At 43.4% G+C, this 72,089-nt stretch overlaps 2 protein-coding genes and 1 pseudogene across 2 annotated transcripts; all 3 read right to left on the bottom strand.

Annotated features, from left to right (window-relative positions):
* Positions 1 to 40,567: 40,567 nt before the first annotated feature.
* LOC136500658 (receptor like protein 22-like) lies at positions 40,568 to 46,265 on the bottom strand (annotated as a pseudogene).
* A 14,617-nt stretch (positions 46,266 to 60,882) lies between these two features.
* On the bottom strand, positions 60,883 to 61,292 carry LOC136501966 (histone H3.2-like). The gene has a single exon (XM_066497468.1). It carries the CDS (start codon positions 61,276 to 61,278, stop codon positions 60,883 to 60,885), a length of 396 nt encoding a protein of 131 aa, XP_066353565.1. The 5' UTR covers positions 61,279 to 61,292.
* Positions 61,293 to 62,963: 1,671 nt separating this feature from the next.
* On the bottom strand, positions 62,964 to 68,264 carry LOC136501251 (receptor-like protein 7). The gene has a single exon (XM_066496751.1). The coding sequence runs from the start codon at positions 68,211 to 68,213 to the stop codon at positions 65,145 to 65,147; it is 3,069 nt and encodes a 1,022-aa protein (XP_066352848.1). The 5' UTR covers positions 68,214 to 68,264; the 3' UTR covers positions 62,964 to 65,144.
* Between the last annotated feature and the right edge of the window lie 3,825 nt (positions 68,265 to 72,089).

Here is a 72,089-nt window from a genome sequence, read left to right as displayed (position 1 = left end):
ATGTTTATACTATTGTTAAATATATTTTCAACTTTTGAAATTTGAGGTGAGATTTAATCTATTATTTTATTAAAGAAAATCTTTTTTAATTCATAACTTCTTCATTATAGCTCCGATTAGAGTGCTTTTCACGTCTATGTGTTCGTAGCAATGTGTAGAACGTTTTTGAAACCTTTTTACCTGCTATTTCATATGTTTGATGTACTATTCTAATTTAGTTCTATTGTTTGCTTCGTGTATGATTGCATGGATGCTTGTGTGGTGCTTTATGATCTTTTCCAGTTGGTGAGCTTTACATGTTGATCAAGGAGTTCCTTTGAAATTTTGGACTTGAAGAAGGATCAAAGTTTAAGGCAAGTATAGCATGGGATCCTCCTTGTTGTCCTATACACCTTTAATCATTTAATTCATAGTGCATGTGTCTACCTTGACTACCACTAAGGATTTCTTAGTACTTTGTTACCTTGTACCTTGATTCCTATGGGTTTATGCATTGGGCAGTATGATGCTAGTGCTCAACTAAAGCCATGATCTTGTAACTTGACTAATGGTATATGCAATAAACACTAAAAGATGCTTTTTACCAACATGGAACAAGGGGGCTAGAGCATTGGGTTGTTTTTATGGTGCTCGATCTAGATTCCTCTCCCTAAGGACTTATCTATAAGTGATCATCCAGGACTTATAGTACAGCTATGAGGCTATATGGCTATGGCTTTAGCTCAGTATGAGGACTTTTTCTAGCTTCTTAGTGGTTACCTTTATGGTGCAAGAGGGGCTCTGCTGGTATGATCTCGGCCTACCAAGAGGGTGCACTTTGGTTTCTTGGTATTTTGTCAATCACTCCTTGGAGGGGGTTCATGCTTATTGATTGGGAAACCTTAGTGGCCCTAACTTGTTAGATGAACCTTTAGAAGGCTTCATAGTGAACCCTGCCAACCTTCCTAGGTTGTGGGTTAAGAGGCTAGCTACCTTAGGTGAAAGGATAAATCATGACTCATAGTGAAAATGTACAACCTCTGTAGAGTGTAAAACTGGTATATCAGCTGTCGGGGACCTAACACCAGGGTACCCTAGGAGGTGGAACCAATAACCATCGAACGTTAAAAACTTCTGGATAGAAAAGGGCGCCGCTGTGTTTCTTGCCTGAATGACAGGAGTTTGGTTCCGCCTCGCCCGACGCCTTTAGGCCAGCTCTGCCTCGCCCAAGGGCTTAGGGATAGACTCTACCTCACCTGACGCTCGTGGGCCAGGCTCAGTCTCGCCCGAGGGATAAGGGCCAGCTCCACCTCGCCCGAGAGCTTAGGGATTGACTCCGCCTCGCCCGACCCCCGAGGGATAGGCTCGGTCTCGCCCAAGGGATAAGGACTGGACTCCGCCTCGCCCGACATCCGAGGATGAACCTCGCCTCACTCGATGTCCAAGGACTGGTTTCGTCTTGCCTGACAACCTCTCCCTGTTCCCTCATGATGATAGGTATAGGGTAGGACAAGACGTTCGGGTCAACCGCGGCTTCAAGGACCATACCCTGCGCCCTGGTAGGAAAAGTACTGCCAGGGAACGACGGGATGGGTGCTTTAGACCCTTCCAGGCATAGCAGAGCCTGAATAGTGTTGTGGGCACATGCTCTTTGCCCTACAGAGTTGTAGGCGCCGCCTTCAGCCCTCGGGCATGGAACCTAATGTAGACATACGACAACCACTACGGTCCAGAAAAAGACTCGCGTCCTCCACAAATGACGGATATGCTATCACCACGATATCGGGTCCACCAGATCGGAGTATTTGCTTTAGCCTTCAGACGCCCCCTTCGATCAAAAGGCTTTGCCCACAGCACTGCTTCCTGCTCCGACCCCGTGACTCTGACCCACGACCGGGGCTCGTGGGAAGCCTGCTCACCACTCTTCTCTGACCGGCGCACTGAGGGCCGACTAGAGCCATCCGACCGGGGGCTCCCCATTCGGAGGGAACTAGAAGACGTGCGGAGAAAGGCAAGGCATGGCTCATAAGTCAAAACCACTGTACCAGGGACCATACCCTGCACGAAACAGTGCTCTGTAGCCATCCTGACATTCTATAGTAGCATCGATAGTATTGTAGGCACTTATCATCCTTTCGCACCCACCGGAATGGACAACAAGGCTTGGTAGACATAAACAACAAGGCTAGGTAGCATATGCACCCTAGCCCTCTCACTTGTAAAGTCATCCCCTTAATCTATAAAAGGGGATGTGCTTCCTTCAACGAAGGGACCGACTCTTGACAAACAACACACATCACACATAGTCAAGCTGCTATCAGGCTCTTAACATCCTTTCAACCCTTCCATTAGAGACTTGGGACCAGTCCCTCTCTCGACCGTTTGTACCCCCTACTACAAACCATTTTTGGTGCTAATAACATGAGTAGCAACAGACTGGACGTCGGGACATTCAGCCCGAACCAGTATAAATCTTGTGTCCATTAGCGCACCATCCGGGCCTAACACGCATAACTATAAATTTACTTGCCGGTGCTTATTCGAAACACCGACATCAGCCGTGCTCACGGTCACGAGCGGCCTTGGAACCCTTATGGAATAGATGATGAACACTGATGATACTGATGATAAAGATGCTCATTAATGGTTAATTGTTTATGCTATTCATTATTCATGTTTACCTGATCATGTGTTTATATGGGCTTATGATAAACTTGTTGCTACTCCTATGCTAAAATTGTGACAATTAAAAGTTAATCGTAGTTAAACTAGTGTCAGCCTTTTGAGCCTCATGAACCCCATGTTATATTTGTTGAGTACGACATGTACTTACACTTGCTTTATTTTTCACATATTTGAAAAAAATCCTGGATGGGTACCAGATTGCTAGAGATTGGAGGAATTAGGCTTGTGATCAACCAGTCAGTTGTCCCTGTGGAAGTGGAGTCTTCACCTAAAGATCGGAGTTGTCTTTCCACTGTCTATACTCTGAGGCTGTATTCTTTATACTAATACGCTATGTAATAAGCATTGTCTTATGATATTACCCTTATTTGTAGCTATATATGAGATTTGACTTCCTGGGCTAACATATGGTGTGTATCTAGTTTTGTTCTTAAAACTAGGTGCTACAAACCAGCCCGACATCTCCAAGCACCTCCATCTGCTCCTCTATGATAGACAGCAAAGAAGACAACGCAAAGAGAGGTTGTGAAGGGTTAGTGAAGGAACTTGAGCTACCGTTACCAAAGACCAATGCCATGGTAGGCACAGAGGGCTTCTCAATCTTGGCTCTAGTGTTGATCACAATGAGGCCCTTTTGTATTTTCTCCAATACTATTAATATAGTGTACTTATGTGCAAAAATAATACAATAATGTCCATCAATATATACCATGTTCTAGAAAAACATTTATGCAATAGAAAATTCTAGAGAGGTTGTTGAGATATTAGTCCTAAGACTACCAACTGCTTGATCAATATATACCATGTTCTACATCACTATAAGAAATCTAACTTTTTGTGACAAAATGGCTCATGACGGGGATAGTTTTTGTCATATAATGTCACTTTTTGTGATGATTTTTTTTGTGTTGTCACAAACTTATGAGCCCCAGAATTATTTGTGACGACCCCCTTATTGTGTCACATAAAGGTACGTAGTTTCATCACAAAATGTCCCACGCTGGTGCCCATCGTTGGTTTTGTTTATATGACACTGTGACCTATTTTTGTGTGACGATCTGGTGGTGTCACATTAAAAAATGACCGTTTGAAGCATCAATATAACCCTGCAGGTGGACCTTACCCCTTTGGTTGACCACTGTCATTATCCCCTTCTCCCCGACCCAAACTGAAGCAGAGGGCGGTGAGCATGGAGCTGGTGGCGGTGCTGGCGCCTAGTGGAGCGAAGGGCGGTGAGTGGTAGGGCTGCATTGTAGCGAGCATGGCGAGGATCTGGGCGGAGGCAGGCCTCCCTCTCCCCCAACTGACGGCGTGGTGGCCTCTTCCCCAAGTGGTCCTTCTCCCCCAAGGTGCTGATGGTGGCTACTACCACCGTCATTCCCCCTCCCCGTCCCCCACCATTTGGTGGTCTGCGTTGATGCCCTCATCCCCTCCCTATTTGTCTTTGAGTGCTGCCTGCCTTCGTCTCTCGGCGCGGCTAACCCTAGAGGCTAGTAGCGAGCCACGGAGGCAGAGAAGGTGCAGAGTGTGTGGTGCTTGATGTTTGTTTGTTTTTTAGTTTGAATTCCTGATTGAATGGCTAGAACTCTGTGGATCTGTATCCATTATCTAGGTTGGAGCAACTTTGTGCTTCTGTTGGAGTATCCATTCTCCAAAAGGCTAGAAGGCTAGAACTCCATGCTTCTGTTGGAGTAACTTTTTCAAATTACAAAAACTGAATGGTTTAGTCCCCTGAAATGAATTGATGATATGAAACTAAAAGACATATATGTAGATTTATATTTTTATGTTTTGGTGGACTTGGAAGAAATGTTGAATGGATAGAATTGGCTTGGCTGCTACACTTTGCTAATTAGAAATTTGCTCCTTCAATGACCTAATGAATCCCCTGTCTCTCATTCAGGCATCATGTCGTAGGTGTCGTCATCTACTGCTCTCACTCGGTGATCAGCTAGGGTTGCCCCCCTTGCTGTTGTTCGTGCTGCAGCCCCTCTGCCCACTGCTACCGATGTGGAGCCAATGGAGGATGATGTCACTAGGTTGCTGTTGATAATGTGCCCAGATTGTAGGGACATCAGGGTGTTTGCTGCCACAACAACGCAATCTAAGTGTAACAATGGAAAGAGATATTTCAAGTGTCCCAGGAAGAACTTTTCAAATGTTAGTGCAGTGGTTCAATTTGCATTTTGCCCCAATTTCATTTATGTTTGCTCCAATTTCATTGCCTGTTGTTGTCATTTGGATGCAGGGGAAATGTAAGAGTTATTGGTTTGAGGAAGAATATGTGGTGTACCTTCATGATAATGGTTATCTACTTGCAGCTGGGTCGACCATCGTAGAAGCTTTGACAACTGAAGTCCCTGAGGTGGTGGGAAAAATTGATAGCTTAGAGAAAAATCTAAAAAAGGTGAAGGAAATGGTTGGCAAGAACAGGGAAGGCATTGGAAGCTGCATTTGTCTTGTGTGTGGATGTGTGAATGTAACACTATTCTTAGTGTTGGCCATCTTCATGGTTGTAGCTTTTCTGTTGAAGTAGGCAAGTTGTAGCTTTTCTATTGAAGTAGGCAATGCTGTTGAAGAACATGTAGTACTGAACCTGTTGTGGTGGAATATGGGCCTTTGTGCTCTTGGACATGTTATGTTTGAAATAAAGATCCCTTGCTTGGATGTGAAAATGTTGTGGGTTGAAATTTTTGCAGCATGTTTGTGAAATTCTTGGACATCTGTTCTGTGCATTGTGATGTATGTTGGGAGCAAATTATGGCAGCTTGTATGTAACTTTCAGCATATATCTATTGTGACACATTCTATACTTTCCATGACAAATTCTAGGCATTCCATGACATTGTCATGTGTCATGAAAACACAAAAACTTTGGACTACATATATAAACATCATGTGAATGAATTCTGGGCACTATAACATCCTCATACATCAAGTATGCACTAAAAACAGAATCACTGCATAGTTCTAGAAATGCAAAAGTTACTCATCATCACTCATACAAGTTCATAGTTCACAAATAGTTCTAGAAATGCAATAGTTAGTCATCATCACTATCTTCTAACATGTTGCCTTCATCTGGACTGTGGTACTCAAGGAAGGTTTCATCTTCGTCATCATTGTCTATTTCTTCACCTTGAGCTCTATGTTGTCATCGACGGATGGTCTCGACAATGTCTCTACTAATAGGGCTCCCTGGATCATTGTCCATGTTCAACAAATCCATACCAGGATCTATGTCTCCTAATGTACCATTTTCCAATGAAGTACTCTCCTCTTGGTATGCCTCCTGACATCTCATTTGTATTTGTTCATGAATTGGTTGCTTTCCGTTGGACTCTTCAACATCAAATATATGTCGGTGGCCAAATTCTTGTACCACTCGCCTACTTGGACCTAACTTTGTATCTTCCAAGAAAAATACTTATGAAGCTTTCGTGGCTACAATAAAAGGATCAGTCTTATACCATCAACCCTGGATGTTAATGCTCTTGAAGTAACCATCATATTTCATCCTGTATGTCCTTCCATCAAGATGGTACCATTCACACCGTAATAATATAACAGTTCTATCTCCTATGTTGTTCCTTGCATAAATCAACTCGATAATGTCTGTGATTGTCCCATAGAAGTCAATAGTGTCATCATTGTGAGTACCTGCACATTTGATGGTGGAGTTTTGTGTCTTCCTGTGTTCCTCACGAGCCAAAGTGTGGTATCGTACCCCATTGATTATATAGGCTGTGTATGAACGCATACGCCTAATTAGGCGACATGCGAGTGAGTATAGGTCTTCATCAACATCTGTTGAGCCTTCACATTTCAATTTGGTAATCTGTAGGTTCAAAAGAAAGACAATTAGTGAGTTCGAAAAAGTGTTGAATCATAAATTATACAGTCATGTTGTTGAAGTTGCACACACATGATCCTTGAACCATGCAGCGAAGTGTGTTGACATCATTGTATCAATATCGTTCACCCCTTGTTGTTCTAATTCCTCCCTAAACTTGCTGCAATAATAAAGGTAGAAGTTAATCAGTTTATTATGACACTAATATTGAATATAGTTGACTAAAATGACAATTACTCACTCTTTGTATTCATCAACCTCTTCGCAGTTATTCAGAACAAACCAAACCATAGAGTCATAGTCCTTATCTTGATACTAAAGATTCGAAGCACCGAGCAGGTTAATACCATGGCCAAAAATACAGAAACCATTGGGTGAGATGTGCTGGTCAGCATCTAAGTTTCTTTCAGGCCTAGTGAACCTATTAATAATGTCACTGAAATATGTTGAGCACTAGGTCATACACTCATAGGTAGTGTATGCCTCAGCAAAAGAGCCTTCAGGTCTTGCTTGATTGTGGACGAAACGCTTAAAGGTGCCCAATCTTCTCTCAATGGGATACATCCATCCATAGTGAACCGGTCCCCTAAGGAGTGCCTCATCAGGTAAGTGTACTGCTAGGTGAACCATAACATCAAAGAATGCTGGAGGATAAATTTTCTCCAGCTTGCAAAGGATGAGTACAATGTCTTTCTTCATCTGGTGTAGTGCATCTACCTTTAGTGTTCTCGAGCAAAGTTGTCTAAAAATCTACCCAATTCAGCAAGTACTTCATATACATCTTTGCGCACCAAACCACGAAGGCCAGTAGGTAAAATATGTTGCAACAATATACGACAGTCATGTGTTTTCAGCCCATGCATTGATCCTCCTCCCTCCATATTGACACATCTTGATATATTGGAAGCATAACCATCTGGAAATTTAACATTGCTGACAAACTGCAAGAACTTCTTCTTGTCTTTAGGTTTTAGAACATAACAAGCTCTGGGCTTATTTGAGTCTCCTACCAAATGAAGCTCTTTTCTTATACCTCTGTCTTCCAAATCTAGTCTAGCAGCAACTATGTCCTTGGTCTTATTTGGAGTATTAAGTAGAGTGTGCAAAATGTTTTCACATATGTTTTTCTCTATGTGCATAACATCAAGGTTGTATTGTAGCTTCAGATGTGACCAGTATGGCAAATCATACATGCTAGCCTTCACATGCCAAACTGGTTCTCCTTCACGGTGTCGTTTCCTTGATTGCTGCTTATCTGGATTCTTGCCTGGAACATAGCAAACTTCATCCAACCTGGCCAAGATCTCGTCTGCACTAAATTTCCTTGGCTGCTCTCTTTTTTCATACCTGCCAAAAGATCTGTTTGTCCTCCATTCATGGTTGCTAGGGAGGAAACGTCTATGGTCTATGAAACCAATTTTGTTTCTAAGACCGCAGGAGCATGGATTCTCATCACAGTTAACACATGTGAAGTAACCCTTGTAGTTCTGCCTGACATGGTACCTAAAGTAGGGTAGTTGTGGATTCCCCATAGAATCGCTGCATGCAGATCGAAATCTTTGCCTTCATATGCATCATAAGTACGGACATGGTCCCAAAGACTAAGCATGTCTTTTATCAAAGGCTGCATGTACACATGGAAATCTTTGCCTGGTGATTTTTTGCCTAGAATTAGTAAAGCAAGCATATAATTCGATTGGTCCATACACATCCATGGTGGCCAATTGTAGGGAACCACTATCACTGGCCAGATGCTATATGAATTGGTCATCTGACCAAATGGGTTAAGTCCATCAGTAGCAATGGCTAACCTCAAACTGCGGGGATCATCTGCAAAAGACTTGAAAGTATCATCAAATTCTTTCCAAGCTTCTCCATCAGCAGGATGTCTCATTTCATTCAAAACTGGTACCCTGTTTTCTTGTGCCATCTTGCATACTGTGCACACTACTTTGACAAAAAGAACCTTTGAAAGTGAGGAATTATTGGAAAGTAACGCAGGACCTTGTGAGGAACTTTGTTTCTGCCCTCCTTGTTTACTTTCCATCTTGTGAAGCCACAAACTGGGCAATGTTGATCCTTTGCATGGCCATCCCAAAACAAGGCACAGTCATACTTGCACACATCAATTTTCTCATAACCAAAACCAAGCTTCCGGAGTAGAGCTTTCACTTCGCTATAGGACTTAGGGAGACCAGGCACATTTTCAATGCATTTGACAACAACTCAAGGAATGCATCGAACCCAGAATTTGTGATCCGATTGTACACTTTTATATGTAGCAGTTTAATAATGAAACTTAGCCTAGACTCCTCGTTGCAACCTGGATAAAGCTCACGCTTTGCCTCCTCCAGGATTTGTTTATATAAATTACCACCGAAGCCATGGCTTGCTGCGGTGTGCAAATCTTGAACCAACCCCGCAACTCCTCGTTCACTATCTTCTATGACATCTTGCGCTAGTCCTTCATCATGAAGGGGGCTGCTCATTTTCATCATGTAGCTGGTCATTTTCATCCCATAACAAATCTTCATCAAGGGGGCTGGTCATTTTCATCTTGTATTTCACCATCTACCTCTCCATGGTGAATCCAACTTGTATACCACCTACAAAAACCATTGATGTGGATATCCTCCTCTACATCAGCTTGACTTTTTTCTTTTTGGTTCAGGCATTGACTGCATGGGCACTTGATTTTGTCATCTGCACGAAATCTACTTCTCACATGTTGCATAAATTGGTCAACACCAGCAATATAGACCGGATCAAATGGTAAGCTCTTATAAATCCAGCTTATGTCCATCTACTACCTGGATAAATTTTAGTGCTACAATGTTACAAATCTATCACCTTGTTACAACCTAAAGCTTGTGCAAATCGAGGTTCTATCCATCAGCTTGTGCAAAGTTTAAAAAGGGAAAAAAACTCACCTTCTAGCGCCCCGAGAGGCAGGTTGCCCGGTGAACCTGCTGACTGGTGTAACACCTCGGGTGTTTAAATATTAAAATCTGACATGTCATCATATGCATTGCAAAGCATTTGGCATTTGGTGAAAACTTTGAGATGCATACACTAATACAAGTTTATATTTATGTGGTATGTGTTGCAATGTATTGTTTGACTCAAGTTCAATGTTTGTTTGGATTTTAAATTTTTCGAGAAAACCCCGCTTTTCAACATTTAAATCTACCCTGAAAATCCATTTCAAAATCTAAGCATATTTTGGGGTTGGACCCAAAAGCAAAAGTGTAGAGCTTGGCAAGTTATACAAAGTTTATTTTTGGAGTTTTTCAAGTTGTTTAGAAAAATTTTGAGTAATTCAAAAAGGCGTAATTCGTTAAATTTCCCTATTTGAATTCAAAAGTTCATTTCAAAATCTAGACTGAATTAGGAAATGGTTATAAAAGCAAAGTTGTAAAACTTTTGATTTTGAACAACTTTTATTTTTGGAGATTTTTGAGTTGTTATGAAAATTTGGGAGTAATTTGTGAATTTTGGCGAATGGCAAACTTGTAATTTTGATGAACAGTGTTCACCACTTGCGCTACACCGCCAGCGAGCTTCGGCTTGCTTCCAGTCGCGCGCGTGGCCGTCTGGGCATCGCGTTGGCGCGCTGAAGGCTTCGTCGTGGCTTCCTTGAGCTTCCTGGCCATCCTTTTAAGCCTGAGCCGCCACCGTCGTTGCCCTTCTCCCTTGCTCTGTTTTCCCGTCGCCGCTGCTCCACTCCGGCGAGCCCGTGCCGTCGTTGTCGTGCTCCACCGTCGCTGATAAGCTAGTCCCAGCTCCGCTTTAGCCTTATGCGCTCAGCCAACCCATCAATTCAGCTTAATTTTGCTGGGAACCACCGCTCGTCATGTTTCTTCTCCACGGTCGGCAGCCCCGTCGTCGAGCCCGCGTCGCCGTGGCCAGCGCGCTACGGTGAGTCCCTGCCCTTGCCGAGTCTTGCTTCGGCTTCGCTGCAATGATGTAGTGCTTTGTGACCCATTGGTTTCTCATTTTGACCACCACAGCTATCGGAGCATCACCGTCGTTGAAGATCGCTCCGCCGTGAATCCTGTCAACGTCGACCTGTGTCATCGTAGCTCATCCGGTCCCATTCTTTGCTCCAACGTGTTCGTGGTGAGCTACTGGACCTTCCCATGCCCTCTGTTTCCCCGTTTTCGGCTTTGTTTCGCCGGCGTAGCACAGCCGTGTCATCGCGTCCGCCACGGTCGACGATGAGCTAGTGTAGGGCCGTAATCCGTGCTGATAGGGACGTCAATCGATGCGCCTAGACTTGGTGATCATTTTGGTACGTTGGCCGTCGCCGTTGATCTCACCGTCGGCGAGAAATCGCCGATCAGCGCCATTATCGCCGTAGTCAAAGCGTGAGGTAGAAGATGACAGGTGGGGTCACCATGTCAGTGACTCAACGTTCAAAATGGATTTTCTGTTTTTCAGATTTAAATGAATAGTGCTGTAATTTGTTATTTTTGTGTAGAATTATTTAGAGCTCCAAAAATTATAAAAATTTTTGTGTGACTTCTCTGTGACGTATAGTATTTAAGAAAAATATGAAATAATGTTTTTCAGTAATTTTTAAATGTGGTAAAAATTGCTCAATTAATTCATAAATAGATTTCCATGATTTTTCTAGGCTTATTTATTTATCCAAAAATTATGAAATTTGTTTTGCCACTTAGTTAACATGTAATGAACATGTACTAAAATTTTGAGCTCAATTAGAATAAGTTGATTTATTTCATAATTTTGAATTAAATAATTAATTCATAAAAAGCAAATAGTAACCTTTAATGATTTAGGTTTTTGTTTGGACTTTTGGATTGAGTGATGACCTTGGGTCCTTAGTTGATGATGATCCTTGGCAATTGATGTATGTGTTATGAAAAAGGATTTAGTTGGTTGACTTGCAACTGTACCACAAAGGAAAGTTGTATTCAAATTGTTAATTTTGCATCCATCATCGAGCATCATGTTTCATATTCCACATCATGTTAAACATGGCATTGTTATTACGTGTAGTGAACGAAGGTGAAAACGTGGTAGTTAATCAAGTTGTTAAGGAGGTTAATCCGTCTGTTGAGGTCGGATCGAATCCTTGTGTAACGTCGCAGGAACCGAACTTTTCCGTCAACGAAGGCAAGCCCCGGATGCATACAACCCTACCTTGTGTTTTACAAATTAATTTCACTTTTGCTTTCCATTACTGCATTAAGTGATTAGGAGTTAAGTAAGAGCCTAATTGGTGCATAACCACCCTTGTTATTCCATATTTACCATATTACTAGTTTTAAACTCGTATATGCCTAATTTTGCTTAGCTATACGTAGAACGATGAAAGTCGGGTGACCCCTGCCACCTACAAGTTTTAAATGGGACATTGGTCAATATTGTTAGCATGTGATATGGGAATGTGGAGTAATAAATCTAGACTGGGCGGACTTGGTGTGTGTGAGCCACAAGACATGGAGGTCTTGTGAGCGGGTTCTTTCCGCCTGTGTCGATTAAGGCACGTCCGTTGTTGAATTGCATGAGGTGAGAATTTGTAGTACTAACCACATACCCCGGTAAGCCTAAACTTGGAAATTCTATTACGAGAATGGCTACTCGCGCACTGGGAGTGGAGAGATGGCGGGAATAGCATGTACCCACTTGGCCATGGACTGGAATGGTGGAGTACTGTATTCTCGGGTGGCACGGACCTGTTTTTGTTTTAGAGGATCCGAGGGTAGGTTGATATATGTGAGTCGGGGACCTGCATATGTCGTGTGGTCTGGAATCCCCAGCTGGGCTTAATCGGTTTGAATCGTCGTTGCTCCTCGGTTATGGAGACTCAACTCACTGTTCATCATAGTAGAATTAACAACCGGAACTTGAATAAGGCTGGTAAAGGTGTTGGATATGAAGTTTCATGATCTCAGTGCGGATCGTGTCAGCTTTGTATATAATTCTTGAGAAGTTTTCTATATAAAGAATGTTGTTAAAAGAGCTTTTACGCAAAAGAACTTTGATCATTGTTAAAGCTATACCTTGAATCCCTGAGCCTGCATTACTGAGTTTATCAGTTAATATTTCGGTTAAGTCTTGTTGAGTACTTTTGTACTCAGGGTTCGTTGACCCCTTGTTGCAGGTGAGCCTCATGAGCCGATTTGTTTTGGATCGTGCTGCATGACTATCGTTCATTCTGACGATGAGAAGTAAATGTGTGATCCTTGGGCAGGATGTTTATTTTGTGTGATATGTCTATATTAATTATGCCACTCCACTACTACTATGGTTTGTAATAATTATCGAACTTAGTTTGTAAGGTTTGAAACAACTGGTTTGTAAACTATGTTATCGTAAGACTTCCGCTATTTTTACTCTAGTTTTGATATTTGAATAAATGTTGTAATACTGCAATGACTCTGTAACGTGATCCTACTCGGAAATCGTGGAAGATTCGGGGTTCCCCGAGGACACCTGATAGTCTTTTTAAGTTATTGGAAACATATGCATAAATGTCAAAGGTCGTCGGACAGTGACAGGTGCATGTGGGCCCTATAACTTAGGAGGTTCTACCACAGAATGGTATTAGAGCGATCGTTACAAGGTTTTTGTTGTATTGTTTTACAAAAACTTCAAAATGATTTGGATGACTAAATTTAACTTGTTAATTTGGTCCAAATTGCTTCTGACTTATCTTATTTCTTTCTCACCATTCCCTATTGGATTAAAAAGGTTTTGTGTGGTGGAGTAGTAATCATACTATGCTCTATATAAAAACAAATGTTGTTTATGTGTATTATGAACTTTGCTATTTTTGTTCGTAAGAACGATTCATGCATCAGGAATAATTCACTCGTTACTTCCTTCACCTCTTAGTCTGGAATTAAGTAGTGAGTCTGGTTGGAGGAATGTAATCCATCTTAGCTACTTTTTGGATTTTGATCAAATGGTCTTACTTGGATTAAATTAGCTTCCTACAGTATGGCTCGTGCCAAGATGACGCCCCGTAAGTCCACCGGACCCAAAGGAGTTCCTTGTCACCAACTTGCCCCTAGAAATGATGGTGCTAGCAGTAGCAGCTCTAGGCCTGATCCCCAGGCAGAGATACTGAGGGTTTCTATGGAGTTAGCACAATCTACGAGAGATAGGGCTTTGGATGTTATACAAATAGGAGAATTATAGGGTCAATTGAGGCAGCTCACCACTGCGCATAGGAACTGCGAAAGCATGTTAGTTCGTACGGTGGAAGGAAGAAATGAAGCTTGGCACAGGGAAAATGTAGCTAGAGCTAGAACTCATGAGCTAGAATTCTATGTAGAACATTTAGAAGAACATAATACGTATCTACATGAGGAGGTTCATAGGCTTAGCAATCTACTAAATCCGAATCATGAGCCTCAAGCTGATGCCATGGACCCCGGTGTCATCCTTGCCGATGATGATGAATTGGGAGAGGAAGAAGAAGAAGATCCTGAAGAATTAGTAATGATTGATGAAAGTGATGATGAAGGCGGTAATAATTCCGGAATGGATACCGAGCCTGAAGTTTGAAGAAATTGAGGAAAAGAGTAGAGTTGTATAATAGTAGCTTTAGTTTAAGTTATGTAGTTCTATTTTTATACTCATGGGTTTGTTTGTACATTAGTAAACTCTATGTAATGTGTCTAGAGTAAGCTTTGGTACAATTCAATAAAGACATGTGAATAAAGTTTGGTTTGTTATGAGCAGATGCGTCGTACACGGGGTTCGTTTATTCCGGGAACTTCACAAGATGAGGACGGTATTCTAGATCCGCCACCAGTTCCAACCAATTTAGCTGATGCTATAACTACACTTGTCAATGTGGCGGCTGAAAATTCTCGTTTGCTTCATGAGATGGCTCAGAGTAATCAGAATCAGATGTACGGAAACCGTGGACGCCACCATAACTGACAGGAGGCTACATATGTTGATTTTACAGACACAAGACCCCCGGTGTTCACCAAGGCAGATGAACCATTGGAGGCTGATGACTGGCTTCGAACCATGGAACAGAAATTTGACCTTATCCCATGCGCGGAGTATCAGAAACCTACGTTTGCCACCCAACAACTTAGAGGAGCAGCAAGTGCTTGGTGGGCAAACTTAGTGGCGATGCAACTAGCTCGCATTCCAATAACTTGGGCTGAGTTCCGTACAGCCTTCAGAGCCCATTATATTCCCGACGGAGTGATGGCTATGAAGCTAGATGAATTCCTTGCTTTGAAACAAGGAGATCAAAGCGTGATGCAGTATGTGGGAACATTTAATCATCTGTCCCAATATGCATCCGAACATATCAATACTGATGACAAGAAGAAGAGGTGGTTTATGAGAGGCCTGAATACCAAGTTGCAGACTATGATGACCACTTGCACCAATGTCACTTACCATGAGGCAGTAAATATTGCAATTGCTTCAGAATCAAAGTATCGGCAGCATAAGGAGCTCAAAAAGAAAAAGAGTGTGCCATCTGGATCTTTTGGGGAAATCCGTAGAGGCAGAGGGTGATTTATCATCCAGTACATCATAATCATCCTCCTTATCGTCCGCCGCAGTTCCAAGCTGGGCAACAGTCAAATGTCCGTCCTGCTATAACCTATCCGAGTTCACAATCAACCAATGCTCCTGGTGGCAATGCTCCAACATCCCAGGGTCACAACTATCCGTGCTACAATTGTGGAAGGACTGGTCATTTCTCTAGGGAATGTCCACATCCTAGGCAGGCTAATCAAAATTATTAGAAGGCCCTTGCTAATCAACAACAGGGTCAGGCACCAAACAAGAACCCCAATCAGAATGCTCAGAAGGGCAAAGATGAGAGGAAGACAGGACGGGTGTTCTATATTCAAGCTAGAGAAATTCCGGAAGGGGAGCCAGTGATGATGGGTATGTTTCCTATTGCCAATCACCCTACAGTTATACTTTTTGATTCTGGCGCATCGCATTCATTCATCAATAGAACATTTGTCGTGAAGCATGAAATTTCAATTGGGGCAATAAAGGAAAGTTTCTTTATACAGTCGCCCGGGGGACGTCTATGTACTAAGGAAATGGTATATCAGGTACCCATAAACCTGGGTGGGCATATTTTTCCCACTACCATGATTATCCTTAAGGATCAGGATATAGATGTAATCTTGGGAATGAATTGGATGTATCAGCATAAGGCTGTTATAGATATTTTGAATAGGACTTTAAGAGTAAGTTTGCCTAATAGTAATTCTCAACTTCTTATCCAACTTCCAACCCTAAGAAGATCAGTGGGCAAGATTTGTGCAACTGCTGTCAAAGAGATTAGAGATATTCCGGTAGTGTGTGAATTTCCGGATGTGTTTCCTGAAGATTTACCCGGTCTACCACCTGATAGGGATGTACAGTTCAATATAGAGTTACAACCTGGAACAGCTCCGATTTCTCGGAGAGCTTATAGGATGCCACCTAAGGAATTGGCCGAGTTGAAGACTCAGTTACAAGAATTGATTGAGAAAGGGTTTATCCAACCTAGTTCTTCACCTTGGGGATGTCCGACAATTTTTGTGAAAAAGAAAGATGAGACTTTGAGGTTATGTGTCGACTATCGTCCATTGAATGAAGTGACCATCAAGAATAAGTATCCATTACCTCAGATAGATCTGCTTTTTGATCAATTGGCCGGAGCTAAAGTTTTCTCCAAGATAGATTTGAGGTCAGGATATCACCAAATCAAGATAAAGCCTGAAGATATTCCCAAAACGGCATTTACCACAAGATATGGATTATATGAATACTTGGTAATGTCTTTTGGTTTGACAAATGCTCTAGCTCATTTCATGTATCTAATGAACTCAGTATTCATGCCTGAGCTAGACAAGTTTGTAGTGGTGTTTATTGATGACATTTTAGTATATTCCAAGAATAAGAAAGAACATGCGGAACATCTCAGAATTGTTCTGACCTGCTTGAGAGGACATCAACTATATGCCAAGTTCAGCAAGTGTGATTTTTGGCTTAAGGAAGTGTAATTTCTTGGACATGTCTTGTCAGCCGAAGGAGTTGCAGTTGATCCAAGCAAAGTGAAGGATGTGCTTGATTGGAAACCGCCAACCATAGTTCATCAAGTTCGGAGTTTTCTGGGTTTGGCGGGGTATTACCGTCGGTTTATTCTGGATTTCTTGAAAATATCAAAGTCCATAACTGAATTGTTGAAGAACCAAGTTAAGTTTGTCTGGTCATCAGATTGTGAGGAGGCTTTCCAGACTTTGAAGAGACGGTTAACCACTGCACCAGTATTAGCCCAACCTGACATCGAGAAGCCGTTTGATGTTTATTGTGATGCTTCAGGTATTGGTATTGGATGTGTGTTGATGCAAGAAGGCCGAGTCATTGCTTATGCATCCTGGCAACTTAAGCAACATGAAGAACACTATCTGACTCATGATTTGGAGTTAGCAGCTGTGGTTCATGCTCTGAAGATTTGGCGGCATTACCTGCTTGGTAATACGTGTCATATGTATACAGACCACAAGAGCTTAAAGTATATCTTTACTCAGTCAGAGTTGAACATGCGACAAAGAAGATGGTTAGAACTGATTAAGGATTATGATTTGGAAGTACATTATCACCCCGGTAAAGCAAATGTGGTTGCAGATGCCCTCAGTCGCAAAAGTTATTGTAATTGTCTGATAGTGAGAACAATGGGTTTGAATTTATGTCAAGAAATGGAAAAGTTGAATGTAGAAGTAATTCAACAAGGAAGTTTGACCAACATAATTGTTGAAGCCACTATTCGAGATCAAGTTATTGCTACTCAGAAGGAAAACAAGGGTATAGCCCATATTAAGGAAAGAGTCAAGAATGGAAAAGCAGAATGCTTTAGTATTGACAATGAAGATGTGTTGTGGTTCAAGGATCGCCTGGTGGTACCAAAAGTTCCTGAGTTGCGGCAGTCAATTCTAGATGAGGCACATGCTACTAGGTTATCAATCCATCCGGGAAGTAACAAGATGTACCATGACTTGAAGCAAAGATTCTGGTGGACTAAAATGAAAATAGAGATTGCTAGATACATAGCAAAGTGTGATACTTGTCAAAAGGTGAAAGCTATACATTTGAGGTCTGCTGGTGAGTTACAACCATTACCTATTCCATCTTGGAAGTGGGAGGATATAAGTATGGATTTTATTGTTGGTCTACCCAAGACATCAAAGGGATTTGACTCAGTATGGGTTATTGTAGATCGACTCACTAAGTCAGCACATTTTCTTCCAGTCAAGACAATATATCCTACGATCCAATATGCCAAGATGTATTTAGCAAGAATCATGAGTCTCCATGGAGTACCCAAGACTATTGTGTCAGATAGAGGTACACAATTTGTCTGCAACTTTTGGAAACAATTGCATTCTTCATTGGGTACCAAACTTCTATATAGTACAGCTTATCATCCGCAAACTGATGGACAGACTGAAAGAGTTAATCAAGTACTTGAAGATATGTTAAGGTGTTGTGTCCTTAACTATTCCAATAAGTGGGACGAATGCTTACCTTTGGCCGAGTTCTCATACAACAATAGTTATCAGGAAAGCATTAGAATGGCTCCATTTGAAGCACTCTATGGTTGTAGGTGCAGAACGTCGTTGAGTTGGTCTGAGCCAGGAGAGAGAAGATTCTTTGGAGTTGACCTTGTGAAAGAAACAGAAGATAAGGTTAGGCAAATACAGAGTAATCTGAAGATAGCTCAGTCCCGCCAAAAGAGTTATGCGGATAGATGATGGAGACCATTGGTATTCAACAAAGGAGATTTTGTATATCTGAAAGTATCACCAATGAAGGGAGTTAACCATTTTGGTGTTAAAGGAAAGTTGGCACCCCGATACATTGGACCATATCAAATTTTGGAGAGGTATGGAAAAGTGGCATATCGCTTGAAATTACCTGAACATCTTGCAGCTGTGCATGATGTGTTCCATGTTTCTCAATTGAAGAAGTGTCTCCGAGTGCCTGAACAGAATATTGAAGTTGAAGGAGTGGAACTAGAACCGGATTTAACTTATTCCGAATATCCTATCCGAGTGTTAGATCAGAAAGATCGTGTTACTCGAAGACGGACAATCAAGTTCTATAAGATACAATGGAATCAACATTCAGAAGAGGAAGCTACTTGGAATCAGAAGATTACTTGTTAGAAAAGTTTCCAGAATTTCTAGCGTCAATATAGAATAGAGTAATGTAAGTTGAGTTCGGTAGTACAAATTGTGTTTCGTAAAGGGACCTCAGTTGTTTTATGAACAGAGTTTGTATGTGTTCTCGTGACACATTTCCTTTTCCATTACTTACCCTATGGCTTTGAATCTCGGGGCGAGATTTCTTTTAGGGGGAAGGATTGTAACACCTCGGGTGTTTAAATATTAAAATCTGACATGTCATCATATGCATTGCAAAGCATTTGGCATTTGGTGAAAACTTTGAGATGCATACACTAATACAAGTTTATATTTATGTGGTATGTGTTGCAATGTATTGTTTGACTCAAGTTCAATGTTTGTTTGGATTTTGAATTTTTCGAGAAAACCCCGCTTTTCAACATTTAAATCCCACCCTGAAAATCCATTTCAAAATCTAAGCATATTTTGGGGTTGGACCCAAAAGCAAAAGTGTAGAGCTTGGCAAGTTATACAAAGTTTATTTTTGGAGTTTTTCAAGTTGTTTAGAAAAATTTTGAGTAATTCAAAAAGCCATAATTCGTTAAATTTCCCTATTTGAATTCAAAAGTTCATTTCAAAATCTAGACCGAATTAGGAAATGGTTATAAAAGCAAAGTTGTAGAACTTTTGATTTTGAACAACTTTTATTTTTGGAGATTTTTGGGTTGTTATGAAAATTTGGGAGTAATTTGTGAATTTTGGCGAATGGCAAACTTGTAATTTCGATGAACAGTGTTCACCGCTTGCGCTACACCGCCGGCAAGCTTCGGCTTGCTTCCAGTCGCGCGCGTGGCCATCTGGGCGTCGCGTTGGCACGCTGAAGGCTTCGTCGTGGCTTCCTTGAGCTTCCTGGCCATCCTTTTAAGCCTGAGCCGCCACCGTCGTTGCCCTTCTCCCTTGCTCTGTTTTCCCGTCGCCGCTGCTCCACTCCGGCGAGCTCGTGCCGTCGTTGTCGTGCTCCACTGTCGCTGATAAGCTAGTCCCAGCTCCGCTTTAGCCTTACGCACTCAGCCAACCCATCAATTCAGCTTAATTTCGCTGGGAACCACCGCTCGTCATGTTTCTTCTCCACGGCCGGTAGCCCCGCCGTCGAGCCCGCGTCGCCGTGGCCAGCGCGCTACGGTGAGTCCCTGCCCTTGCCGAGTCTTGCTTTGGCTTCGCTGCAATGATGTAGTGCTTTGTGACCCATTGGTTTCTCATTTTGACCACCACAGCTATCGGAGCATCGCCGTCGTTGAAGATCGCTCCACCGTGAACCCTGTCAACGTCGACCCATGTCATCGTAGCTCATCCGGTCCCATTCTTTGCTCCAACGTGTTCGTGGTGAGCTACTGGACCTTCCCATGCCCTCTGTTTCCCCGTTTTCGGCTTTGTTTCGCTGGCGTAGCACTGCCGTGTCACCGCGTCCGCCATGACCGACGACGAGCTAGTGTAGGGCCGTAATCCGTGCTGATAGGGATGTCAATCGATGCGCCTAGACTTGGTGATCATTTTGGTATGTTGGCCGTCGCCGTTGATCTCACCGTCGGTGAGAAATCGTCGGTCAGCGCCATTATCGCCGTAGTCAAAGCGCGAGGTAGAAGATGACAGGTGGGGTCACCATGTCAGTGACTCAACGTTCAAAATGGATTTTCTGTTTTTCACATTTAAATGAATAGTGCTGTAATTTGTTATTTTTGTGTAGAATTATTTATAGCTCCAAAAATTATGAAAATTTTTGTGTGACTTCTCTGTGATGTATAGTATTTAAGAAAAATATGAAATAATGTTTTTAAGTAATTTTTAAATGTGGTAAAAATTGCTCAATTAATTCATAAATAGATTTCCATGATTTTTCTAGGCTTATTTATTTATCCAAAAATTATGAAATTTGTTTTGCCACTTAGTTAACATGTAATGAACATGTACTAAAATTTTGAGCTCAATTAGAATAAGTTGATTTATTTCATAATTTTGAATTAAATAATTAATTCATAAAAGCAAATAGTAACCTTTAATGATTTAGGTTTTTGTTTGGACTTTTGGATTGAGTGATGACCTTGGGTCCTTAGTTGATGATGATCCTTGGCAATTGATGTATGTGTTATGAAAAAGGATTTAGTTGGTTGACTTGCAACTGTACCGCGAAGGAAAGTTGTATTCAAATTGTTAATTTTGCATCCATCATCGAGCATCATGTTTCATATTCCACATCATGTTAAACATGGCATTGTTATTACGTGTAGTGAACGAAGGTGAAAACGTGGTAGTTAATCAAGTTGTTGAGGAGGTTAATCCGTCTGTTGAGGTCGGATCGAATCCTTGTGTAACGTCGCAGGAACCGGACTTTTCCGTCAACGAAGGCAAGCCCCGGATGCATACAACCCTACCTTGTGTTTTACAAATTAATTTCGCTTTTGCTTTCCGTTACTGCATTAAGTGATTAGGAGTTAAGTAAGAGCCTAATTGGTGCATTACCACCCTTGTTATTCCATATTTACCATATTACTAGTTTTAAACTCGTATATGCCTAGTTTTGCTTAGCTATACGTAGAACGATAAAAGTCGGGTGACCCCCTGCCACCTGCAAGTTTTAAATGGGACATTGGTCAATATTGTTAGCATGTGATATGGGAATGTGGAGTAATAAATCTAGACCGGCCGGACTCAGTGTGTGTGAGCCACAAGACATGGAGGTCTTGTGAGCAGGTTCTTTCCGCCTGTGTCGATTAAGGCACGTTCGTTGTTGAATTGCATGAGGTGAGAATTTGTAGTACTAACCACATACCCCGGTAAGCCTGAACTTGGAAATTCTATTACGAGAATGGCTACTCGCGCACTGGGAGTGGAGAGATGGTGGGAATAGCATGTACCCACGTGGCCATGGGCTGGAATGGTGGAATACTATATTCTCGGGTGGTGTGGACCCATTTTTGTTTTAGAGGATCCGAGGGTAGGTTGATATATGTGAGTCGGGGACCTGCATATGTCGTGTGGTCTGGAATCCCCAGCTGGGCTTAATCGGTTTGAATCGTCGTTGCTCCTCGGTTATGGAGACTCAACTCACTGTTCATCATCGTAGAATTAATAACCAGAACTTGAATAAGGCTGGTAAAGGTGTTGGATATGAAGTTTCATGATCTCAGTGCGGATCGTGTCAGCTTTGTATATAATTCTTGAGAAGTTTTCTATATAAAGAATGTTGTTAAAAGAGCTTTTACGCAAAAGAACTTTGATCATTGTTAAAGCTATACCTTGAATCCCTGAGCCTGCATTACTGAGTTTATCAGTTAATATTTCGGATAAGTCTTGTTGAGTACTTTTGTACTCAGGGTTCGTTGACCCCTTGTTGCAGGTGAGCCTCATGAGCAGATCTATTTTGGATCGTGCTGCATGACTATCGTTCGTTCTGACGATGAGAAGTAAATGTGTGATCCTTGGGCAGGATGTTTATTTTGTGTGATGTCTATATTAATTATGCCACTCCACTACTACTATGGTTTGTAATAATTATCGAACTTAGTTTGTAAGGTTTGAAACAACTGGTTTGTAAACTATGTTATCGTAAGACTTCCGCTGTTTTTACTCTGGTTTTGATATTTGAATAAATGTTGTAATACTGCAATGACTCTGTAATGTGATCCTGCTCGGAAATCGTGGATGATTTGGGGTTCCCCGAGGACACCCGACAGTCTTTTTAAGTTATTGGAAACATATGCATAAATGTCAAAGGTCGTCAGACAGTGATAGGTGCATGTGGGCCCTATAACTTAGGAGGTTCTGCCACAACTGGTGGCCGGCGAGCCACCACTCTGGGAGGCCCACAGGGGAGGTCGCCGAGGCCCCACCAGGGGTGCCCGTCGAGGCACAACCTTGGTGGCCCAGCCAACAAGCCAACCCTGGGGCCGCCGAGCCCCCCACCAGGGGTGCCCTGCAGCTTGGGTGGACGGGAGGCTGGTTGTCGGGGAGGGGTCGGGGGTGGGGGGTGCTGTCACCTCAAGGCAGCAAGCTTGGGTTGCCAGCGATGGGGCTGGCCAGAGCGCCAGCTTGAGGCAGAGTGGGCGGCCAGTGGCCAGACTTGCTGTTCTTTAGTTTACAACAAGAAAGAAATGCTGGTTGTTTGAATGACAAGTGGGCCCTAATGACAAGTGGGGCCAAGCAGGTTGTTTCAATGATAAGTGGGCCCTGCATGGTACTAAGCCATTCTGGACATGAGTTCATCGTAGAACTGTGTTTCTTTTTTTAATCCATGGTAAAATGTTCAAACTTGTTAATCTCCCTCATACATAGTCCAAATTTGATAATTTTTTTTCTAAATTTTTCTAAAATCATGCTCTATCAATGCATGCAGGTCATTAAGGTCATTTAATAATTTGACAGAGTATGCACAGTTCATCATTTCAATTTTCAAAAAATGCTAATTTCTCACTAATATTTGAAGGGCCAAATTTTTTCAAATGAAAAACTCATGAATACGAAAGTGTCTCAACTCAACAAGATCTTCAAACCTTATTAGGATCATTTTTTCATCTGATGAAGTTATCTAAACCTTGTTCACAAATTTTATGTATCACTCTCATAGTTCAAATTTTATAGATCATTCTCATAGTTCATGGAACTATGAGAGTGATACATAAAATTTGTGAACAAGGTCTGTATAACTTTGTCAAATGAAAAAATGGTCTTAACAAAGAATGAAGATCTCGATGAGTTGAGAATTCTTCATGTTCATGACTTATTCATTTGGACAAATTTTGCACCACCTAAATTTTGGTCCTAGTTCCAATATTTTCAAATTCAAGTTTCAAAGTATCCAAACCAAGTCAAATGAAAAAATGATCTTAATATAGAGTGAAGATATTGATGAGTTGAGAAATCTTCATGTTCATGACTTTTTCATTTGAACAAATTTTGTACCCCTAAATTTTGGTCCTAGTTCAAATATTTTCAAATTCAAGTTTCAAAGTATCCAAACAAAGTCAGATGAAAAAATGATCTTAATATAGCGTGAAGATCTCATTGCTTTACACAACTTTGTTTATGAAACCTTTTACATTTTCTGTCATTTATTAGCCCTAAATTTCAAAGCAGATCATAGTACTACTATTAAGGTCAATGACAACCTGGACCCACGAGGCAGACCACAAATTTGGCACCAACATCTGCTGAAGTCCCGCGCTGCTTTGGTCTCCGACTTCTGGGCCCCACCTAGATCTCGCTCTCCAACCCCAAATCCCCGCTCGGCCAAAACCTTATCCGCTCGGCCCAAACCCTCCCGCCGCCCTCGACGCCATGCCCTCATCCCGCCTCCCCTCCACCTAGCGCCGCACAACCCCGCGCATCCCGCCACCACACCTCCACCGGGACCGGACGCGCCCATCCCACCACCACACCTCCACCGGGGGCCGAACTCGCCCATCCTGCCACCACACCTCCGCCAGGGCCGGACTCGCCCATCCCGCCGCCACACCTCCGCCGGGGCCGGCCTATGCCCATCCCGCCGCAACGACATCCCCAGAAGCCATAGCCTCCCATCCCAGCACCACTGATCTGATGAGGCTCGGAGGCGCCGACACACTGCCGCCGGTCGCCCTCCCCCCGGTCATGTCAACGCTGGAGCCGCCCTTCCCCCGCCTCTCTTAGTGTAAGTTGTTCTTAGTCAGTGCTATGCTGTCAGGTTGAAAATGTTAACTAAATTACATTATCACATGGTTACCTTATGTTTGATCATGAACCAAATTAGTTCCTTGCTAAGTGGCATATATTTATCCTTATCATGAACATTACCTTATGCTTGTGTGCAGTAATGCTTTTCTTTCACTATTACTATTTTTGTTTCTTTCACCTAGGTTTTTCACGTTCTCTAACTTTTTCCACAGAAACTGAATCCAGTTTCTGCACTTCCTACGTTTCATCATAATAACTACTAGAGGAAATGGAAAAAAACAAACTATGAGCTGGAAAGGGATGAGCAGGTTAAGCAAAACCGTGAAATTTTTTTGTCTATGGGTATTCAAGTCTTAGCATTGAATCTTAGGGATGCTTGCTCAAAAGGGGGGAAAAGGGCAAAGCAAACAGCCTAGAATCTGAAAACCCTGAATCTGATATTGATTATGATCCAACTGTTGACAATGATAAACAATCTGACACTAATGATGATGATCATGACCTCATTGCTGAGGTGACTACTGAGGTGAGATGGATTCACAGGCCAAGTTGAAGCTTCGTTGAGTAATAGCACATTGTACTTATTTCATGTTTTCTACTAAGGTCAGTACTAATGATGATGCTTGTTTCTCTTGCCAGGAAGGAAATATGGTTCCAGGAAGTGTTATCCTAAACGCTAAACGGTAAACAGTCGGTCACCTACTATTTAGCCCATTATTCGAGCAAAACGGGTGTTTAAACGGGAAAATGGCCATTTAAACAGTCAAAACAACCAATTAAATGGAAACGGTGTACCACCGTGTAGCGTTTAAACGGTGTGTAAACAGGCTAAACGGCCATTTAGGCGAACAGTGGTTCCAGGCACTCACCCTACCAACAAGAAGGCAATGCCAGCTGCTAGCCAACAGGCACCGCAAACACCAACAAGATTGACTAGGGGTATGGCTGCCATGTTGTCGCCAGGGGCAAACCGTTATGCACGCCATCCACCACCTAGGCCAACTAGAACAAGCATGGCTAGTAGGAAAGCTTCAAAAACCAAAGCTATTCATAAGGCCGTTTCTAGTACCAGCCAGATGCAATGCAGTATCAATACAAGCACCAGCCACACCACAATAGAAACTACCAACCCACTGCCTAGTACTCCTCAGCTGAATAGGGCCACTCTAGCCAACTCTTCTCCTGGCCCAAACACAGAGCCTAATCCTGGCAGCTTCACTTCGCCTAGTGCAGCCATATCCACACCTAGATCCCAATCACTGCCTACTCCCACACAGAGTGTTACCCAACCAATTCCAACTAACAACTCTCCGGGTGGCCAAAGCTCTAGACAAAGCAATGATGTCAATGAGATGGTTGATGATGGTAATTCATAGGAACCTACATGTCAAGGAGATATGGTCGATCAGTCTGTTGCAGGTAAACCATGGGTTTCAAAGCACTATTTCTTGAATTTCAATATCTACAATTGCAACAGCTATAATAACACATTTATATTATTTTTTGTTAATCCAGCTCCAAAAAGAATGTTTGCAACAAGACCGTGGGTTATGGCTTAGAGAAGTACATTAATAGAGGAAACAAGCTCACCATAGAGGTGCCTGAAGGGAAGAAAAGACCTGAGGTCCCACTTTAGGCTGCAAAGCTGGCATCAGAATGTGGTGTGGCCCTTAGAGACAGCCTGTCTATCTACACTTCTTGGAAAGATTATGATACTAAAGAGGCAAAAGAAGAAGTATCAAAAGTGCTAACTACAGTGGCGGTGAGTTAGTTATTTCATTCTTCCTAAGTTTCCATGCTTTACTATACTCCCAAGTGCAATGTCTAATATTTCAATTGTGTAGTTGTAGTCACGGTTGGATGTGGATGTTAAGAATGAGGGACCAAGCAAAGCTGCATGCACTGATATCATCAAGAAGGGACTACGGCAGCAGAGGTATCACCTTAAAAGGAAGTACTACGATAGCTCACTAACAAAAGAACAGCTACTGGCCAGAGATCCTCCAGGAAAAATGAAGAAAGAGGATTGGACCAAGTTGGTTGAGTACTGGTATGACCCAGATAATCAGGTCCATGCCTCTTCACTATCTGGTTACTTAATTAATATGCAATTCAGCTTGTACATGTGAATGAAACCTCTCTGTTGCATTTGTGGTGCAGGAAAATTTTGCTAAGAATAAAACAAACTAAGCCAATGTGCAGCTTCACCAAAGGACTGGATCTAGGTCCTATATTGCTCATCGATATAGCCTGGTAAGTAGACTACCTATCTGTGTATTCCAATTGTAAGGAGCTGTGTGCCATTGAAATGTGAAATGTTTGGAGACAAACCTGATTGCCTGATGTACAGGTTGCATTGATGCATTCATGCATCTTATCAGTGTTATAGTTCTTGATCTCTGTCCAGGTTGCTTTGATACATAATGCTAGTTCATCAACTGTTGTGTTTGCTGCATATTCAAAAGATTATTTGACTGGACTGGTAGCCTTTGTTGCTGTTGCATCTCTACAGCACCACTCTGTTGATTCATTAACTGATTTTGCTGTAAATTTGACTGCTAGCCCATTAATTGTTGTGGCTGCTGTTGCAAAGGAATGTTGGGCTATTGTGTTGGCTGAGTTTGCTGCATAGAAGGCTGCTGGTGCATGGACTGTGTATGTTGCTACTGCCTGTAGATTGTGTAGGCTGCTGGAGGCATATAATTCTATGTTCTGTAGATTGTTTCACTGAATTCAATGGAGGCATATAATTCTATGTTCTGTTCTGGAAGCAGTAATTTTGGCATCTTGTTGTTGTATTGGAAATTAATCATTTATGGAGTAACTTATATCCCATGCTTGTCCAGCCCTCTTTTTGGCTTTCAAAGATATCATTTTAATCCTACTTTTTTGCCGGCTGTAGAGGCCTAAGTATAACAATATGGAACCAGATCCTGTTGAGTTATTTGGGGAGTGCATGAATAGTCCACTAACTGGTCGTACTCCTCTTGCAGATGAGATCTATGTAAGTTACATACTGATTGTATACTTGAACTGTACATGTTGAAATGACTCATTGAACAATGATGTATGGCCTTGTTACTAACTAAATTCAATCTATGTAGGAACATATGGTTGCAGAGAAGGGAAAAGAACTAGAAGAAGGACAAGAACAGAAGTCTCCCTCCAAGATTGTTGTTGATAGTCTCAGCCAGGTCAGCCATTCATCCACCTTCCTTCCAAACATTGGTGTCGCTCGAGGGTCAAAGACTATGGCGTCCACATCGACAGCTACCGAGGCCCGCCTGTAGGCTCAGTTTCAAGCAACAATAGAAGCAGAAAGACAGGAAGCTGCTAGGAAGCAGGAAGAGCTGCAAGCACAGCTTCAAGCTCAACAGCAAGCTCTTAAAGAAAACCAAGTTTTGCTACGGCAGACCTAAGAGGAAGTGAAGGGGATGAATAGCAAGTTTGAAGAAACTAATGCACTGCTGCGAGCTATGCTCAAACTCTAGAAAGATTGAGGTAGGTGAACATGCAGTTTGTGTTGCTGATGCCTTTTGCCTGAGCTTAACCCCTTGCCAGGGTACCAAACTCTATGTTGTGATCTTGTCAGAATTCCATGCACTTTGTGATGGAACCTGTGTGTGATAGAACTTATTTGCATCTGTTTCATGTTAGAACATGTATGATGGATTCGAACCTATTTGATGGAACCTAGAACTTGTGTGATGTACTGATGTGTTTACCTTATCATGGATTTGAACTTGTGAGATGGTTGCTGTGATGAGATTATTGATGATGGAGTGTATGCTGTGATGAGATTGTTGATGATGGAGTGTATGCTGTGATGAGATTGTTGATCATATCTGTCTGATATTGGTCATATATATATATGGGTCGTCATTGAATGAAAGGGTCATCATTGAATGGTCTAGGACTGCTTTAGGTAGCATGACACAGCAATGCCGTCATAAAATGTCCATGATTATATATGACGAGAATGTATCGTCACAAAATGTGTCACAAGAAGTGTTTCAACCAGGTTCTTAGAGACATTTTGTGACGGTCGTTTAGGTATTACGTGATGCCCAAACTCGACAATATATGACAAAAAATTGTCAGCAGAGGTCAACAATATGTGACGAATTATATGACGCCAAACAAGCGTCACAAAAACTATCTTAAATAGGGCTCGCACTGGTCGGCAGCAACATTCTGTGATGCATTGACTGAACACTATGTGACACAAGTTAGCATCATAAAAAAGAACAATACGTGACAACAGTGTATACCGTCACAAAAGGTACCACATTTTGTGACGGTCCACCATATTTTCGTCACGTGGTACATTTAGCGACGGTCGTTATATGACGACCGTTGTGACGGTGACATTTCGTCATAACATACTTTTTGTGACCAACTATGTAGTTTATGTGATAGTTTCTGTTTGTCATACAAACCCACAAATCTTGTAGTGTCATAATTATAGTCATGAATTCAATTTAGTTTGCTCAATCATGTTCCATAGGTTATGAGACTGCCTAAAATTGGCTTTGCACTTGATTGCTATGTAAGACACTAGAACAATAAATTGTAATAAGAAGAAAGGACTACCCAGGTAGGGGGATGGTTACATGCATGGAGGCAGTCAGGCTACAACATAAAGGCTTGTATGGCTACATCTTAGCTGTTAAAGTCATGTTTTATACTTTTATGTAAGAAAAAGAAAAACAAATCATACTCTCAAGGGCCTCATCAGTATGAAATCTTTCTGTTATTTTGTTTCTAGAGTCAACATCCCTTAGTTTGACCTGCAATAGTCAAAGTGTTCAAACTAAAATAGAATAAATATTGACTACTTGAAATCATGAGAGTGAAGTATGTGGCACCAATTGTTGCAGGAAATAAACTATGGAACAAATAAAATGAATGACCTGTATTGTGGCTCCTCCTCTTCCTTGATGCGAATGTTGTGCTTTTATTACCTGAACAGAAGACAAGCAAGTCAGGAAACCATACAGTGCTTGTTCTTGTACTGAACACAGGTAACTCCATCAAAACAGTAACTACCAATGGATGCATAATACAAGAAGAAATTTTGTACCTGATAAATGTGACCTTGAATTTTAAGGTTGGCCAAAGGGACGAGTAAGTAACAGTCAATGATACTTGAAAGAAAAAGTAAAACACAAGAGATGTAAGCTCACACCTCTTCTTTGTATTACATTTCCAAGTTTCACCTACAATATATGAAGACAGACCCAGAGTTAATCGGTGCATAATGCTTTAGAAAAGACAGAGGACATATGTTAGTAATTACATAAAACGATCATTTCTGCACAAGCACTTTTTGCCCTTGGGTAAGGCTATAAGCCATCCTACTAACAGCTAGCTCTAGCTGTAGTGCTTTACATACTTCAGAAGGACAACCCTTTATTGTGTCATGTATTACACAATTTGCACATTTCAACTCACGGCGTGAGCTCGATAGATGTATGATGATGACTATTGTAATAAACTCCCAAGCCCCAGCTATACACTACATAACGTTCCACATAACATCTTTCTGAAGCCTGAACTGAATAAATTCTCCCAAAAACAAAAGAACCACTAACCAATCCTGGCATATACAAATGATGAGCAAGTGACCTTTACCATTTCTGTGGTGAAGTAAATAGAACAAGTGTAACTAAAACAGCTCACCACACCAAGCCATTAAAACCCTAGCTAAACCCGAGACATTAAAATTAGAGGAAGTCGAGAATCACAAGGGAATCCATACGTACGTTGGAGCCAAGCATCTTGGCGCCGCGACGCTGTGTGGCAGCCCACGGAGCAGCGGCAAGCGAGCCCAAGGCGGCGGGCGGGGACCACCGTGCGGCGACGCCAGCGAGCATGGCCACCGCATGGGCCTAGCCGCGATGCGTGGTGTAGAAGAGAGGGAGGTGGCAGGAAGCCTCCAGAACCTTCCGCTGGAGGATCTGCATCGCAAAGTCAGCGCTACTCCCCTTTGCGCTTACGCTTGCGCCTTCATGGAGAGGAGAGAAGAGACATGACCATTCAACGAATCCTGCGTAGATCCGATGGGAGGACGATGGATCCGGTCATGGAGGCACCAGATCTGCCAAATCCACCGGGGGCCTCCGCCAGCAAGGAAGACAGAGCCAGCAATCCTAGATCGATGTCCATCCCGGCGCCGATGAGAGAAGGGGAAGGGGAGCAAGAGAGGGAGCAAAGCACCTTAACCTGCACAGCAACCAAGCAGCAGTCATTCCATGGCCAGCTCGCGTGCATCCCGTGACACAGTGTCGGCGACCGGTCAGCGAGGCCTGCACCCAGTCGGGCTGCAGGTGGCTAGTGGGCCTACTCACAGCACCGCGTTGCCGCGCCACCTCCGCATGGGGGCCCATAGGCCATGACGCTGGGGCCGCCAGACCACCGCGCCGCAGTGTCGGGCCGGGCCACCACGCCTGGGCCCTCCTATGCCGCTAAGAGAAGAGGGAGGGAGGAGAGTAGAGACAAGAGAGAGAGGGAGCCACCGCAGAGAGAGGAGGGAGAGGGAGAGGTGGATGTGGATGCGCGAGAGGGAGTTAGGGTTGGAACCTTTTTTTGCTCGGGTTGGAGAGAGTGGCCCGAGGTGGAAGAAGGTGGCTGCTATATATACAACGGGCATTTGTAGTTCAACCGCCCCTACAAATGGACACAGCAGGGGCGGCTCGTATTACCAGCCGCCCCTACTGTGGCACTTGTAGGGGCGGCTGCCGTGCTGGAGTCCAAGTACGCCACTGTAGGCACGGCTCCAATGCCAGCCACCCCTAAAAAAAAGCCCCGTTGCTACAAACTATTTTTCACGTAGTGGTATATCCTTCCATTACCAGTGCTGAAGCTCCCCAAAAATTGCCTTCCTCATCACGGGCCACGGCAGCCACTATCGCATGCCTTGGATTCTTGGAGACCGTCGCATCCACATTGATCTTGGCCAACCTTGCCGGGGGTCTGATCCAGCATGTAGGGCGCACAACCTGGACCAACTATACCACCAGGAGTCTCTCGACAAATCTCTCATCAGCTGCTGGTGTTTGTAAGTGATTTCTTTCTATAATTAATGCCACTTGTATGTTTGTTCGTTGTCTATATATAATTATCCTCACTATATATAGTTATCCTCACTATATGCAGAATGGAGATGATGAACCACAAAAAATATGTGTCTATGATGTTGGTTTCGTGGAACCATATATCATATTCCCAGACAATGTTGTTAAAAAAACCAAATGAAATCAAGAAGAGAATGTTCAGGTTCTTATATAAATAACATCACAAGAATACGATACTATTCCCTTACAACTTCAAGAGAGTGTTACTGTCTTGTGCACATTTTATTTTCCTTAATCCATGTTGAGTGTAATTAATGAGGTATGCCTACGTATAAACACATGCAGCTTTCACTGGATACTATTGGTCATCTATCCTTACAAAAACAATGTCTGTATCTTGGACTCAATGAGAAAAGACAGAGAGGAGTACCAAGACATGTTAGATATTCTTCGGAAGTAATTTTGGTCTCGCACTTTACCTTTTACATCATTTTCTCAATATTATGGGAATAACTCCATTTATTTATTTTCTTGGGCAGTGCCTAGGAAATGTTCATTTCGAAACACCGAGGTGACTGGAAGGTGCCTCTAAACATAATGGAGCACAAAGTAAGTACTAGCTAGGTCCCCGCATCTTTACGTTGTTTAATTCATCATTACCATGCTTGATTGTTTGATGCATCGTTTCCTCGTAAAGTGGTGTCTAAGGTAGGAACCGGGGAACAACTTATGTGGATACTACATTTGCGAACACCTCATGCATTACTCATCGAAACAAATGAAGAACACCTAGAAGTACGTAAACAATATACATAATTTATTTATTACCATTGTGTTTATATATATACACGCACACTAATCATTTATTCATTTTTACATTCGAATCTTCAATGGAGGGAGTAAAAGTTCCTACCATAGGAATATATCAAAGCAATTCAAGAGTCATTGGCAGGATTTCTTCTTGACCAGGTCATAGAACTATGACAGAAGAAAAATATTTCCCAACCGTGATGAAGATTAGGATTGAATGTAATCACAAGGGCAGCACAAGCTTTTGTTAGCTTATGTATATAGTTTCATGTACAAGATTTTGAAATATTTGTATAGCTTCATACATTTTAATTTGTTATGTATGTATAATGCTCGAACAAAAACTAGCTTATATGTATATTAGTAGCGTAGAATACATATACGAAAAACTAATTGAACGAAAAAGAATTGAATTAAAAAGAAACCATAAAAGAAAAAGGAAAGAAAACAAAAAATATACCTTTAGTACCGGTTGTCAACACCAACCGGGACTAAACGCGCAAGCCCCGGGCCAGGGGCTGCGGCCCCTTTAGTCCCGCACTAGTAGAGAAACGACCTTTCATCCATGGCCAAAAAGTATCTAGTCCCGGTACAAAATTGCAACCGTGACTAAAGGGAGGACCGGGACCTTTAGTCTTGGTTCGTAATACAAACTGTGACCAATTCCACCCTTTAGTCCCAGTTGTAACGATTACCAAGGCATGCCAGTGCGGCAGACTTTTATTCCCGGTTTGAGACACGAATGTTTGGACACAAAAATCACACTCGACAGAGGGGATCTCTCCGTGCATAAAATAAAACGCGGGCATGCCAGTATACTAAATACAAAAGAAAAATAAAGATAAGGGAACACAGACATTATTCATATTTATGGAAAATACAAATACAGGTTCCCCTAACACAAGTGTGCGCTCCATAGCCTGCTGGCGGCGATCTGACTTTGACGATGTGGTCTTCTAGTTCCCAGGACCTCGGAAGGCTCCTAGTTAACTACCTCTACGATTCAGGCTCACAGTGTACCTCCGATTAAGCTGCTGTGGTCGTCGTCTCCGGTCTTCGCTTCACGTTCTCCATGCATGTGGTGTTGGTGTGGATGTAGGTGGCATTGGCGTGATCCATGGCCTCATCAGTCCATGGGCCAGTACAACATGACTAGAACATTAGCCATGTCTACCTATGTCGTTCGCCTTAGTGGAGTTGTAGTACAAGGTCATGCATGAAGACGGTGTATCTAAGCCATCTTGGACGTCCTCGGCATCATCTTTAGGGTATGCTGAAGAGCTTGGTCGTATAAGTCATTGAAGTAGAGGCCTCGTCGGCATCGACTGGTGCATGCTTGTTGATGTAGATGTAGTCATCATAGCGTGGCTGGAACATCAGCTTGCCCGCCCGTGTCGTCCTATGTCGATGTCGATCGGCGCGTAGTGTCGGTGTAGGTGTAGATCCTATGTCGATGGCCTTCGGACTTGCCTCCTTCGTGTGAAGGTGTTGTCGGTGTAGATGCGGTTGTCCACGACGCCATTCGCCTTGTCGATGTTAACCAGCACGTGTCGTTGGTGTAGCGTCACCCGGCTCATCGATATCAACCAGCACGTGGTTGGTGTAGCGTCGCTCACCTCGTCGGTGTCGACCAACGCGTAGTTGGTGTAGTAAATGGAGCCAGAGCAGGACCGCTGGGACATCAGCTTCACCCGTAGGGTTTGCCTCATCGATGTAGATGTAGAGCCGTTGCTGACAGCATCCGGGCTTGCCTCCGGTGCAGCGGCGGCAGTGGCGGTGTAGATGTGGAGCCGTTCCTGACAGCGTCTAGGCTCGCCCATCTCTGGTACGGCAGCGTTGTTGGTGGTGTAGGTGCAGAGCCATTGTTGACAGCGTTCGGACTCGCCTCTTGTGGTGTGGCGATGTTGTCGGGGCATCTCATCTGGCTCGCGTAGCCTCCCGGCGTCGGGGCATCACCCGTAGCTCGGTGCAGTCGTGCGGCGTCGCTCCCGGCTCAGCACAGTCATCCGGCCACTACGCCAGATTTGCACATCACTGCCAACATCATCACTACTGGATTTGTGAGAACCGGCAGTGATGTACCTTCACTGCCGGTTATGAGTTTGAAAATGAAAAAATGATTGGGGCTGGGCTAAAACCGGCAGTGAAGGACCACATCACTACCGGTTTGTGGCTTGAACCGGCAGTGTTTTGGCGGCCACTTATCACTGCCGGTTTAAGCCAAGAGCTGACAGTGATTGGGCTCTATCACTGTCGTTTCTAGCCAAGAATCGACGGTGGTAAGCCTACAACACAAAAAGGCTGCAGACGTCCTCTCCTTCCTCCTCTCTTCCATCCCGAGAACAGAGGCACGCGTTTGGACCCTTTCCTCCATTATTGCGGCTGCTCTTCACCATGAAGCTAGTGCTTGGATTTTGAAGAATGGCTTGATCTTTTTGCTTTAAGGTTAGTAACAAACATCCACTCCTTTGATTTTGTTGCTTAATTAGCTTCGTTTTGATGTCTACATTGCTTGATTCTCATTCTAGTTCTTTCTCCATTCTAGAGAGCACTTTTCCAATTGGACATTTGTGCAAGGCTCAAATTATGGTGAATCCATCATCCAAAAGGTTGGTGTCTATGAACACATTTAAATTCCTAGCTAATTATTCCATGGTGGTCAAGATCATCATTGTTAGTATGTGATGCTATAATTAGTTCTTAGAAGTAGAGTAGAATAGTTGTTCTTCAATATTGTGCAATAATTGTTTTTTACTACGATTTTCAATTTACAGGGCCAGGGCTACCAATTTTAATTTTTCAATAATTAGTGTACAATAATGTTTTCCAAAAATGGTACTTTTGAGCTACAATTGTTGTTCATGAAGCTTTATTTCTTATTAATTCTTTGTAATTACTATCTCAGTATTTTTTTGTGCAGAGATGGATCGAGAGTGGATGCATCTGTCCCGAACAGATAAGCGGTACATGCATGGTGTCAGCCAGTTTATCACCGATGCCAAAGCCCATGTTGGGAATGCGAACCCTGTCTTCTGCCCATGCAAAGATTGCAAGAATCATAGGAACTTTCGTCAAATTGTGTCTATACGATCGCACTTGATTACAAGGGGGTTCATGCCAAACTATACGATATGAACTATGCATGGCGAGGTTGGTGTGAATGTTTTGCAGGAAAACGATGATGATGTGGACATGCCTGACGTAGCCATCCACGATGCTGACGAGGAACCCAGTGTCAACACGGAACCTATGGCCACAGTTAATAATGTGTTTAGGAAAATGCTAGCTGACGACACCGAGGATAACGATGGCATTTCTCAGTTGCTACGTAATGTAGAGATCGGATGCCTTAGTGAAAGACAGCTGAGAAAGCTAGAGAAAATGAGACAAGATGGCAAAACACTATTATATAGGAATTGTCCAATGAGCAAACTGGAAGCCGACATCATGTTGTTAGAGTTCAAATCGACAAACGGATTGAGCGATAAAGGCTTCGATCAGTTGTTAGGTATAATAAGGAAAATGCTCCCAGAAAAAAAACGAGTTGCCAGAAAAGACATACTTGGCCAAGCAAATGATCTACCCCATCGGCCTCGAGGTTGAAAAAATCCACGCATGTTCCAATGATTGTATATTGTACCATGGAGAAAAATACAAAGACTTGGACAAGTGTCCCAAGTGTGAAGCTCCATGGTACAAGGAAGGGCCGTCAGATGAGGGTACCAAGACCATAGGAGGTCCCGTAAAGGTCGGTTGATATTTCTCTATAGCTCCCCAGGTGCATAGGTTGTTTGCATGTGCAAAGTCAGCCAAGCTGTTGCGCTGGCATGGTGAAGAGCATAAGAAAGATACAATGATGAGGCACCCCGCCGATGGGCATGACTGGAGGATTGTTAATACTATATTCTATAAGGACATCGGTGGAGAGGTAAGGCACCTTTGGTTTGCTTTGAGCACAGATGGGATGAATCCTTTCCACCAGGTTAGAAGCAATTATAGCACCTGGCCAGTGACGCTCTGTATATACAACTTTCCACCTTAGGTCTGTATGAAGCGGTCGTACATCCAGATGCCACTACTGATCCAAGGGCCAAGATAACCTGGGAATGACATTGATGTGTTTCTGGAACCAGTGATCGATGAACTAATGGAGATGTTTGAAAAGGGTGTGCCGGATGTTTGGAACGAGTACAAAAAGGAACATGTCACGATCAAGGGAGTACTTATCGCTACAATCACCGACCTGCCAGGTTGAGGTTCGTTGTTCGGAGAGAAGACAAAAGGCTATACTGGATGTGTCGAGTGCTTGGATGACACCGATGCGGTAAATCTGCCAAATAACTCAAAGATAGTTTATATGGGATACCGTAGGTTCCTACCTAAGGATCATCTTTACCATAGGAACAGAAAATATTTAAACGGTACTATTGAGAAACGCTTAGCTCCAAAATATCGAGACAGGCCTGCGATACTTCGAGAACTCAATAAACTAGAGGTTGTCCTTGGGAAGGGGGACAATGCAGTAGCAGCGCCTGATGGGAGCGTTTGGAAGAAAAAATTGATTTTTTGGAAACTACCTTACTGGCCATTTCTGAGTGCACGCCACTATCTTGATCCCATGCACATCACTAAAAACGTGTGCGCTAACACTCTTAACACCTTGATGGACACCGGGGGGACATCAAAGGATTCACTAGCCACACGCCTGAACATGCAACACTTGGGAATCAGGAAAGAGCTGCATCCCGTGGAGCTAGAGAATGGCTAGTTCGAACTTCCGGTTGTGTCATGGACATTGAAGAAGGAAGAAAAGCGTGCGCTTATTTTTTTCTTCAATGAACTCAAAGTCCCAACGGGCTACTGTGCGAACCCGAAGAGGCTAGTGAATATGAGAGAACTCAAGTTCAACTATGGCCCTATGAAGGCCCATGACTGTTATGTCATTATGACTCAGCTGCTCCCTATTGCCCTGCGTGGTATCCTCCCCCCAAAGGTTCACGCCTCAATCATAAAGCTTTGCTCGTTCTTTAACATGATCTCAAAAAAGGTCATTGATGTGTCCACGCTAGAGCAGCTGCAGCGGGACATAGCCAAAACTCTCGTTAGGCTTGAGATGCATTTCCCGCCGACTTACTTTGATATCTCATTGCATCTGCTCATTCATCTTGTTGACCAAATTAGAGCCCTTGGCCCAATGTACCTGCATCAGATGTTCTCTTTCGAAAGATTGATGAAAGTTTTTAGGAGGTATGTTAGGAACAGATTTAGGCCAGAAGGGGGCATGGTTGAAGGATGATCAATGAAGGAGGCCATTGAGTTCTGCACATGTTATCTGGACATCAAAAGGGTCATAGTTCCAGAATCTCGTCACGAGGGAAGACTACGTGGCAAAGGAACGATCGGGGAGAAATCTATTATAGTAGATGACCCTATTTACTTCAGACAGGCACAGTTCGCTGTTCTCCAGCAAGTCGAGGGTGTGATGCCATACATTGACGAGCACAGGCAATCGCTGCAAACTCTGTATACGAGTAGGTCATAGGCTTGGCTGGATAAAAACATAAGGAGGAATTTGTCAGCTGGTTGCGACATCGCTTACTTGGAATAAAGTTGGGTAATCAACTGGATGCCTTAGCCAAGGGGCCTTCGAGTACATATCTTAAGTACCAAGGGTATGAGATCAATGGATTCACATTTTACACAAAAAACCAAGATGGAAAGTGCACGTACCAAAATTGTGGTGTTCATTTTGATGCTCACGACGAAAATGGCAACATGTAGGCGACATACTATGGTTTCATAGAGGAGATATGGGAGCTAGCCTACTATCCAATGAAGGCAGCTCTTTTTCGCTGCCAGTGGGTCCGGCTCGAGGAAATCAACACTGATAGCGAAGGGTTCACTATCGTTGATCTCACTAAGACCGCATACAAAGCTAACCCCTTCGTCCTTGCAAGAGATGTTATGCAAGACTTCTATGCAAGGGACAACAAGACAAAAGGAAGGCTAAAAGTAGTCCTAGAAGGGAAAAGGAAGATTGTCGGTGTTGATGGAGTGACGAATAAAGAAGACTACAGGGGCTATCAGGAAATGCATCCATTCAGGGCGAACGTACCCCTACCTATCCTTCAAGAGGGTGACGAACCTGCTTACGTATGAATTGATCACAATGAGGCCCTCATTGTTGATGCACCTAAACATAGTTAGATTATTGTTAACTATGTAATCATTATGCAGACATTGTATCACCATTGATAGAATACTTGATAAGAAGTTTAACAAGATACCCATTGAGTTCCCCGTAGCAGAAGACAGGCCGAAACTTGGTCAAAACAAGAGCTCTCAAGTGGCCTGGCGCAAGCGCTTCATTAAGCTTGATCATCAATTGTCCTCTGATGATGAGGACGACTGTGAGTCTTCGCCCACCCGCGATGATCACTCACCATCTCCCAATAGAGATCACTCCCCTCCTCATCCGGAGCCATCACCCCCGAGAAAACAGAGGTCTCCTTCTATTCCTCCTCGTCCGACTCCATCTTCATCAGTCCTGAGAAAAGAGACTCCTCCTCCTCCTCCATCTTCATCAGCGTCGGGAAAACAGAATTCTCGTCGTCATTCTCCTCCTCCTCCTCCACCTCAGCCCAAAACAAGATCAAGGACATCCTCGCAGTCACAGAAAAGGTCCTTGGATTCGGTCGCTAATGCTCCCAAAGTGGACGAACAGAAAAGAAAAAGGTCGTTCAGTGGTAGCGTTACCACCTTGATGAAAGAAAAATTTACAGCACACATCTCGAAGGAAGATTGTGTTAGTTTCTTCAATCTCTATGCCTCACTGCCTTTGTTTTTGTTGAAGTCCGAATTTGAAAGGCAAACAAAGAATAAATACACTACAACAAGAGACGAAGAAATACAAAATAAAGATTTAAGAAACATACAGAAGTTTATCGAAGACAACCCAGGATTAACCATGGAAGAGGCCACGACAATCTATTATGATGTACAAGGGACGGCAACACCGGCAATGAAGTATGAAAGGGGCAATGTTTTGGTTCCCAATCATGAGTATAAAAATCTGACAACATATATGCGCCAGTTACATGAATATTACATGGCTCAAGCAACAGAGATGGACGACTTTTGTTTTGAGGTTATTATCCGTTCGCCATATGTTTTCCATTATCCTAAAGAAGAGAAGTTCGATGTTGAGTGGGAGTGCTTGTTCTAGCTATACTAGAAATGCTCTCTCGATGTTCAAATGTTGACGCTGTGGACTATGTAAGTACCCTACACGCACGATATTACAATTAACTACTCTCTCGAGACACAAATTGTAAATTTTTAAGCACTTCCCATGATTTTTATGTAGGTGTACAGCAAAATTTTGCATTCTAAAAAGCAAATGGGATTACATAGGCTTCTTGGACCCCTTGCGAGTCAATGAGAGGACATGTCTAAGCCTCCATGGATGTGACGTGAAAAACCTGAAACAGAAATTGATTGCTGTTTTCGATGAATTCACGATGAAGAACAAAACCCACATAGTTCTAGCCTATAACTGTGAGTATGTGTTCTCGGCTTTTAATTTTATTCTTCTTTTTTCGTTAAGATTATTCGATAATTAGGATTCTGTGATTGCAGCAACCATTTCGTCTTCATTTGTGTTAATTTTACCAAAAATCTGATCGAGGTGTGAGACTCGAAGAAAAAACCATTTCACATCTGGATGCACCGGTGGCAGTGCTGAATTAGTAAGCGATCCTAATAACATATTATTTTCTAATCACACATACCGTTTTCTAATGTTTCTCCTTTTAATGTTGCTCAGTGTCCGAAGAAGACATATCGGTGGGAAGCCGGTCCCATTCAAGGTTGTCGAAATGGAGCGGAAGTACCTATCACAGCCGGCGGGAAACAATGAATGCGGGTTTTATGTAATGTAGGCAATGCTTCGCTACATCAGCGAAAAATCGGAAGAAGCCGATAAGTTGGTGTGTATAATCCCCATTTCATTTGTCTGTTAATAATTCAACAAAATGATTTATTGTTCCTCTTTGGATATCATCTTTTTTGAACGACAACATAAGAAATATAACCACGAAAGACTGTTAGACATGGAGATCATCGCACTGCAATCGAAGCTGGCAAAATTCATCTTAGCCGAGGTATTGGAAAAAAATAGAGTATTTTCCATTGCACAATCCGTGAAGTACAAGGACCAGTATGGCGCAGAGCGGCTCGTTAGATTATCGTAAGAAGTCCGAGAAGCATGTGTGAAGTCCAAGAATATTTCTTTTTTATTTTGAGGGATCGAGATGTGGATAAGAACATTTGAATTGTAACCGTAACATTTGTAATGTTTAATATTGATGTACATGTCGTCTACGTAGCGTATATAAAGTGAAACCCGATTCCACAAAAAAATATAAATTGAAATCAATTATAAAACAATAAATTGCGAACGTGACATCACTGTCGGTTATCTGAAAACCGACAGTGTTGTCGTAAACATCACTGTCGGTTAGCAACAAAACCAGCAGTGATGGCACTGCCGGCTCGAGCCACAAACCGGCAGCGTTGGCTTAGCCATCACTGCCGGTTCTTGTCACAAACCGGCAGTGATTCTTACTGCAACACTGCCGGTTGAAACACAAACCGACAGTGTTGTTGGAATTGAGCTCTACTAGGTGGTCTTATGAACCGGCAGTGTTGGTAGAAATGAATACTGCCAGTTGTGTAAAGAACCGGTAGTGAAGTTGAAGAACACTACCGGTTTGTAGGAACCGACAGTGATAGCTTATCCTCATCACTGTTGGTATGGTTGTGCCGGTTCAAAATCCGGTAGTGATGGGGTACTGACGTAGTGGGCGACGGGTCGGCGCGTTGAAGTAGTTGGTCATCATCACCGCGCGGCGCTCCTGGTTGCCCGCATGGCCTTCTTGGTTGCTTGTGGCAGTACGTAGCATGCACGTGCATACATGGGTGCATGCGCCATGCATGCACGGCGTCTGGTGGTCGTGTCCAGCACTCGACCTCCAGGCCTCGCGCACGACCGGCGACAGGTATATCCCCAATCGCCACGTCCAGGCACCGGCACGGCTTCTCGCATCCTCCATCATGAACGCGGCAACCATGGAACCACCGATGCAGCACCCATGCGTGGAAAGAGAAGAGACTAGTTCAACCTGCGCTGAAACTGATGACGCGAGACATGGCGTCCATCCCTTCGGCGGCTTGCTTCTAGTTCGGAGGCTCGGCGCGCTCCTCCTCCAGCGTCGTTGGTGTAGATGGGGCTGGATGAAGCCAGCGCCGTCCGCGCGGGCTGCTGTGTTTGCTTGATAGATGGCCGCGTGGTCGCGGTTGCCTTGGTGCACCTCTCCGGCTTCCTCATGACGCAGCCCTCCGGCCGGCGGCACGTACGTAGTAGATGAATAGAGGCTGCGTCGCTGCAGCGCTCCTCTAGCACAGGCGTATATGCTCCTTGGGCGACGGCGCAGCCGTGCGGCCATCTCACACGACGCTGCCGGCTGCCTCCTTCCGCCGATCCGCTCCGAGCCTCTCCTTAGCCCCTTTCGTGAAGATCTCGAAACGGTACGAGACCTCCGAATATGCCGCAAACGTATGTATCCGCAGCGCGAAGAAGTACTTCCTGCGCGTACGACGCCATGTATAGGCGTAGCTGGTTGCGGCCGTAGCTTCCTCTTTTTTCTAATATACTTGTTTTAAATGGATATGGCCTCCGGCCTCGGACGCAAATTGCTTGAGAGGCATTTTGAGCAAAGATACGTACGTGCTTTCACGATGAATGAACATAAATGCAAACTCGATCACGTGACTAGCCTGTTAGCTTTCCCTTTTTCAGCACACGTAAACAGACATGCGCACTATGCGTTAGCGCATATGCGACCTGATTCATGTTATTTTCAAAAGCACATATAGATCTACATGCATACTAGAAAATTTTTCACAAAATCTCGTCAAACAACGAACCCGGACTAAAAGTGTGACTTTTATTTCTGGTTTCAGACACGAACCCGGATTAAAGATACCTTTAGTCCAGGTTTATGTCTCAAATCCGGACTAAAGGTGCCTCCAGAGTGAATTTAAATGAAAATCATATCTTATCTAAGTCAGATGTGTGGTGAGGTTGAGATGGCAACACGCGAAAGGGCCGAAGTGAGAGGTCTTAAGTTTGAATCTCCACACCCGCACTCTTTTTCTCCTAATAAACACTTTTGTGCCGGTTGGTACTACCAATCGGGACTAGAGGACCTTCCCCTATCAGTCCAGTTTCCGTGACCCGGGACTAAAGGGGCACCATTAGTTCCAACAACTGCTTTCTCTACTAGTGTCGGTTGGTACTACCAACCGGGACTAAAGGACTGTCCCCTATCAGTCCCGTTTCCCTGACCCGAGACTAAAGGGGCACTATTAGTTCCAACAACTGCTTTCTCTACAAGTGCCGGTTAGTACTATCAACCAGGACTAAAGGACCGTCCCCTATCAGTCCTGTTTCCCTGACCCGGGACTAAAGGGGCACTGTTAGTTCCGGATTCGCAGTCTTGGTTGGGAAACCAGGATTGAAGGGGTTTTCCAACCTAGATTGTAGCCCCTATCTGCACTAGTGAGTCATCACACCTATATACATCTCAATATGGTCTCTCAGTTGAGATGTTGGGGCTGTATGACGGCCATGGCAGTGTTTCATGTAGCTATTACGCGAGAGTTAAACTTGGTGTGCCTTAGGCACTACTAGGTTGCTGTTTGAGGAAGCACAAATGAAAGTCAATCAGTTAACACCACAAACTTCCAACATTAGAAAAATATTGTATCATTGAGTCCACATGTATCAAAAGTGATCCAGATACAGAAATTAATTAACCATTTGATCCATAACAAAGTAGTGTTTCCTGCCTTTCTTTAAGTTCGGCGTTTTCTAATGGGGATCCCCCATGCCACAACAATTGCAATTGCAATCCCAATACCAAATCCTAGTCCAGTAAAGAGGCATAACACAATGTCTACAGATTTCTTCTTGGAAACATGTGACGTTGCTGTTATTTTGCTGATGCACTTTTTAGATAACGGAGCCCCACATAAGCCGTCATTTCCTAGAAATGAGCTGTTAGTGAATGTCAAGAAATGAGGCGATTGGGGTATACTTCCCACCAACTTGTTGTCAGACAGATTCAATGTCGTGAGGAAGTCCATCCATGCTAGCTCTTGTGGAATTTCACCAGATAGCTCATTGAAAGACAGATCCAAAGCTTCCAACTGCCTCAAATGACCCAGCTGAGATGGAATCGGACCGGTGAGAGAGTTATGTGAAATGTTGAGGCCATGTAGCAAACCAAGTTTCCCGATAGCTGCAGGGATGCTACCATGGAATGCATTATTGGAGAAATCAATAAATACAAGTGTTCTTAGTATCTCATGAAATCTCATGTCCTGTCCTTTATATGTGAATGCAGCACTATAGTGATATGTAGATCCTAATTTTGGAAGTTCGTGCTCCATGACCAGTGATTTATTTGGTTCTATAAATATCATCGACTTCAACTCCTGAAACCATTTTCCCAGGGGTAATGTACCTGTGAAGTTGTTTGATGATATATCAATTATTGTTGCACTAGGGAATGCACAATAAGTCTTGTCGTCTTCAATAGATTGCGCAAGCTGTCCGAAGAGTTTGTTGGATTTCAGGACAAGGACTCCGAGTCCACGAAGTCTACTCATCCAACATGGAAATGTGTCAGTAATCTGATTATTACCAACATCAAGGATCTCCAAGTTTGCACAAGCAATAAGAGATCTGGGCAGCTGCCCATCAATGCAGTTACCACTGAAATCTATTGACACAAATGAGCAGCCTTCCTTGATGGTGTCTGGAAGCATCCCAGTTAGTTTATTTTCATTTAAAGACAATGACTCGTTGACATTTTCCATCAAACAAGAAGGGATTGATCCACTAAAGTTGTTGTAAGATAGATTGAGGATTTGTATACTGGTGCCTCCACAAAAGGATGATGGAATTTTTCCAGACAAGTTATTGCTCGTGGCCAAAAAGAGGGTTACATCAGTAAGATGGGAGCTGAAATTGGGAGGTACAGATGAGAACATGTTGGTTGAGTAGTCAAGAATGTGTGCATAGTCTCGAGGTATAGGTATGTACCCCTCAAACATGTTGTTGTTAAGTTTGAATATTTCTACCTGTAGAGGAAGAAGATAAGAGGTATAGCCAACACTAGTTAGTTCGTTGTTTGAGAGGTCCAAAGCGAAAAGAGAGTAGTTCCATGTGTCCCATACCCAGGATGGTATAGCACCGCGGATATTGTTATCCGAAAGGTTAACCCACTTGAGCTTATCTTGGTGCCTCAAGAAACTGGGGAATTTAGAAAGGCCGCAACTCTCAAGAAGTAAGACTAGGATTTTGGGAAAGGATGCTAATGTAGAATTGTCTTCTCCATCGATCACAACAAGGTTATTGCCAGAGAGTTCCAACGCCTTAAGATTGGGCAGATTCGTAATAAAGTTGAGGTCCAGGATGCCTGTGAACTTGTTTGAATAAAGCATGAGCACTTCCATTTGAGTCAGGTTTGCGATATGATGAGATGGTATTTCACCTGAAAATCCACAGTCATACAACACGAAATCTTTCAAATTCCTCAAGTCACCAATGAAAGAAGGTATAGGCCCCGATAAGCCACAGTGGTAGATCCGAAGCGACATCAAAGATGTCAGGTTTGCAACCCACGGTGGCATGGAACCTACTATTCCCAGTCCAGCAATCTCTAATGCAATCAAGGATTTGAGTTTTCCTATTGATGAGGGTAGCTCTCCCGAAAAGCGGTTTGCACCAAGCCCCAACTTCTTCAAGTGTACGAGGTTGCCAATCGAACCTTGTATTGTACCAGAGAAATTCGTTCTGCCAACATTCAGGTTCTCCAAACTAGAACCGTTTAAGAAGTTTGGTAAGTAACCAGAAATTTGACGGTTGCCATAAAGATCGATACTCAGTAGTTTCTTATGTTGAAAGGTTGCAGGAGGTATCCATCCTTGAAGAAAGTTTCGTCTAAGTTGGAGAGCAGTCAGATTGGATAAGTTGGTGGATAAGTTGGTAAAGAAATCTTGGGATGGGCCAGATAATACATTACGCTCTAGATTGATAACAGAAATTGAGTGCAAGGTACTAGAAAGTAAGCCACATACGGGACCTGATAGTAGACAATATGGTAAGCTAAGCACCAAAAGTTGAGGACAGTTTATGGCTAGGGCCTTGCACCATCGCGTCCCGCTGCTGGACAGGTCCACAAAGCCAAGGTGTAGCTCCCTTAAATTACTAAGGTTATGGATTAGGCCTTCAAAGTTTTGCTCCACAAGCCGTATAGAATCTGAACTTCTATGGAAGGTGGGATAGTAACCATTATCGAGTAGGTCAAGGATTTCATAGCTAGTAGACAGGTCAAGGGATATAAGATTTGTCAGGCTCCCTATGGCCGTTGTTGGCAACTGACCAGAGAAGCTAGAACTAGATAAGTTAAGGTAGGTGAGCATCGTGAGGCGCTCAAATCCACTGGATGGTAGCAGTGACCCATTGAAGTCATTGTAGGCAAGGTTAAGGTACTCAAGAGAGGTCAAAGCAAAGAGTGCGGAGTCCAAACCTCCGCTCTCCAAACCGCGCTCTCCCAAGTCCAGGGAAGTGACGAGGCCGTTGGCTTGGGCACACCTAATGCCCACCCAGCGGCAGCAGTCCGTGCCGGTCCTCCATGTCCGGAACGCAACGTGGAGTAACCGGTGGTGGTGAAGGATCTTTTCAGCTGGAGCAGCGCTGATGCCTGGTCGGGACGGCATGAGACCGGAGGCGTAGCCACAGTGCGTGTGGTTGCTGGCGAAGCGTGAAGCGAGAATAGGACGACTATCGAGAGGATTTCTAGGAGCCGAAGGAACAATGCTTTGTGTGGCCCGTGATCTGCCATGGTGGCAGCTCGTTTTCGGTTTTAGCCTTGGCTCCTTCTACTTTTGCTGTGGCCTGTGAGTTTTTCGGCCCTTACCGTGCCTTGGTATATATAGACACAACGGCAGTAGTTGGTAGAACACTAGAACGGTAGTAGTTGGTTACCGAGTACTGAATAGAGTATTCAATGGGCAAAAAAAAAAAATATGGCAGTGGACTCATGATACCAACTGCCTGGCCCATGGAATCTTATCCTCTCGTATGTAACGCTCAATCCCATTCAGCGGTTGCCTTTTTTTTTCTATACATGGCTTGATTTTTTTTAGTTAACGCACTTGCCTAGAAGTTGACACAGAGTTTTTTTTTTTTGTTAGATTAGCAAACATATTTTTGCGCTGCAACGGGACATAGCTTGTTGCATAGTCACTTGACTGACTTGGCGCTTGAAGTTTTCTTGAAGGGAATGGCCCCGTTCGCTTCGCTGAAAAAACAAGCCGAAACGTTGTTCCAGCTGATTTGTTGTGAGAGAAAAACACTGTTCCGACTGAAAAAACAAGCTGAAAAGTACGGATTATAAGATAAACGAACAGGGCTAATAGGAGGGGTTGCCCTCTACTAGAATTTTATTAAAACAAAGAGTACAAACAACACAACAGCTCAAGAAACAAAAAAAAAGAAAGAAAGAAGCTAAACAAGATTACACATAAGCTTCTAGCCATTGACTAATTCCGGACTTGTTTTTTTTTTTTTTTTTTTGCTTTGCTCTCATTATAAATTGAGCAATCTCCTTCCTGAAAATGTCCTTGCACCGAAGCACTGAGGGCTGGATATACTTCTGAAGATTTTATCATTCCGGATGGACCAAATCTATCGACCGGCACATGGTGATCAAGATTTCCACAAGGAAGAATAAATGTAGATTATCCCTGAAAGAAGAGAGGGTGGCAAAATGGGTCACTGTGATGATGTATTGTGAACAGTAGGGTGTTCCAACAAGCCACAAAAAAGGACAGATAAAAAAGAGATGCACTAGGCTTGTCGGAGGTATTGGCTCCGGCAATATAGATAGAAAATCATGCACATGAAATCACATGGATAACATACGAGATACAGATTTATACCGGTTCAGGTATGAATACCCTACATTCATATGAGAATAGATCTCTTATCTCATATGCTTTATGTTTACAGGGTGCTGATGTCTAGTTGCCTAGGGTTGCTATCAACTTGTATTCAGGTCCCGATCGGGGGCTCCCACCTTATATAGTCGAGGGGATAGAGTTAAAAAAGAGTCCCGATTGGTTTACAAAGAGGTTTCTTAGTTTGTTATAAGGAAATATACGTATGGAATTGGCTGTTCCTGTAGTAGGTTTCAGTCTTCAACCTCCATAAGCCTGGTTGCTTGTCCACCTAGTCTGATGACATACCCTATCTGTGTTGGGCCTCATATCCGACGTCTTTGGCCCATCCTGCTGCGTTGAGGTACCCTGGATCTATATCACCGATGTTCATTAGCTGAGTTGCAAAGAACGTAGTTGTAGTCATCGAGGGGCATATTTTTTCCGTTTCAAGAGCTCCCTAGTACTTACTCGGTATTTTAAATTAAGCCACAAGAAAACCTTTCGTTTGCGTTGACATGAAGATTGCTGAAACCATGAATAAGCCTAGTGAACTTGGCGAAAACCAATCAGATGTGAATAAGATTTATTTGGAGCTAACATTTGGGAGACCTAGTTATATGTCTAGAAATCGGACATCTCCTGCAGCTAATTAGGCCCCGATCGCTGGTCTGAATCTTAGCTGAAACTGGCTGAAAAACATTGTTCCGGCTGAAAAAACAAGCCGAACAAGCCGAATATGGGGTAAGCCGAACTGGGCCTAAAGCTCATGTAAAATAGACAACAAAGTAGCATGCAACACCTAGACATAGGAGCCGGAACATGTCTTGGAGTCCGTTGCGTCGTATCCAAAGTAAACTGACAAGTCTAACAGCGAATTCACGTGAAGTAATCGTAGGATGTGATAGATAGATAGATAGATAGATAGATAGATAGATAGATAGATAGATGGATAGATAGATACAGATTCCATTTAGAATTCACGTGATTTTATTTTATTGTGTTTGTGTTCTTCGTCATGGGACGGATTTGTCGTGGTCAGATTGGTTTGGATCTTTACACTAAATTTGAGTTTTATACGGTTTAGAAGACGGGTTGAGTAATCGTAGGATGTGACAAGGCCAAGAACGGACGAAGAAAATGTGGCGCTGATTTTGATGGATGATTGGACGAACCAAATTTCACTTTTAATAAAGACGTGTTGAGTAATCGTAGGATGTGATAAGGCCAATAAGAACGGACGAAGAAAATGTGGCGCTGATTTTGATGGATGATTGGACGAACCAAATTTCACTTTTAATATAAAAAAATATAGCAAATGTGTATGTGTGTTGTAATGATACTCAATACATATAGGAATTGGATTCTATATTATCGTTAAACGTAAGTTGTTCTAACATGTATGAACATGGGTCATGAGTCCAGATCACATTGGAATGGGACCATATATCTATTATCATTAGACGCGAGCTGTTCTAACTCGTACGAGTATGGATCATAAGTATGGGTCAAGTAAAAAAGCAGGACATAAGAAACTCTCCACTGCCCAAATGGTTAGAGGAGGAGGTGCACGAAAAAATATGATAAAATTTTAGTTCTTTAATATTAGGCATAAATAAATATAGATATATCGCTCAAGGGAAGAGTTGCCTTCTTACTCCATAGCGCAGACCACCCAAGTCATGCGCATATCGCTCTAGCCAAATCAAACGTGCTGTGCTACCACATGCTCATCCGTATCCAACGACACTGCTGCTATCGGGCAGTTAAGGCAGACAGTGCTGCATGCCGTAGCGTGGAGGGTATTGCTACTGGCCAGACACGTCGTAAGTTGGCAGTCGTCGGTGACCAATCTGTCACCAATTCGCCGTCAATTAGGCACTCTAGTCAGTCGTCGGTGATCAATGCAACGATTATTACACGAACTCTGGTGGACATCGTCATTTTAGTCAGTCGTCCATGACAGAGATCACAAGAAGTGTGATGCGGCCAGCCTCTCCTTACAAGATTGTTTACCTTAGAAACTACGTTCGAAGGATGCGGAAGCAAAGGGAAGTCAAAACAAGTGACACAAAACAAGTGACATTGGAAGTCAGCATCAGCTGGCCTGAGAAGTGTTGAAACCGACCTAGGCTGGTTTTCATAATTTAGGGAAAACAAATTTTCAAAACCTAATCAAGCTATCTCAAAAAACCAAGAAAATTTGTGGATGCGTTTATAACATCAGAGAGAACAACTCCACTAAAAAATCAGCTCAATGGCAGCAAGTTCAAAAACCGGCTTGGGCTGGTTTCTACTGTTTTTAATAGAATCCTCTACAAGAAAATTTTGAAATCAATTAAAACAAGCTCCAAAAATTCTATAACATTGCACACACCTTGACTAACCAAATTATATGATATTCCCAAGATATCAAGTGAAAAAGATTAAATATTAAAAGGAAAATTAAAAATCCCTCTCTCAAATTGGTGTTTTTGTCAATTTTCCTCAAAGTGGGTATTTCTAGGAACTCGTGGGAAATCTGCCAAAGGCAATGGCTATATATATTCCTAAGCCCTCATAGCACCTAGAAATCATTCATGGATGTCCCAAAACCCTCCACAAAAAGATTTTCAAGAAAAACACTAAAAGAGGCTTGAAAAGAGATGTTTTGGTGTTTGGAACAGTAGAGATAGGTCCTGGGCTTCAAGACATCTTTTGAACAAGTTCCAAGGTTCCAAAACATTTCAAAATAAAGGTTACAACCTATCTATAACAAAAGGTCGAAAGTCACCTAAAATGGCTCCGAAAATCACTGAAAAAGAAAAAGTTCAGATTTGGGAGTCAGGAACAAGTGGTGCGTGAGTTTGATCTTTGGGTTACATCACCATGTGTGATCACAAGCCAATCCTAGCTGATCATAAATCTTAGATAGCAAAAGGCTCTATCAACATGCCTGAGCAATCCTGGGGAGTAACCCCCAACCAAATCCTTATCTGAGCGCCACCAATTTGAATTTTCCCTAAATTCCTCCTTTTATTTTGTTTCCTCTTTAATTCCATGAGATTGATAAAGAAAGATCAATCCTTTAAGCAAGACCTCTTGGGAATAACTTCATCTTAAGTTAGGGAACGTGTGTGCAAATTTTTACGATTTTCAGAGTTCGTTTGATCGAGTTCTGGATTTTCTTTTCTCGTTTCAAAGGTTGTTTTGTTGGAGACTTCCGAACCAAACTTTCGAACTTGAACCAGCCTTCCAGACTTTTTTTTGAACTACCGAACTTGAACTAAACTTCCAAACTTTTGTGTGGAACCTTTGATTTTTTTTTTTGTCCAGTACTGATGAATCTTTGATCCTAACTAAAGTGTTGTTTTTGACTCCTTGTTTCCGTTTTGTTTCTGGGCTTTCCTAGCATTGTTCTAAGGTTAAATAGTGATGTTACGGCAAGCCCTACTAATTTCTAGAAGAGAGGTGCTTGGGTGGAAATTGGGATATAGGCTAAAATTCTTTGGACCATTGGAGAATTTGTTTTAGCCTTCTTTTCAACACTCTGTGGTCGCCTATTGGATACTTCGGTATGTCCATGAGATGAGGATCTTGACTATGCATTTAGAAATAGGCTAAAGGAAGAACCAACACAACAAAAAATAGAAAAGGTACGTACCGACGTGAAAGTTCTCAAGGGTGGAGAGATCCTCTGCCTGCTAGGCCACCTGCTCACGCAGCCGGGCGCTCGCGTCCTCCGTCCCCATCACCCGGCCCTGGAGCGCGAGCACCTCCTGGTCCGCCTCCGACCGGGCCTTCTGCTCCACCTCCAGGGCGGTCCGCTCCGACGCCAAGACGCTCCGCTCCAACTCAAGGGTCTCTAGGGATTTCTGGAGTGCCACCTCGGTCTCCACTAGGGACGTCCGCAACTCCGCCTCAGTCTTCGCCTAGCGGGCCTTCACCGCCTCGAGCCCTTGCTTGGCGAAAGTCACCCGCTCGGCTGCACGCTGCCCCTTCGCCCGCGCCGCAGTCGCCTCGGCTGCCCGATCCTAGGACTCGCGACGAGCTGACGCTCGAGCTCAGCCGTCCGGGCGTGCTCCGTTCGGAGAAAGCGGGACTTGCGGGACGACATCCCCTTCAGACTCTACGAAAAACAAGCATGCTAAGGCAACCAACAAAAGATTCAGAGGTCAAGGGCAAGCACACGAAACTCACCTCCACGGCGAGCTGCAGGTCGACCTCAACTAATTGCTGAGTGGACTTCACCCGCTCCTAGACGTCTCCGAGCTTCGCGTATAGGTTGGCAAGTTCGGACACCGCGGCATGCCCTTGCTCCCCAAGGATGTCCCAGAGCTGACACTCTTGGGAATCCCGGAGGACGAACCGCACCTTCACTGGGTCCTCAGGGCAGGGCCACTCTAGGTCACCCTCCGGCGGCCTGCCAGAGGGCCCAGCCTCTGACTGGACCACCGCCAGCTCCCGCGATGGCACCGGTGGCTCCGCCATATCATCCGCCTCGTCATCAGACGGGATGTCCACCACCTTGGTTGTGCGGACTGCCACCGGGCGTTCCAACTCCGTCCCGGACGTGCTTTCCCCCGGCGCCTTCGGCTCCGACCGCGCGGGCGAACCGTGCAGCCCTCCGCCCGGCGAGGCAGGGAGCTCGGTCTCCCTCTCCTCTTCTGCCGCGGCCGGTGGAGGAGGGGCCGCGAGGGTTACATCCGACGCAACCTCTGCCGGAATCGCCGCTAATATCGACGTTGCCGCCGTCACTGGAGCAGCAACCGCCCCCGGAAGGGAAGGGCTCACCGCTGCCACCCTGTTTCCCCCGCCGCTCGTCGTGACACGCTACAGGGTGGGCCTCCATGCCTCCTGCATGGGAGTTGGGGCGATGCTCAACCCCGTCATCGCCCGACCACTGACAGAGGGCGCAGGGTTCACACCTTTCTTCCTGGCTTACAGAGCTGAGGCAGTGCTACCCTCCGACCTCGACCACGGCGCCCCAAGAGTGAAGGCTTTCGACCGCGACCGAGCCACGGAGGCTCAGCAAGACGCAGTCGACCTGCTCGAGGAAGCCCACGAGACGACTGTCATCCGCGAGATAAATGTAAATATTATATTTTGTGTATTTTTTATACCTGGCTCGCGAGCTTAATGAGCCAGCTCGAGCTTTTAACGAGCCAAGCTGAGTTGGCTTTCTGGCTCATTAGGATAACGAGCCGAGCCGAGCTAGCTCGTTATCTTAATGAGCCAGAACGAGCTGAGCCGAGCCGAGCCGAGCCAGCTCGTTATCCAACCTTATCCGTATCCAACAACACTGCTGCTATCGGGCAGTTAAGGCAGACAGTGCTTCATGACGTAGCGTGGAGGGTATTGCTACTGGCCAGACACGTCGTAAGTTGGCAGTCGTCGGTGACCAATCTGTCACCAATTCGCCGTCAATTAGGCACTCTAGTCAGTCGTCGGTGATCAATGCAACCATTATTACACGAACTCTGGTGGACATCGTCATTTTAGTCAGTCGTCCATGACAGAGATCACAAGAAGTGTGATGCGGCCAGCCTCTCCTTACAAGATTGTTTACCTTAGAAACTACGTTCGAAGGATGCGGAAGCAAAGGGAAGTAAAAACAAGTGACACAAAACAAGTGACATTGGAAGTCAGCATCAGCTGGCCTGAGAAGTGTTGAAACCGACCTAGGCTGGTTTTCATAATTTAGGGAAAACAAATTTTCAAAACCTAATCAAGCTATATCAAAAAACCAAGAAAATTTGTGGATGCGTTTATAACATCAGAGAGAACAACTCCACTAAAAAATCAGCTCAATGGCAGCAAGTTCAAAAACCGGCTTGGGCTGGTTTCTACTGTTTTTAATAGAATCCTCTACAAGAAAATTTTGAAATCAATTAAAACAAGCTCCAAAAATTCTATAACATTGCACACACCTTGACTAACCAAATTATATGATATTCCCAAGATATCAAGTGAAAAAGATTAAATATTAAAAGGAAAATTAAAAATCCCTCTCTCAAATTGGTGTTTTTGTCAATTTTCCTCAAAGTGGGTATTTCTAGGAACTCGTGGGAAATCTGCCAAAGGCAATGGCTATATATATTCCTAAGCCCTCATAGCACCTAGAAATCATTCATGGATGTCCCAAAACCCTCCACAAAAAGATTTTCAAGAAAAACACTAAAAGACGCTTGAAAAGAGATGTTTTGGTGTTTGGAACAGTAGAGATAGGTCCTGGGCTTCAAGACATCTTTTGAACAAGTTCCAAGGTTCCAAAACATTTCAAAATAAAGGTTACAACCTATCTATAACAAAAGGTCGAAAGTCACCTAAAATGGCTCCGAAAATCACTGAAAAAAGAAAAAGTTCAGATTTGGGAGTCAGGAGCAAGTGGTGCGTGAGTTTCATATTTGGATTACATCACCATGTGTGATCACAAGCCAATCCTAGCTGATCATAAATCTTAGATAGCAAAAGGCTCTATCAACATGCCTGAGCAATCCTGGGGAGTTCCCCCACCAAATCCTTATCTGAGCGCCACCAATTTGAATTATTTGTATAGCTTCATACATTTTAATTTGTTATGTATGTATAATGCTCGAACGGAAACTAGCTTATATGTATGTTAGTAGCGTAGAATACATATACGAAAAACTAATTGAAACAAAAAAGAATTGAAAAGAAAAGAAACCATAAAAGAAAAAGGAAAGAAAATGAAAAAATATACGTTTAGTACCGGTTGTCAACAACAACCGGGACTAAATGCGCGAGCCCCAGGCCAAGGGCTGTGGCCCCTTTAGTCCCGCACTAGTAGAGAAACGATCTTTCATCCATGGCCAAAAAGTATCTATTCCCGGTACAATATTGCAACCGTGACTAAAGGGAGGACTGGGACCTTTAGTCTCGGTTCATAATACAAACTGTGACCAATTCCACCCTTTAGTCCCGGTTGTAACGATTACCAAAGTGTGCCAATGCGGCAGATTTTTAGTCCCGGTTTGAGACACGAATGTTTGGACAGAAAAATCACACTCGACTGAGGGGATCTCTCTGTGAATAAAAAAATGCGGGCGTGCCAATGTACTAAAGTACACAAGAAAAATAAAGATAAGGGAACACAGACTTTATTCATATTTATGGAAAATACAAATACTGGTTCCCCTAACACAAGTGCACGCTCCATACACTACACCATGATACACATTTGCCTACACTTATGTGTTGGCAAAAGGCAGGTTTGGACGACATATTATGTGTTGGCAATTGTATATCGTTTTAATGTCTAATCATCTATCGGCAATAAGACTGTAAGACTACAAATTATCTATCGGTGTTTCTCTGCTGGCAGAAAAAGTGTCGGCAAAAATTAGAAGACTTAGAAAGTGTCGGCGTAGCCTGTACAGGGCAACTGTGCAAGTGTCGGCGAAGGAGTACCCATGTGTGGGCCGCCAGCAACAAAATCATGTGGCCAGGACACCGAAAACTCTTCCACCCACTTCGTCTCCGCACACCCAAAACTCTTCCCTCCCTACACCCGCCTCCCCTACGACGGTGCTCCCAACGTCGCCGCCGCGGCACCCCAACGCCCCCTTGCTAAAGCACCGCCACACACTGAGAGCCCGTGACGGGCGCCACCATACGGCGGCACCGCTGGGCGCCACAGATGCCCCCGCCCACCGCCGAGCGCCGTCGACGAGCGCCGCTGCCGGGCGCCACCGATGCCCCAGCCCGCCGCCGACGAGCGAGTGCTGCCGCCACTGCAGTGGATCTCCCGTGTGGTGTGCATTCAAGTACGTTACATCCCCCATCTCATCCTCCACATCATTCCCTTCCCCTCATCCCCATTCCCCTTCTTGCTAAGGTTTGGGCGCAGGACCGCCGCCGCTGCTCTACGCCTTCGTCAGGCCCTTCACCAGGCCTTCTTCAGGCCCTTCGCCATCGATGAGCACACACCAAGTATGCCCACCGCTTCTCTTCCCTTTGCTGCTGTGCGAAACCAAGCGCCCAAACCCTAAATCAGGCTATTTATATTTGGATCCGATCTAATTACTAGTCTATACATGTCAGTTTTTTTTTTGCAAAACCTATGGATCTGTGCGGTGTATGTGTACACCCATGTCCTCTAGTGTGTCCGCCCTGATTGTGCGTAGATGGATCTATAATCCTGTTGTGATTGGCATCCTAGGCTGCTATGTGCTGTCATTCTCAGCATTGTTTCTATTATAATTAGTTCCACACACCCTTCATGTTTTAACTTGGATGGTCGTGTTGAAGGTTTTGAGGGTGCCCTTGTGTAATTGTTAGCTGTTCTCCCAAAGTTGTAACTTTGCTGATCATTTTGGGAAAAAAAATAAATTACCTATTTTAATGGAAATTCACAGTCATGCCTGGTTTAGTTCCTTCTGGCAGGTGATTTATTTCTCTACTTGCTTCTTGACGGTGGTACTGTTTCTGGAAACCATTTCCACAGAGTGCGTTATGTGGATATGAAGCACGAGTTTGTGTTTGTTGTCCAACAGAAGCCGATTGATTGTTGAGTTTGCAAAAGGGTAAGCTACAAGACTACAAGAGCCCTTTGTACTATATAATTTATTCCTTTTCCTGCCTTATGTTTTTCCTTTTCTTGTACCACACTACCGCTGCTACAAGCTAAGCAAGGCTATCTTTTCCTTTCCTAGATTCTTGAAACTCCTAAGGAAGAAATGGTTTCCCTAGAAATTTTCGGGTGAGTTTATTGTCCAAAAGATGCACTAATTATGTCGCTATGTTTTTCACAATCAAAGCAATTTTCATCTTAGTTTTCATTTCAAGTGGAATGTCTAAGTACACTAAGAAATTACTCTGAGCTTGAATACTTAAACTCTCTCATGCAGTTTCCATATTATAAAGATATAATTAAATGCACTTGGTGTGGATACAATAGGGAAAATACCCATCTAAACTATATTGTTGACTGGTCAGGAAGCAATAACATTTGCACTTGACTTTAGGATATAGCAGTGACTCTAGAAACTTACTTCTTTGATTAGAGCTACATTCCTGGAGAAGAAATTTACTTATATGAAGCTGTTATACCAGTGCCATGTAGCATTGTAGCCACTCCTGTATAGCTCTTGTGGAAAGACAAACTTTGACATCTGTGGCATAACTTGCTTGGCATTTTATGATTTCCAACATTGTCCCACTACCATACTTGTTGGTAGCTGATCTAAAATGTATGCTGCATGGATGTTTGTGTTTCTCTTTCTGCCACATCTTCTATTATTCTACAGAAAATATGCCCTACAGATAGTTTACCACAAAGCATGGGGCATGCATATTGGCCAGTATTTAGTTCTAAATATGAATTATCATTGTTGTAAATCTCTGAAGAGAGTTATCTTCTTTTCTTTGATACTCTCCTGTGTCCTGTCAGCTAACTGATAATTTGGTTGCATCCTTCTTCATGCCAACATCTAACACTTATAGTTTTGCGGTGTATGTCACCTACTCACCTAGAGCACGGTTAGCAAGCCTTATGATAATGAAAATCTATGTCTTGTACTCTTAAATGCTATGCCTGGATTTCGTGAGTACCCAGACTTTCATAATGCAAGTTTGGGCCTACACGTTGCTTGCTTTGTTACCCAGACTTCCTGATGTATTTAGCTTTAAATGACTTGATAAACCTTTGCTTTATGTTCTCTGGCACTACCAGCGGTTTTGTACTAATTCTCTGCCAACTTGTTTAACAGAACTGACAGTGCTTTCAGCTTTGGATGGTTTTTCCTTTGTTACCTAGTAATTTCTAGATCAAGACATGACTTCCGCATTCTTGACATTGAAATGCTATTTATGCTATAAACCTGGTTTAGTTACTTTGTGTATCTTTGGTTGTGCACAGCTCCACATTGCTTTTTGCATATTTGCTGCCATTGCTCCTCCAGTTGTATTCTGCAGAAAATCATTAACGTAAGCTTCCTTACAGATTGCATTGCACATTTTTTGAGTAAAGAAATTTCATCATCCACCATCCCCTGTATATAATCGCCACAGTATTTGTGTATGCTCACTCGTACATAATACTCCCTCCGTTCCAAATTATAAGTCACTTTGACTTCTTTGGTTCATCCATTTTGCTATGTATCTAGGCATAATATTATATCTAGATGCATAACAAAATGGATGTATCCAAAAAATCAAAGCGACTTATAATTTGGAACGGAGGGAGTACCAATTAGCAGCACCTAGACTGCTGTGCTATTAAGTTTTGAGCTTCATTTCACTCTACTTTGAGGCCCTATTTGGCACAGCTTGTGATTTTACAAAATTTAGTTTTTTGGAAAAAAATTTCAAAAGCAATTTTGTCTTATTCAGTTCATTCTTGGTTTCTGTTTATTGGTAAGCTGCTACAAATCCTGCCACTTGGCATAGCTTCTCCTTAGTCTGTGAAAAAGCTGAGGGTCAAACTGTCCCAACTGCCAAACAGGGCGATGTCTATTATCTGCTTAATCTTTATTTACCTTTCTTAATGCTTACTATTCAGATGGATTATCTAAGGTTTTTGGTTTGTCTATCTTGCTCTTAAGAGAAATATACTTTGTTTGTCATCAGGGATATACTGGCTACAATTGACACCTTTTCTGATCATGCAATAGTTGGGGTGAATACATCTAGAGACGTTTCTTTAATCCTTTTTCACCTCGTAGCTATAAAAATGAGCAACTGTACTTGTTTTCTTCAAGGAGCTTTATGCTCTTAGTCTGCAAAGGATTTTCATTACAATTTTAGAAGGTAAAAAGTACAAGAATCTGACATGTAAATCATTCTTCCCCTTCGGATCTTTTACTTTGTCGGATTTGCCTTGTTTTGCTTGGAGACACTTGTGAGCATATGGGTTCTCCATGTATGTAGCCTATCCATTGTTCATGTTTGTCATTTTATTATATCCCTTCCCTCCTATGCATTTTCCTTTTATTTCTGAATTTTCATGGTTCCGCGGAAAATCCTTTATGTTATATCTTGGTACCTATTGCACATGGGGTACATGGTATATTCACTGGTGACCATTTACAGTGATTTGTATGTGTTCTGTTTCTTGTTATGCCCATTTGGGATTAATATAGTTACGGATGGAACAACTGGAAATGTTTAAATTTTAAACACTTATTGCCTTCCAAATATCTTGCTGTTACCTGATATATCTTGCTTTGTTAAAGAAGTTCACACGTGTTGTTACCGTTATCAGTTGTTTTAAACCTCTTTCTGAATCTGGCTTCCTTGTCTTAATAGAATTTCTCCTATTACTATGTCTTTGATAGTTTGTCGGGGGTGCATTATGGAGAAAATAAATGATGAGGAGGTTGACTGTTGCCCAGTATGCGACATTGATCTTGGCTGCGATCCTGAAGAGAAACTCAGGTGAATCAGTTGTTCTAACTTTTGAGTTTCTTCTGTAAAACATAGTTTCTACTTTCTCCTTACCCTGTTCTGGCAATGCCTTCTGCGTTCAATTTTTTTTGTACAAGTGCAACCATGAAGATGAAGCATTAGTATGATGTGAAGTCCTATACATCATGCTATTGCTAATGAGTAATAAAACCATGTATCTTGAAAACTTCTCTAACAAACTCGGCCAGTAATGGCGCCAAGATCAAGGGATGGTCAAAGTGCAGAGAAAGGATTACAGAGATTATCATAATGGATAAAACCCATATGTAGTGCTATTTGCCTAGGATATCTGCAATTCAGAGTTTCAGACAAACAATCTCTGTCATAAATATAGCTTGGGTTTTTAGGTTAAACGCTTAAAGTACTTGGAGTATAAACATTCACTTTCCTTCTACACTATTGCATATTCGCATATAGCATTTATTGAAGCAGCCTTTAGTAAGTGTCCTATTAATAGTTTGGCTATGACATGATCTATTGTTGACATATCATATCTGATTGAAAATCATTTCTTATGATTATCACTTTAGGGAGGACATAAGCTTGTAATACACCTTTATGGGTCATGTTTTTTTAATTTGACAAAAGTTGGAGAAACCAGCCTCTCCTGTGCTCACTGCCTACGTTTTGTACTGTGGTTCTTTTCTGAATACTTTTTTGCCTCAAGTACCCAGTTTTTTTATTATGTAAACAGAAGTTTGGGCCATAGTGTTGCAGCTTCTTATTTATTTCTAGTGCATCGACTGATCAACTATGAATTGATGCTACCTAACTGTGATTGTTTCCTTGTTTGAAGGCCTGACCACAACCTTGAAGATATCAGGAATAAGGTATTTCCAATTAAAAAGATAAATGTTGATGCTCCAAAGGCTGTAACAGCATTGCCAGCAAAGACAAAACAGAGGTCCCTTTCTTCCTTGGTGGTTGATACTCCAAGCGTAATAAAGCGGACTGGTTTGACTGGAAAGAGAACCAAAGCTAAAAGGAGGGCAGCAGCTTCTCGTGCAACTTCTCCCGTTAATAATGTAACCATGAAATTACCAACTAAATCTGAAAATCAAGATCAGAAGACTGAGAAAAGCTCTGCATCACAATGTACCATTGAAAGATAAAACAACAACAGAGGATGATTCGTAGGTAGACTAATCTATATCTTGGACCTATATGGCTCTATGTACTATGATCATCACTTGACCTACTATATATATATATCAAGTTGGTGTATGTATGGAAGATCTAATATATTATTTATACAAAAATCAAGTGAATTTGTTCAATGTGATGCCTTCTATATGAGCAAAAGTGGATTTGTCAAATTATTTTAATTGTAATTATATCTATGCAGTTTTGCCGATAGTTTTTTTTTTTTGCAGGGTATGGTTTGTAAAATACCTTGGAAATGGTTTGGCCAACATATAAACTGTCGGGAAAGGTCTTAACTGTCGGCGTAGGTCTTAACTGTCGGCAAAGGTTTCAACTGTCGGCATAGGTAGACCGTTTGCCTACACATAAAGTGTCGGGGATTCTGTTAACTGTCGGCAAAAGTTTCGCCGATGGCTTCTAGCGCGACTGTTTCTAAACTGTCGGCAAAACTTTTCGCGGGAGGTTATCTATCGGCAAATGTGCCCTTTGCCTACAATAGAAAGTGTCGGCAAAAGTATGTTGTATTATAGTGATAGCCTGCCGGCGGCGTTCTGACTTTGACGACGTGGTCTTCTGGTTCGCAAGACCTCGGAAGGCTCCTGGTTAATTACCTCTGCGAGTCTGGCTCACAGAGTATCTCCGATTAAGCTGCCGTGGTCGTCGTCTCCGTCTTCGCTTCACCACTACTGGATTCGGGTTCTTTGCCGAGTGCTTGATGCACTCGGCAAAGGCCCAATTGCACTCGGCAAAGCCTTTGCCAAGTGCGGCACTCGGCAAAGAACACTCGGCAAAAAATTAGTCGGCAAAGATCTCTTTGCCGAGTGTCTTTTATCGGGCACTCGGCAAAGGCTTTGCCGAGTGCCCCGAGGACACTCGGCAAAGAAAAGCGACCGTCACGGCGCCAGCCCATTGACGGTGGCTTTGCCGAGTGCCAACCCTATAGGCACTCGGCAAAGATTTTTTATTTTTTTAAAAAAAAAATTCTTTGCCGAGTGCCCATTGACCGGCGCTCGGCAAAGACGTTTTATTTTTTTAAAAAAAAAATCCCGCACTCCGCAAAGATGGTGACGCGCTTGGCGTGGATGGCGCAGAGGTTGGTGTCCTCGAAGAGCCCGACGAGGTAGGCCTCGGCGGCCTCCTGCAGCGCGGTGACGGCGGAGGACTGGAAGCGGAGGTCGGTCTTGAAGTCCTGCGCGATCTCGCGGACCAGGCGCTGGAACGGGAGCTTGCGTATGAGCAGCTCCGTGCTCTTCTGGTACTTGCGGATCTCGCGCAGCGCCACGGTGCCTGGGCGGAAGCGGTGCGGCTTCTTCACGCCGCCTGTCGCCGGGGCCGACTTCCGCGCCGCCTTGGTCGCCAGCTGCCTCCTCGGCGCCTTGCCGCCGGTGGACTTGCGCGTCGTCTGCTTCGTGCGGGCCATCGCGGGGGATTGGGCTGGGGAGAAGGGAGAGTTGTTGCTCGGGTGTTTGAAATGGAGATGGGGCTCTGGATTTGCTACGGTGGGGGAATGGGGCGAGAAGAGACGGTATTTTGCTGCGGTGGGGGAACTGCGCGGACACCGAGGAGGGAGGCAGGGTGTGGAAAATTTTGGGGCAGCGTGGGGATCAGGGTGGACGGGCGCCGTCGGATCGCGTGGGAATGGAGGGCTCCGATTGATTTGGCAGGCTCTCACGCGGATCGCGATCCGTGGGTGGTGAATGGTAGCGAATGGCAGACCACCATCTGGCAGCTCCGCTTCGGATTGGTTTTGCTGGTTGTTCACGGCTGCATGCGGCCACACAGCGGGAACCTGAGTACACGTGCCTACAGTTTTTTTTTTTTTTGAGGGGAGAGTACACGTGCTTACAGTATGCCGCGCTACCACTCTACCACTGGACCTAAACTTGAATCACAGATTAACAGTAATTTCGTGACACTCCAAATTCAGATAGAAAATCTTTGCCGAGTGCCCCGATGTGGCACTCGGCAAAGTATATTTTAATTTTTTGTTAAATTAAGAGTAAATTGCTTGTTTGAGGTCCTAAACGAATTCAAATCAAAATGTGGTCAACTACAAAGTTTTATAACTTTTCGAGATGTACAATTTTTATTTAGCAAGTTTTTCCATCCGAGGTCGTTTGAAAAATTTGAATTTCAAATTTGAGAGATTCAAACGTAGTTTTGCATGATAAGATGATTTCAAATAAAAAAGGTGTCAACTACATAGTTTCATAACTTTTGGTGATCTACAATTTTCATTTAGGAAGTTTTTCCATCTGAGGTCTTTTGGAAAATTCAAATTTTAAAATTTTCAAATTCAAACGTCGTTTTTTGCATAACAAGATGATTTCAAATCAAAATGTTGCCAACTACAAAATTTCATAACTTCTCAAGATCTACAAAGTTTATTTTGGTCATTTGTTCATCCGACATAGTGGTAGTAACATTGTTCACAAATCTTATATATCTCTCTTCTACTTTCATAAAACTAATATGAGAGATATGAGAGAGATGTGGATTTTATGAACAACGTTATTGTCGTTTTGTCAAATGAAGAAATGACCAAAATAAACTTTGTAGATCTTGAGAAGTTATACAACTTTGTAGTTCAAAAGTTTTTCATTTGAATTCATTTAGGGCCTCAAAAATTGTTTTGAAAAAATGATTTGCCGAGGGCCAAAAAAATGCACACGGCAAAATGCCTCTTTGCCGAGTGCCAATACAAAGGCACTCGGCAAAGACGCATTTTGCCGAGTGCCAAAAAATGGCACTCGGCAAAATACATCTTTGCCGAGTACCAGAAAAAGGCACTCGGCAAAGATGCATTTTGCCGTGTGCCAGAAAAATAGCACTCGGCAAAATGCGTCTTTGCCGACTGCCGAAAAAAACACTCGGCAAAGCCATCTTTGCCGAGTGTTTTTTCTTGCCGAGTGTATTCTATTAGGCACTCGGCAAAGACCGTTTTTGCCGAGTGCCCGATAAAATACACTCGGCAAAGCCTCCGGCACTCGACAAAGTGCCGGTTTCCGGTAGTGCACGTTCTCCATGCATGTATTGTGGGTGTGGATGTAGGTGGCGTCGGCGGGATCCATGGCCTCGTCAGTCCATGGGCCAGTACAACATGGCTAGAACATCAGTCATGTCCACCTGCGTCGTTCAACTTAGTGGAGTTGTAGTATAAGGTCATGCATGAAGACGGTGTAGCTAAACCGTCTTGGACATCCTCTGCATCTTCAGGGTACGCTGAAGAGCTTGGTCGTAGAAGTCATTGAAGTAGAGGCCTCATCGGCATCCAGTGGTGCGTGCTTGTCGACGTAGAGGTAGTCGTCGAAGCGCGGCTGGAACATCAGCTTGCCCGCCATCGTCGTCCTATGTCGATGTCGATCGGCGCGTAGTGTCGGTGTAGGTGCGGAGCCACCCTCGATGGCCTCCGGACTTGCCTCCTTCGCGTGAAGGTGTTGTCGGTGTAGATGGGGCTGGCCACGACGCCGTCCGCCTCGTCGATGTTAACCAGCACGTGTCGTCGGTGTAGCGTCGCCCGCCTCGTCGATATCAACCAGCACGTGGTCGGTGTAGCGTCTCTCACCTCGTCGGTGTCGACCAACGTGTAGTTGGTGCAGTAGATGGAGCCAGAGCAGGACCGCTGGGACATCAGCTTCCCCGCAGGGTTCGCCTCATCGATGTAGATGTAGAGCCGTTTCTGACGGCGTCCGGGCTCGCCTCCGGTGCGGCGGCGGCGGCAGCGGTGTAGATGTGGAGCCGTTGCTGACGGCGTCCAGGCTCGCCCCTCTCTGGTACGGCGGCGTTGTTGGTGGTGTAGGTGCGGAGCCATTGTCGACAGCGTCCGGACCCGCCTCTTGTGGTGTGGCGATGTTGTCGGGGCGCCTCATCTGGCTCGCGCAGCCTCCCGGCGTCGGGGCGTCACCCGTAGCTCGGTGCAGTCTTCCGGCGTCGCTCCCGGCTCGGCACAGTCGTCCGTCGACGGGTTGGCGCGTTGAAGTAGTTGGTCATCATCACGGCGCGGCGCTCCTGGTTGCCCGCATGGCCTTCTTGGTTGCTGCTTGTGGCACCTTGCTTGTACGTAGCATGCACGTGTTTGCTTGATAGATGGCCGCGTGGAAACGGGCACCGTGTGGTGGCGGTTGCCTTGGTACACCTCCGGCTTCCTCATGACGCAGCCCTCCGTTCGGCGGCACGTAGTAGATGAATAGAGGCTGCGTCGCTGCAGCGCTCCTTGGGCGACGGCGCAGCCGTGCGGCCATCTCACACGGCGCAGCCGGCTGCGTCCTTCCGCCGATCCGCTCCGAGCCTCTCCTTATCCCCTTCGTGAAGGCCAGGGACTCTTTTTTTAGGCAAAAGAGACTAGGGCGCTGCAGGGTATCGCGTTTCCTTACTTAGCGGCCACACTCTCCCTTGGCGTACATATATATATATCCGTATCTCCTGAGGCACCTTCTAGAAGATCTCGAAACGGTACGAGACCTCCGAATGTGGACACTTGAGCTCATCACAAGCACGTACGTGAATGTACATGCAAGCCACTGCTAAGCAAGCTTCTTTCCTGCACACGTACTGAACAAACATGCACATGTTCCTTAAACTTTTTTAGAGCACAGGATCAACGGCTAAACTAGTTAGCTCATGATGCTCGTTTTCTAGTAGGCAAACAGCAAACCAAAACTCCACACCGTATACTTGTTTTAAATGGATATGGCCTCTGGCCCAAATTGCTTGACAGGCATTTTGAGCAAAGATACGTACGTGCTTTCACGATGAATGAACATACATGCAAACTCGATCACGTGACTAGCCTGTTAGCTTTCTCTTTTTCAGCACACGTAAACAGACATGCGCACTATGCATTAGCGCATATGCGACCTGATTCATGTTATTTCCAAAAGCACATATAGATGTACATGCATACTAGAAAATTTTGCAAAAAATCTAGTCAAACAACGAACCCGGACTAAAAGTGTGACTTTTATTTCCGGTTTCAGACACGAAGCCGGATTAAAGAATCCTTTAGTCCTAGTTTGTGTCTCAAACCCGGACTAAAGGTGCCTCCAGAGTGAATTTAAAAGGAAACCATATCTTATCTAACTATTACGCGAGAGTTAAACTTGGTGTGCCTTAGGCACTACAAGGTTGCTGTTTGAGGAAGCACAAATGAAAGTCAATCAGTTAACACCACAAACTTCCAACATTAGAAAAATATTGTATCATTGAGTCCACATGTATCAAAAGTGATCCAGATACAGAAATTAATTAACCATTTGATCCATAACAAGTAGTGTTTCCTGCCTTTCTTTAAGTTCGGCGTTTTCTAATGGGGATCCTCCATGCCACAACAATTGCAATTGCAATCCCAATACCAAATCCTAGTCCAACAAAGAGGCATAACACAATGTCTACAGATTTCTTCTTGGAAACATGTGACGTTGCTGTTATTTTGCTGATGCACTTTTTAGATAACGGAGCCCCACATAAGCCGTCATTTCCTAGAAATGAGCTGTTAGTGAATGTGAAGAAATGAGGCGATTGTGGTATACTTCCCACCAACTTGTTGTCAGACAGATTCAATGTCGTGAGGAAGTCCATCCATGCTAGCTCTTGTGGGATTTCACCAGATAGCTCATTGAAAGACAGATCCAAAGCTTCCAACTGCCTCAAATGACCCAGCTGAGATGGAATGGGACCGGTGAGAGAGTTATGTGAAATGTTGAGGCCATGTAGCAAACCAAGTTTCCCGATAGCTGCAGCGATGCTACCATGGAATGCATTATTGGAGAAATCAATAAATACAAGTGTTCTTAGTATCTCATGAAATCTCGTGTCCTGTCCTTTATATGTGAATGCAGCACTATACTGATATGTAGATGTTCCTGCATTTGGAAGTTCGTGCTCCATGACCAGTGATTTATTTGGTTCTATAAATATCATGGACTTCAACTCCTGAAACCATTTTCCCTGGGGTAATGTACCAGTGAAGTTGTTTGATGATATATCAATTATTGTTGCACTTGGGAATGCACAATAAGTCTTGTCGTCTTCAATAGATTGCGCAAGCTGTCCGAAGAGTTTGTTGGATTTCAGGACAAGGACTCCGAGTCCACGAAGTCTACTCATCCAACATGGAAATGTGTCGGTAATCTGATTATTACCAACATCAAGGATCTCCAAGTTTGCACAAGCAAGAAGAGATCTGGGCAGCTGCCCATCAATGCAGTTACCACTGAAATCTATTGACACAAATGAGCAGCCTTCCTTGATGGCGTCTGGAAGCATCCCAGTTAGTTTATTTTCATTTAAAGACAATGACTCCATCCCGTTGACATTTTCCATCAAACAAGAAGGGATTGATCCACTAAAGTTGTTGTAAGATAGATCGAGGATTTGTATACTGGTGCCTCCACAAAAGGATGATGGAATTTTTCCAGACAAGTTATTGTTCGTGGCCCAAAAGAGGGTTACATCAGTAAGATGGGAGCTGAAATTGGGAGGTACAGATGAGAACATGTTGGTTGAGTAATCCAGAATGTGTGCATAGTCTCGAGGTATAGGTATGTACCCCTCAAACATGTTGTTGTTAAGATGGAATATTTGTACCTGTAGAGGAAGAAGATAAGAGGTATAGCCAACACTAGTTAGTTCGTTGTTTGAGAGGTCCAATTTGAAAAAAGAGTAGTTCCATGTGTCCCATACCCAGGATGGTATAGCACCGCGGATATTGTTATTCGAAAGGACAACCGAGAGGAGTTCATCTTGGTGCCTCAAAAAACTGGGGAATTTAGAAAGGCTGCAACTCTCTAGACCTAAGAGTAGGATTTTGGGAAAGGATGCTAATGTAGAATTGTCTTCTCCATCGATCACAACAAGGTTATTGTCCGAGAGTTCCAATGCCTTAAGATTGGGCAGATTCGTAATAAAGTTGAGATCCAGGATGCCTGTGAAGTTGTTTGAATAAAGCATGAGCACTTCCATTTGAGTCAGGTTTGCGATATGATGAGATGGTATTTCACCTGAAAATCCACAGTCATGCAACACGAAATCTTTCAAATTCCTCAAGTCACCAATGAAAGAAGGTATAGGCCCCGATAAGCCACAGTGGTAGATCCGAAGCGACATCAAAGATGTCAGGTTTGCAACCCACGGTGGCATGGAACCTACTATTCCCAGTCCAGCAATCTCTAATGCAATCAAGGATTTGATTTTTCCAATTGATGAGGGTAGCTCTCCCGAAAAGCGCTTTGCACCAAGCCCCAACTTCTTCAAATGTACGAGGTTGCCAATCGAACCTTGTATTGTACCAGAGAAATCCGTTCTGCCAACATTCAGGTTCTCCAAACTAGAACCGTTTAAGAAGTTTGGTAAGTAACCAGAAATTTGACGGTTGCCAGAAAGATCGATACTCAGTAGTTTCTTATGTTGAAAGGTTGCAGGAGGTATCCATCCTTGAAGATCGTTTCCTCTAAGTTGGAGAGCAGTCAGATTGGATAAGTTGGTGGATAAGTTGGTAAAGAAATCTTGGGATGGGCCAGATAAATCATTATGCTCTAGATTGATAACAGAAATTGAGTGCAAGGTACTAGAAAGTAAGCCACATACGGGACCTGAGAGTCCACAACGTGGTAAGCTAAGCACCAAAAGTAGAGGACAGTTTATGGCTAGGACCTTGCACCATCGCGTCCCGCTGCTGGACAGGTCCACTAAGCCAAGGTGTAGCTCCCTTAAATTACTAAGGTTATGGATTAGGCCTTCAAAGTTGTGCTCCACAAGCTGTATAGAATCTGAACTTCTATGGAAGGTGCAATAGTAACCATCATTGAATAGGTCAAGGATTTCATAGCTAGTAGAGAGGTCAAGGGATATAAGATTTGTCAGGCTCCCTATGCCCGTTGTTGGCAACTGACCCGAGAAGCTAGAACTAGATAAGTTAAGGTAGGTGAGCTTCGTGAGGCGCTCAAACCCACTGGATGGTAGCAGTGACCCATTGAAGTCATTGTAGGCAAGGTTAAGGTACTCAAGAGAGGTCAAAGCAAAGAGTGCGGAGTCCAAACCTCCGCTCTCCAAACCGCGCTCTCCCAAGTCCAGGGAAGTGACGAGGCCGTTGGCTTGGGCACACCTAATGCCCGCCCAGCGGCAGCAGTCCGTGGCGGTCCTCGTCCATGTCCGGAACGCAATGGTGGAGTAACCGGTGGTGGTGAAGGATCTTTTCAGCTGGAGCAGCGCTGATGCCTGGTCAGGACGGCATGAGACCGGAGGCGTAGCCACCGTGCGTGTGGTTGCTGGCGAAGCGTGAAGCGAGAATAGGACGACTATCGAGAGGATTTCTAGGAGCCGAAGGAACAATGCTTTGTGTGGCCCGTGATCGGCCATGGTGGCAGCTCGTTTTCGGTTTTAGCCTTGGCTCCTCCTACTTTTGCTGTGGCCTGTGAGTTTTTCGGCCCTTACCGTGCCTTGGTATATATAGACACAACGGCAGTAGTTGGTAGAATACTAGAACGGTAGTAGTTGGTTACCGAGTACTGAATAGAGTATTCAATTGGCAAAAATAAATAAAAAAAACATGGCAGTGGACTCATGATACCAACCACCCCGACCCCACTGCCTGGCCCATGGAATCTTATCCTCTCGTATGTAACGCTCAATCCCATTCAGCGGTTGCCTTTTTTTTCTATACATGGCTTGATTTTTTTTAGTTAACGCACTTGCCTAGAAGTTGACACAGAGTTTTTTTTTGTTAGAATAGCAAACATATTTTTGCGCTGCAACGGGACATAGCTTGTTGCATAGTCACTTGAATGACTTGGCGCTTGAAGTTTTCTTGAAGGGAATGGCTCCGAAACAAGCCGAAACACTGTTCCGGCTGATTTGTTGTGAGAGAAAAACACTGTTCCAACTAAAAAAAACAAGCTGAAAAGTACGGAATATAAGATAAACGAACAGGGCTAATAGGAGGGGTTGCCCTCTACTAGAATTTTATTAAAACAAAGAGTACAAACAAACAACAGCTCAAGAAACAAAAAGAAAGAAAGAAACTAAACAAGATTACACATAAGCTTCTAGCCATTGACTAATTCAGGACTTGTATTTTTTTTTCTTTGCTCTCATTATAAATTGAGCAATCTCCTTCCTGAAAATGTCCTTGCACCGAAGCACTGAGGGCTGGATATACTTCTGAAGATTTTATCATTCCGGATGGACCAAATCTATCGACCGGCACATGGTGATCAAGATTTCCACAAGGAAGAATAAATGTAGATTATCCCTAAAAGAAGAGAGGGTGGCAAAATGGGTCACTGTGATGATGTATTGTGAACAGTATGGTGTTCCAACAAGCCACAAAAAAGGACAGATAAAAAAGAGATGCACTAGGCTTGTCGGAGGTATTGGCTCCGGCAATATAGATAGAAAATCATGCACATGAAATCAGATGGATAACATATGAGATACAGATTTATACCGGTTCAAGTATGAATACCCTACATTCAGATGAGAATAGTTGCCTAGGGTTGCTATCAACTTGTATTCAGGTCCTGATCGGGGGCTCCCACCTTATATAGTCGAGGGGATAGAGTTAAAAAAGAGTCCTAGTTGGTTTACAAAGAGGTTTCCTAGTTTGTTATAAGAAAATATACGTATGGAATCGGCTGTTCCTGTAGTAGGTTTCAGTCTTCAACCTCCATAAGCCTGGTTGCTTGTCCACCTAGTCTGATGGCATATCCTATCTCTGTTGGGCCTCATATCCGACGTCTTTGGCCCATCCTGCTGTGTTGAGGTACCCTGGATCTATATCACCGATGTTCATTAGCTGAGTTACAAAGAACGTAGTTGTAGTCATCGAGGGGAATATTTTTTCCATTTCAAGAGCTCCCTAGTACTTACTCGGTATTTTAAAAGAAGCCACAAGAAAACATTTCGTTTGCGTTGACATGAAGATTGCTGAAACCATGAATAAGCCTAGTGAACTTGGCGAAAACCAATCAGATGTGAATAAGATTTATTTGGAGCAAACATTTGGGAGACCTAGTTATATGTCCAGAAATCGGACATCTCCTGCAACTAAAGCTCATGTAAAATAGACAACAAAGTAGCATGCAACACCTAGACATTGGAGCCGGAGCATGTCTTGGAGTCCGTTGCGTCGTATCCAAAGTAAACTGACAAGTCTAACAGCGAACGTGTGGTATATTGATACGGACTGAATCGAGAGTAAAGAAGTGAATATGGGATTAAAGAAAGTAGCCAGACGAAAAAAAGTGAAGCCAGCAAAATTTTGATTCTTTAATATTATAGGTATATAGATAGATAGATAGATAGATAGATTGATTGATAGATACAGATTCCATTTAGAATCCACGTGATTTTATTTTATTGTGTTTGTGTTCTTCGTCATGGGACGGATTTGTATCTTAATCTGACTTGGATTCATGGTCAGCTTGGTTTGGATCTTTACACTAAATTTGAGTTTTATACGGTTTCATTAGTTTAAGCAGAAGACGGGTTGAGGAATCGTAGGATGTGACAAGGCCAAGAACGGACGAAGAAAATGTGGCGCTGATTTTGATGGATGATTGGACGAACCAAATTTCACTTTTAATAAAGACGGGTTGAGTAATCGTAGGATGTGACAAGGGCAAGAACGGACGAAGAAAATGTGGCGCTGATTTTGATGGATGATTGGACGAACCAAATTTCACTTTTAATATAAAAAAATATAGCAAATGTGTATGTGTGTTGTAACGATACTCAATACATATAGGAATTGGATTCTATATTATCGTTAAACGTAAGTTGTTCTAACATGTATGAACATGAGTCATGGGTCTATATCACATTGGAATGGGACGATATATCTATTATCATTAGACGCAAGTTGTTCTAACTCGTACGAGTATGGATCATAAGTATTGGTCAAGTAAAAAAGCAGGACATAAGAAACTCTCCACTGCCTGAATGGTTAGAGGAGGAGGTGTACGAAAAAATATGATAAAATTTTAGTTCTTTAATATTAGACAAAAATAAATATAGATATATCGCTCAAGGGAAGTGTTGCCTTCTTACTCCATAGTACAGCCCACTTGACTCAAGTCATGCGCATATCGCTCTAGCCAAATCAAACGTGCTGTGCTACCACATGCTCTTCAGTATCCAACGACACTGCTGCTATCGGGCAGTTATGGCAGACAGTGCTGCATGCCGTAGCGTGGAGGGTATTGCTACTGGCCAGACACGACGTAAGTTGGCAGTCGTCCGTGACCAATCTGTCACCAATTCGCCGTCAATTAGGCACTCTAGTCAGTCGTCGGTGATCAATGCAACGATTATTACACGAACTCTGGTGGACATCGTCATTTTAGTCAGTCGTCCATGACAGAGATCACAAGAAGTGTGATGCGGCCAGCCTTTCCTTACAAGATTGTTTACCTTAGAAACTACGTTCGAAGGATGCGGAAGCAAAGGGAAGTCAAAACAAGTGACATTGGAAGTCAGCAACAGCTGGCCTGAAAAGTGTTGAAACCGACCTAGGCTGGTTTTCATAATTTAGGGAAAACAAATTTTCAAAACCTAATCAAGCTATCTCAAAAAACCAAGAAAATTTGTGGACGCGTTTATAACATCGGAGAGAACAACTCCACTAAAAAATCAGCTCAATGGCAGCAAGTTCAAAAACCGGCTTGGGCTGGTTTCTACTGTTTTTAATAGAATCCTCTCCAAGAAAATTTTGAAATCAATTAAAACAAGCTCCAAAAATTCTATAACATTGCACACACCTTGACTAACCAAATTATATGATATCCCCAAGATATCAAGTGAAAAAGATTAAATATTAAATGGAAAATTAAAAATCCCTCGCTCAAATTGGGGTTTTCTCAATTTTCCTCAAAGTGGGTATTTCTAGGAACTCGTGGGAAATCTGCAAAAGGCAGTGGCTATATATATTTCTAAGCCCTCATGGCACCTAGAAATCATTCATGGATGTCCCAAAACCGTCCACAAAAAGATTTACAAGAAAAACACTAAAAGAGGCTTGAAAAGAGATGTTTTGGTGTTTGGAACAGTTGAGATAGGTCCTGGGCTTCAAGACATCTTTTGAACAAGTTCCAAGGTTCCAAAACATTTCAAAATAAAGGTTACAACCTATCTATAACAAAAGGTCGAAAGTCACCTAAAATGGCTCCGAAAATCACCGAAAAAGAAAAAGTTCAGATTTGGGGGTCAGGAACAAGTGGTGCGTGAGTTTGATCTTTG

Source organism: Miscanthus floridulus, chromosome 13 (assembly GCF_019320115.1).
Source record: "Miscanthus floridulus cultivar M001 chromosome 13, ASM1932011v1, whole genome shotgun sequence".
Lineage (NCBI taxonomy): Eukaryota > Viridiplantae > Streptophyta > Magnoliopsida > Poales > Poaceae > Miscanthus > Miscanthus floridulus.
The sequence above is the reverse complement of the archived record's forward strand: the minus strand, read 5'-3'. Positions and strand labels throughout refer to the sequence as shown.

Coding starts and splice junctions, on each gene's coding strand:
- LOC136501251 (XM_066496751.1), bottom strand. CDS start 68,213: ATGGCCGATCACGGGCCACACAAAGCATTGTTCCTTCGGCTCCTAGAA.
- LOC136501966 (XM_066497468.1), bottom strand. CDS start 61,278: ATGGCCCGCACGAAGCAGACGACGCGCAAGTCCACCGGCGGCAAGGCG.